We start from the raw sequence: 72,089 nt of genomic DNA, 5'->3' as shown, positions 1-72,089 counted from the left end.
AAAAAAAAGTAAAAAGAAAAAACGAAAAAAAACTAAAAAAGCTAAAAAAAAGGTAAAAACCAATAAAAACTGAAAAGAAAAAAAGGAATAAAACTAAAAAAATTTTCATCTAAAAAACTAAAAAACACTAAAAAAGGTAAAAACTAAAAGAACTAAAAAGAAAAAAAAACTAAAAAAAGGAAAAAACTGAAAAATAAAGGAGAAGAAGGGGTTACATGATATTATTGTAAAAAATATGATACATGGACCTTGCGGTGCACTGAACGAAAATTCACCATGCATGGCCAAAGGAAGGTGCACAAAGCAATATCCTCGACTTTTAGTATCAAACACAATTACTGGCAATGATGGTTACCCACAATATAGAAGAAGATCTACTGAAGATGGCGGTAAAACAGCAATAATAAAGAAGCGTAACGGTACCACCATCGAAGTAGATAACCAGTGGGTTGTTCCATATTCCCCATTATTATCAAAAACATTTAATGCACACATAAACGTTGAATACTGTAACTCCGTAAAGGCAATCAAATACATATGTAAATACGTCAACAAAGGCAGTGACATGGCAGTTTTTGGCTTGCAGCCCGAAATCAAAGATTTCGATGAAATCGTAGAATATCAGGCTGGAAGATACATAAGCAGTAATGAAGCTGTTTGGCGAATTCTTTCATTTCCGATACATGAACGTAGTCCAGCTGTTGTTCACTTAGCGGTACATTTACAGAATGGTCAACGTGTTTATTTCACGGAAACCAACGTGCAACAAAGAGTCCTGAATCCAACGGATACAACATTAACAGCTTTTTTTTTCGCTTTGCAAAAATGATTCTTTTGCAAAAAAACTGCTGTATACTGAAGTGCCTTCGTATTACACGTGGAATACTAAAAATAAAGTATTTGAACGTCGAAAACAGGGTAAGTCAGTCGACGGCCAACCTACCATCTTCAAAGATACCACGATAGGAAGACTCTACACCGTTCACCCCAATCAACATGAATGCTTCTTTCTACGCCTGCTTTTGGTGAATGTACCCGGTCCGACATCCTTTGAGTATGACAAGTTCAAGCCTGGATGCCATTGTATCACCAAAATCAACCCTGCCATTTGATACCCTTAATACCAGAACAAAGGAAAATAAAGTAACTTCTTGGAAAGATAAGCTAGGTTCTTCTGAAGCCCAGCTCCCATTGATATGTGAAGAGGAAAAAGGGGACTTCGTCCTTATTGCCTCTGGACGTAATGCTGGAAAACATCAACCTGTAGTCGCTTTCTACTGTCCAGGAGGGCTAGAGAATTTCTAATTACTGCAACTCCAGTATATGAACGACTTATTATGGTTGGGCTGAATGAGCCAACTGTCAATGATAAAGTGATCCAAGTTTATACTCCAGACTCCAGTAGAGACGACAATAAGTCTCAAACTTTCTATCTCCAGCTGCAAAATATAGTTGATTTTGTCCCAAAAACGATATATAATTTGTCATTAGTGACTAAAATACCATTGCTGGCAAGGACCACGCAGGGCATGGCGAATTTGGCCACGGGCGACTAATCAAAAGAGGAAAAATACCTAATAGAGTTCCGTCGAGACATTGATTTAGTTATCACGAACACTCTTCAAGCACAGACCGTGACGTAGAACTACCTGAAGCTCTCCCAAATGATTATCTCAAATGTCATAGACTACATCTCCGTGTCTTGACGTCGGAAGTCATCTGTCACTAACATTGTCATTCTAGCTGGTGTTAAATTTGACAGTGAACACTCCTTGAAATGTCTAACTTCAGAATGATACTTAACGTAGTTTCAAAGCTGTCTAGGAAACTCCTCAAATTTTTAGTAGATCTTCTCAATGACAAAGCAACTCGAACAGCCTAAATAGTCACCCTATCTAACAGGATGATGGAGCTCACTTTAAAGTCCTCACTACCTCTGCATATGAGTGACACTGAAAACCTGGTGATTATCAGCATGTAAATTGTCCGCAATGTCGCCCTCTTCACACTAGGTGTCCAGAAAGATAAGCAAAGACCCTAGATCATAGACGACATCATTTAACTCTGAGACGCAAAGTCTGAAGTCACCAATAAGCATGGAAAAGAAAGCAGAGACCGATACAAGCAACTCAAAGGGACTGCAGAATAAACAATATGCTACTCGCTCCGAGGAAATACAGTCAGAACTTTTGAGAGTCAATTACTAACCTCTCTGTGATCTTTATCATAAAATCACCACAGCAGCCTGGGAAGTAGGTCACTTTCCCGAATCATGATGTGAAGCCATGATGGTCCCTGTCCACAAGAAAGCTCAAAAGAAGTATGTGACAAAATACCAACTAATCAGTCTGACTAGCCGTGCTGTTAAAAGTAATGACGGAAGTCTTGCTAAGACAAGCCGAGCAATATGCTCAGAAGTCATCCCAAAATACCAAGCGGGTTTTAAGCCGAATAGATCGAAAGTTGCTTAGATTTTCCCAGTCCGTAAGATCATGTAAAAATTTGTTGGACGAGACCACAGTCTCTACCACCCCTTCATAGAATTGTACTAGTACTACTAATAACTCACCAAAGCACCAAGCCACCTGAGGCCAACGCAGTTACGCACGCTCCTCCTCCAACCCATTCTGTTCAAGGCCTCCCTCATTACAACCTCCCAGAAAATTCCGTCTTCCTTTAAATCTTTATTTATGACATCGCACCCCAGACGAAGACGACCTGCTTTCCGCTCAGCGCCAGACAGATGGCCAATATAGACAATCTTCGGCAATCTGTCATCTTTCATTCTCAGAACGTGGCTTAGTCATCTCGACCTTTCTTTCATTATAGCTTTAGAAAGTGGGATTGAACCAAATTTTTCTTACAACCTACTGTTTGAAATACATTCAGCCAGCTGGGTACCCAGTAAAATCTGTAGGCAATTTCTCTGAAAAACATCTAGTAAGCTCTCATCCGCTTTTTGGAGTACCCATACTTCAAAGTGATATTTGACCATTGTCATCATTGTAGCTTCCAATATTCTAATCTTGGTTTCCAGACTTATTTTCCTATTCTTTCAAACTTGTTTTAACTGTGAAAGAACACCCTGAACCTTGGCTATTCTACTTTTAACATCTTCACTGCTCCCACCGTCTTTACTAATAATACTCACTTTAATGTATTTGTCTGGTATACCATTCAAGGATCTAAACCTCTTCTACTAACAGAATCGAACGCTTGCTCATAATCTATAAAACTGAGGACCAAAGGTGTTTGACAACGAAGGCATTTCTTAAGCTAAGAGTAAAAATTTGGTCGACACATCCTCTACCTTTTCTAAAACCGAACTGTTCTCCTCTTAAGACTTTATTAACTAAAAAAAACTAGTTTTTTTTTTACTGAAAGTAAGGAGCGACATTAAAACTTAAAACGAACAGAAATTACTCCGTATATGAAATGGGTTGTCCCCCTCCGCAATCCCTCGCTCTTTACGCTAAAGCTTTTAATTATTCTAGAAAGTAGAATTGTGGCAAAGAGTCAAACTTTAGTGTAAAGAGCGAGGGATTGCGGAGGGGACAACCCATTTCATATAGGCCTACGGATTAATTTCTGTTCGTTTTAAGTTTTAATGTCGCTCCTTACTTTCAGTTAAAAAAAAACTAGTTCTTTTTATTTAATTTCTGAACGTTTTTGAATTAATGCGTGTTTGATTTTGGCTCTCCCCACATAAATTATTAAAATGAAATTTTTATATTAATTTTTTTTTGGCAAAATGACTTTCTCTTAGTTTTGATCAGACGATTTTGAGAAATAAGGGGTGGGGAAGGAGGCCTAGTTGCCCTTCAATTTTTCGGTTACTTAAAAAGGCAACTAGAACTTTTAATTTTTAGCGAACGTTTTTATTAGTAAAAAATTTACGTAACTTAAGAATTAACTTACGTAACAAACATTTATATTCTTATATTTTTATTATGTATACGAGGGGGTTTGTACCCTCGTTAATACCTCGATCTTTACACTAAATTGTAAGTTTTGTCCCAATTCTTTAAGAATGACCCCTGAATCAGAAAGGCCGTAGAATAAATAGTTGAAATTACTTAAAATACTTTAGCATAAAGAGCGAGGTATTTATCTCCTCCTAAATACCTCGCTCTTTATGCTAAAGTATTTTTAGAACCCCTCATATGCGTAATAATCTCTGTTCGTTTTAAGTTTCAATGCTACTCCTTACTTTCAATTGAAAAATTGTTTTCATGTTTATTTTTTTATAGTAATGCTAGAAAATCCAATAGAATATTGTTTTCTTATAGTAATGCTAGAAAATCCCGCGCCCTTTTCATTGAATTTTTCTTCCCCCATGACATATTCCTCCAAGGAAAGATCCTCCCACATAGCCCCCTCCCTCAACCCCACCCCCAAACCAAAAAGAATCCTCCTGTAAACGTCTGCACATTTCCCGATAACCATTACTGTATGTAAACACTGGTCAAAGTTTGTAACTCACAGCCCCTCCCTCAGGGATTGTAGGGGAGTAAGTCATTCCCAAAGACATAGTTATTATGGTTTTCGACTATGCAGAACAAAATGGCTATCTCAAAATTTTGATCCTTTGGGAAAAAAGAGCGTGGGAGGGGGCCAAGGTGCCCTCCAATTTTTTCGGTCACATAAAAAGGGCACTAGAACTTTTCATTTCCGTTAGAATGAGCCCTCTTGCGACATTCTAGGACCACTTGGTCGATACGCTGACCCCTGGGAAAAAACAAACAAATAAATACGCACCCGTGATCTGTCTTCTGGCAAAAAATATGAAATTCCACATTTTTGTATATAGGAGCTTGAAATTTTTGCCATAGGGTTCTCTGATACGCCAAATGCGATGGTGTGATTTCCATTAAGATTCTATTACTTTTAGGGGGTGTTACCCCTATTTTCCAAAATAAGGCAAATTTTCTCAGGCTCGTAACTTTTGATGACCAAGACTAAATTTGATGAAACTTATATATTTAGAATCATCATGAAAATCCAATTCTTTTGATGTATATTTTAGCATCAAAATTCCGTTTTTTAGAGTTTCGTTTACTATTGAGCCGGGTCGCTCCTTAATTAATTCATTTATTTGTTACCCGCTTGTTTTGACAAATTAAGCGAAGTAAAAACTTTAAGGAAGAAAAACTAAATAACACAAACAATACAATTAATACAGTCTAATCAAAGGGTGGTAAGGGCCCAAGCTTTGACAGGCCTCAGCACCTAATCTAGCATAGAGTTTTTAATAAACAAAAATAATATCAGTGGCACAAAACTTTCTGATAATATTCTGATTTCTATAAGAACACGGCAGATACAATAAATATTTACAATAACGAAAATACAGAACTCATATACCTTGCAAATCTTGATTATTAAACAACGGGCGCAAACCGGAAAGAAACAATATAGAATGATCGCAATATGTAGAATAAAGTCTGGATAAAGCCTTTCGCGAAAATCTGCCTCGGTTCGGGACAATTTTCGCGTACCTTTTTTTAAGTTTACTTTTAATATCATTAAGCCCACAAGATCGAAAAGCCGATAAAGATGAACAAATACTAATACCAAGCCACCGAATCGAAGAAACAAGCTTAACTGAAAAATAACCACAATCAAGATCACTACTTTGATGCTTAGCATTAAAAACTAAATATTCACATTTTTCAGTATTAAGTTTGAGGCCGATTTCCTCAAAAGACTTGGAAACAAGCTGGGCCGACTTAATTAGGCTAGATTTAGTGCGGCTGATCAAAAGTAAATCATCTGCATATGCAATATACGAAAGATTAGTTAGGCCTAAAAAGCATGATGGATTAATACGTGGCAAAACAGAATAAAGACAAGCATTAAAAAGATCAGGGGATAAGACTCCTCCTTACCTAAGACCAGAACGGATGGGGATATTACCAAAGTAGGTGTGTCACCTGACTTTAGTTGAACATATGATTTAGCATACCAAAAACGAAGAGTTGATATGGTAGACACATTTGCACCAAGTTGGAGTAAAGAATACCAAAGCTGGCTATGGCATATTGAATCAAAAGCTTTTGAAACATCGAGTGCACAAAAATGAACCTCAAAACCATTTTTATACGCTTCAAGTAATAGCGAAACTATAGCACGATGAGCATGTTGGCATCCTATATACGGCTTGAAGCCAAACTGATTAGACATATAATATACATTAGATAGGAGATCAGGGAGCAAAACATATTCAAATACTTTACTTAAAGTACAAGCAACCGTAATAAGTCTATACGAAGCACAACTAGTTGGGTCCTTACCACGTTTCAAAATTGACATAATGTTACCAACTAAAAAAGAATCAGGGACTAAAGAAGAGCATAAACACATCTATTCCTCCGAATCGGTGTTGAGGTGAAAAGCACTGATCCCGTCTATATCATAAGATTTTGATTTAAGTCTCTCTACACTTCTTTTGACACGGTCAACACTAACGGGAGGTACATGACCTTGAATGATTTTGTTAGGCAACAGATTAGAACAGAGCTTGGCAAAACGAAAATGAACCGCATATATCACTGTATCGAAACTGTTACTATAATGATTGATCCATGATACATTAGGGATTCGGTCGGCCGTAGGCGATCTATCAAACTTCGCGACATTAATCACTTTTTTCCACTGGCTACGAGACTTAAGAAATTCGGCACCATTGTACCTAATTTTTCGAAGATAGCGTTTAAAATCAAGCTTTGTTCTTTGTTTAATATCGAAAACATTACCCCTTAAAGGGTGGCCGCAAGCTATCCAAATTTTTAGCCACAATTTAGCCCGATTTTTTATTGTTTTGAGCTCTGGGTCATTCTTCCAAATTGAACTTCTTGTTTGTGCTCGAAAGCGACATAGGGGAACAGCTACCTCTTCAGACATCTTTAAGCACGATACAATGTGGCTATAATAAATATTAAGCTGAATTCTCGCTTGTGGGGACCCAACACTTGTACACAACAGATTAAAAGGAACTTTAATCGTTTATAGAAGGCTGACAAGCGTAAAAAAATTAAGAGGCCAGTCAGCTTTGTTCCATTCTCTTTTAGAAATCCATTTTCTAGAATTAAGACGAAGGTTCTTCTCAGCAGGAGCATTAAGGGTAACAGTGAGGGATAGGGGGGGAGATGGTCGTAATCACGCTCATCCTGATCAACATGGACTTCGCCACAGATGAGACCAGAAGAAACGATACAATGGTCAATGTCCGAAAGTGAGCCACTATTATGGATATAGGAATGGGAGGCATCTTTCTTCAAAATTTTGTAACTAGTCGGTAGGGAATCTAATAGAAGCTCAGTCTGCACTGATGAGGAGTTAATATTACAGTTCATATCACCAATTAATAACCAATCCAGTCCATAACTCTCAATGCCATTCAAAAGACTTTATATTAATGCGCAAGATTTTGTAAATTTAGTTAAACTTCGGAGGGGTTTCTGGTCGCAGGGGAGATAAACATTAATGAGGACGAGGTTGGCAAGACGAATAGCAATATAACAATCACTCTCGTGATAACATAAAGGAGGTGGTGAAAACAGCGACTTTTTTATTAAACATTCTAGGCCACCTGATGGTCTGCCAGAGGTTTTGCGTGCACTTTTAGAAAAAACTGAGTGTTCGTTACTTCCCTGTAGGGAGTTTAAGCTCACTAAAGGTAGGAGATACTCCTAGAGGAATAAAACAACAAAATTTCTAATTTCTGATCTAAAGAAACGTCTTTATCTTTAGTACCGTTAATATTGAAAGAACATATAGTGAAGTTAGTCTTAGCACTCATTTTCTAGCATAGGACGATCATTTCGACAGAAGTTCACGAAGAATTTGGCATTTCATTGAGAATGACACATGATTGCCTTGACAGTTCGCACATTTTGGTGTAGCCTGGCACGGAGAATCAGGCGAGGATTTGGGTGGGCGTTGGTATTCGTAAACTCGATATATCTCATACGCAATCTTTATACCGAGTCGAAGTACATTAGCGAGCGCAACAGCGTTTTCAAAAAACACTCTAACAGCCAAAGAATTGCCTATTCGTTTCGCATGAGTAATATTGTTGCAATCAATTAACATTCCCTCATCAAAATCGGTGGGTATACCTTTAATGATTCCAATATATTTCGTTTCTTTTACTTTGACGTCACAATCTCTCATTACAGTCGGAACGGCATTGCAAAAGTTCCTTGCAGCAATCTTGTCAATTCGTACCACCAGCTTATCGCCAGAGGGCTTAATGCTATGAATACATTCATGACCTGGAATAGAGTCCATTATTTCGCGACGCTTGGCAGGATCATTTAATTCTGATGGGACTTTAGAAATAACAACGGTCGTCAGATCGGGATTCAATGACTGAGCGCCAGGGCTGCTAAGAGGGGGGAATTTAAGATCATACGACGAAATCTTCTCACGAATTTACTTAAGTTCCGAATCAATGCTTACAAGCTTTGAGGCGAAGCTAGAATAAGCCACAGCAGGAATAACAGGAACCTCAGTAGGTAAAATGATCACGTATGTAGGCAAAGACAAATTTTCGCTGTTGCATTTCTGGAAGATTTCCGTCATGTCCTTAATGTGACGGTAATTAGCTTGATCGCCTTGACGTCTTTGCACACGTTCACCCTCGTAAACATGAGACCAAAGTTCTATTTTAGCCGCCATAATAGACTTCTCATCGAAAAAACCAACAGCATGGTTAGCAATACCTTAATTTGCACTTACTCCTTTTTTAGGTTGAGATTGCACGAAATTCAACACCGACGAATGTACATATTCCGTCATAATGGTCATCACAACCAACAAATATGGACAGTTAGCCAAAGTCCAAAATCAAATCAGTTTATTACTCACCATGCTGTCAAACAGCTGACCTCACATCCGATTAAATTAGTTTCAAAATAATCCTTTTCAAAGTAACTGAATTCGTTATTTAAGTCACACTAAAGTAGACCGGTTTACTCACACTTCATAAATATCCAATTCAAACCATATCCTTTTACTTTGAACTCCGAATCAATATAATCCAGTTATTTGAGATGTTCTCACTCTGAAAGCTGGGTCAGTACTATGAAGCATGCTTTTAAAAAATTTTGCACCGAAAATAATTTATTCATTTGATGGTATAGGCTCTTGAAGTTTAATCCAATTCTTACAGATTTTTCATAAAGATACTGAAATCATCCGTTTATCTTGGTTTAGGTTATCATAGTTAAGAAACACAAATTGAAATACCTCGAAAAAAAAAAATCAGAATATAATTTAAAATCCTATTCAAATGCATAGAACTAATTTTTCAATACTAAAAGTTCGAAAAAAGCCAACTCAAACAAAAATGGAGGAAATTCTCTACCCCAAATTAAAATATACATATGGGGTAAAAGCATTCACCTGGATAAAATTTGGGTCAAACAGAAATCCCATACAAAAATCCCTTAGATAGAGCGCTTCTGACTGTGATGTACTAACAATTTTGTCATTACACTATTGCAATCTAGACTTGGTTTAAGTATAGCCTATTTTATGATCATAAAATTAACAAATACAACCTTCCTCATTAAAATACAGACATACTGAAATACCACTTTGCATCGAGGTACCTGAGCCTTACGGCAGCGAAACTGATCACCAATTTTCTCAAACAGCTAATCCACCAAAACCACTCCCACCTATTTTTCATTGTCCTATTTTTCGTGATTTTTCTTCTTCTTCATCTTCTGCCACCGATTATAGTTTATTGCGAGATAGTGGTAAAGGACTGCAATCTTAGGTTATTATGGAAAATGTGGAGGACCTCCGGCTGGATTTATAAATACGATATTGATCATATTCAGATATATTCAGCCAAAATATGAGCCATATTCAGCCAAAATCTGAGCCATATTCAGCCAAAATCTGAGCCAGAGTTATATCAGCCAGAATCAGTATCACTAAGCACTATCCAAATTTAATCTGACAAACTGTCGTTTCCTCGACTTGCGCTTTTTCTTTTAAGTGGAAAAATTTGTTCAAGTAAGCAACCAGCATTTTAAATTGCAAGTCAAATTAAGATTTAATATACGACGATTCCTTGGTCTTATTGCCAAAATGTTTCCTTAGATTAAAAAGTAGAAAGAGATAGACACCCAAAATGGAGCGTTTCAAGTATTGCCACCTACTTCTAGAAATCATTTCTGTTAGTGAGTCTGATCAGTTTGTAATTCATTTTCTGTTTTGAGTTTGAGGTGGCTCAACGCTGTCACCTGCGTCTTATAAGCCTTTTTTTTGTTAAGGTGACCGAAGATATTCGTTTTCCTTATTGGTATTTGTAAAGTTCATCCTCATAAAAAAAATCAATTTTTTACCTAACAGAGATGAATTTTTCTTTTTACGCCTGCATGCACAACTTGAAGAGCTGAAGAATGTATATTGCATCGGTTTCTTTGTAAAAAAAAAAAAAAAAAAAAACACTTTTTCATTAAAGAAAATATTATTAAAATTTCAAGGGATTGACAACCTTTTCGTTGTGGTGAATGACAAAAAAGAAATTCTGTAATGACTCTGCTTGAAAAGATGCTGTTACTTGTTGCAAAGAAAGCCGGATTGAAAATTGACCCACATTGTCCCTCCTTCAATATTTCCTAGCCCCTTCTAGCCCCATGTAGCACCTTGTTTGAAACAAAATTATACAAGGATTTTGGGAGAACTGAAGTGGTCTAGAGGCCTTTTATTGACGTAACATCCTTCCACCACCAACCTTTAGCACAAAGATAGGTATGTATTCCCTGTTTGAATGGAATCACAGAGATTCTCAGTCTGTCAGATTGAAAGAACGAGGTGCGCTCAACCCCCCAAAAAAATCGAAGTTACAAAAACTAAAGTGCGATTTTCTTCAATTTTTAAGACGGAGAGTTGAAAACCTCCATTGAAGGGTTTTTGACCATGATTAATCCAATGGTGTACTTTTCTATGTCGATAGATCACATTTTTATGGTTAATCAAGTATTCTTAACTTGAAATTCTTACAATCTTTTTTTATTATTTATTTTTGTGTTTAAGGTTGGCATGGATAATGGCTACCATTCTTGATTATTCTCAAATTACATACGAAAATCCACTTAAAAATTTAATCTTCGATTACAAGGGGCTATAGTTTGCTCTTTACAAGGTGCCAGCAGTCTTACAACTACGAAGCACTGCTTGGGTTGTCACTATCACCAATGTTTCTGATGCTTTACTACATAAGTTAAACCAAAAAAAAGAGGGATTACTTGCCTATATTTTCATTTGACGTCTTTTCGAAACGAGTCGGATGATTCCTCATTTCTAGAGAAACGAGCAGCCCCACCTTTTAAAGCTTGATTGGTTTTAAAGAAATCTGTGAGAAATTTAAAGCCAGTGGAAAGACTAAAAGTTAAATCCTGCTTGATTGGTTGTCTTGTGTAAAATTCTAAGCTAGTAAACAAAACGAAAACATTCTACATCCTACTATTTTCTTTCGAAGAAGTTACTCTTTTTCTCTGCGATTAAATCCTTATCAAAAGCTAGAACTATATCAGACGCAAGGCCGTATTCAGGGAAGGGATTAGAGGGTTTGGATCCCCCCTCCCCAAATGGTTTCTTTGACTTTTAAGAACGTAATAAAAATGAATAAAAATATTTTGACACATTTTTAAAATTTTGGAACTGAACTTTCCCCGAAAAAATAACCCCCCGGTGGATATCTTGGATACGCCCCTAATCAGACGTATACAATGTCAGATATAATATCGAACGTAATTACCGGAAAGAAGTTGTAAAAAAAAGCTGTCACAATCTGCCTAATGCTAACAGCATTATTATCAATCAAAGCCTGATAGTAATATTTTCACTGGCTCAAAACAGTGCATACTGTCTTTCTCAGCTGGAATGATCATAAAAAACAATAAAAAACCAAAAAAAAATATAAAAAAGATCATAAAAAACAAAGACGGATTATAAATGTGTCTCAGTTGCAAAGAGAGCACGGTATAGATGATGCCCATGCCTTTTCTGTAAAAACTAGATATCTGACATGTTGACCCCTCAGTAACTAAAGGAGCTATTTGCCACGAGCTACATCTTAGCGGCAAAAGGGGAGGGAGGCCCAAAAATAAAAACAATTTAAATTAAAGCTGCCTTACAGCACCATCTAGTGAAAATTATTTCGTATAATGGCTAAAAAAAGCTAGCCATATGGAAACTGACCACACTTTCCATTGTGATAAGTAAGATGAACCAGCGCTGATAATTAGTCTCAATCATGAATTTAGAAGCTTTTCAAAAATACTAATAATTTCTTGGAGGTATTCATTGAAAATAAAGAAAAAAGTCGAAATTTCATTCATGAGTGTAATAATTTGAATTTCGGGCTAAAATATCCTTATCCAGAAATTCTTTTCCTAGTGGGCAGGATTTGCTTTCCAAATCTGGCCAATTCTTGGTATGTATTATGATCAGACAGCTTTCAATTGGTCGTGAATATCAATGGGAAGTGAAGCCATCTTCACTTCCCAGCTTGCGAGCAACACCCTAAAGTCAAGGCCGTATTGATTGAGTGGTTAGGTGTTTGAACCTCCTCTCCTCCCCCTCCCCCTGAAATGTTGATCCGACTCGTAAAAAAATTAATAAATGCATGTAAACAAGTTTTTGATCCGTTTCCTTAAGGTTTCTTTTTACACCCTACCCCACACCCCCCAAAAAAAATCCTGGATAAGGCCCTACTTAAAGTATATATCGAAATATTGACATTAATATATGACGCTGAGAGCAACCGAACGATTCTACTGACAATAAGTGCTAAATTTCGCATTTTTGCCGGTTTTTGGTGAAACTTACGAGTTACTCATACATATCGCAGGTCGCTGATAGAGAGCAAATCGAAACCATTGAAAATGAATTTAAATAAAGATTGGGAGGGAAATTTTCATTTCTCCTATTTCCATAAAATATTATATATTTAAAAATTAAGCTTGCCATGTAATGTACTTGAAAACATGCTTTCGTAACAAAAAGGCTTCATTTTGCCAAGATTCCAAAACAATATAAAAATCAATATATCAATATAAAAAATCAAAAATCAAAAAATTAAAAAATCAAAATAATAAACTCATCAGTTATTGGCCGGGATGTTCTAATCTGAATTTCAATTAATAGCTACTTCAACAATAGCTTCTGTAACCCATAGCAAAAAGAAGAGATAAACACAAAATAAAAAAATAACTATTGTAATGAGCCATAGGAATTACAAAAGTCACACGTTAATAAATATAAAAACTTCTATAACGAAGCATAACTTATTCAATATTTACAAAGCCGTCGTTTTCTTGTCCCTTGACAACTGTCCGTACTTCACTCACACTTTCTAGTTCATCACCATCATCATCTTTAGTAGACATGCACCTATTGCAGCATGCACACTTTCTAAAGAGGTCGTCATAAAATTTAAGGGTCATAAATGCTGGCCATTTTCTTAAAAACTTAGGTAGATATTTTGGACATTTGGATTGCATTACAGAAATAATAACTAAGCATATAACGATGACCAAAACGGGGATTCCGACACCTAAGAACACCTCTATACCACCAAGGGATAAGGCTAGTACAATACCAGGGATCACAAAGAACATAAATACTAAATATAAGATGGCAAACCAGCGGTAGTCTGCAGTAGTATTTCCCAAATATTTTGCCATCGGTATGGGCCAGCGCATGAACCAAAGTGTGTAAAAGAGAAAGGTACCGGTCAAATTAAAAAATAAGTGACATAGAGATATCTGTAGGCTTTCTGCCAATGTGGAAGAATCTGCAGCAAGAGCTGCAAGAAGACTGGTCGTCGTGGTCCCAATATTTGAACCAAGAGTTAAAGGGTATACGCGTTCAATTGTAATTAACCCAACCCCAACAAGGGGTGTTAAAGCCGATGTGAAGACGGATGATGACTGAACCAGGAATGTCATTACTGCTCCAATGAAGATGGCAACGTACCCTGTCAGCCAGGGAACATATGGTATATCAGCGTTGATAAATCGTTTCACCATGTTGGCCACTGTGCCTATAAAATAATAAAGAATAATTAATAAATAATTATTTTAATTAATTATAAAAACTAATTTTATTAATTATATATTATATTAATTATATTTTGTATTCATTAATTATATATTAATTATATTATTATTTATATCCAATATAAAAATATTAACTAATGAATAAATAATAAAGAAATATTTAAAATAAAAAAAACTTAAATATAAGTATGGAAGCAGCAAAATAATTTACCTCCCCGGTACTTATTAAGTTCATATAGTTTTATCACTCATCTTAAAAATTTCATTTATTGTGGACATGCCTTTGCAATATATGTTTTTGGTCAATAAATGGTTTGGACCATTTTTCCTAATATTGTATGCGTTAAATTCAAATAAAATTTAAAGGTAAAATAACAACATAATTAACTTCCTCTAAAACTAACGGCATTGACAAGTTCGCTTGCATGTGTTGAGAAAAAAACAAGTTCGGACACATAAAGCTCCACCTGAACCAAAACAAATTAAGTAAAAAAAATCTACGAAATAATTTTTTTTCAATTTCTACTTTTATTTAATTTGACATAACTTCTGATTAAAATTTTGTATTTTACTTCGATTAAAGTTTGAAAGACTGCAATTATTCCAAACTTTAATTTTACACTAAGTTTGCTTTAATTGAGTACATTACGTGTATGTGTTTAGTTTTGGTTGGATTTAATAATTAGTAACTATTTAATAAATCCATTATTATTTATATTTTTATTCCATTATAAAAATATAACAAATCCATTATATTTATATAATGCATTATATTTATATTATATAAATATAATTCGTTATATTTATATAATGGCATTATATTTACTAATCCATTATAAAAATCCATTAATGGATAATAAATCCATTATTAGTTATTTGATAAATTTAATAAATCCATTAAGAAAACGGAGCTTCTCCAAACTATCAAGATGTATATTTATCGTTTTTACTATCATGTAATATATATCTCCATTGTAGTAATATTACGAAAAATGTATTTACATAAACTCTACCCATCTACATTACTTCCCTCCCTCCTCCACTTCCTCCGACGGACATTAACGATTATTCGTCTATGTAACCAGAATCCCCTACGACAGGTTATCACTATCGTGACCCGTATCTGTAATAAGTATCCCATAGCTAATTGTATCAGTAATCTTCTTCTTAATCAAGGCTGTATCCAGTGATGTGAGGTTAGGGGGGTTTGACCAACTCCCCCCCCCATAAAAATTTATCAAAAATTAATATGAACAAGTTTTTGACGCATTTTTTAAAGTTTCTAACTCCTCCCCCGAAACAAATTCTTTTGTAAAACCACCTAGAAAAAAAAAATCCTGGATACGGTTTCGTTCTTAATTATTCAAAATTACAAAACATTAAAATTTGGGAAGCGACTTCTGTTCGGAGTATCACAACTGAAAAAAATTATAGCACAATGTTTCCAAACTATGCTTGCAAATTTTTGGAGGGAAAGGGTTGTTGAACGCTAAACATATTAAAATAGACTCGCTTGGCCCGAGCTGTGTCACATTTGTTCTTAATATTGTAGTGTTTTATATATTCAGTCTTCTATGGGGGAGGCTGGAGTTCCCTGTCTTATCCTACAGGTGAAATTGCTTTTAATTGGCGCATTTCAAAGCTGTGACAAACCAAAAAGGAGATATGTAGAGAGGTCTCAGCTGTTGTTTTGCCCTGTTAATTAGTAATGAAATACAGACATCCTGTAATTTGGTTAGCTCCATTGGGTTTTTTCTTTCATATTACCAGCCAATGTTCTCCCAACATGTAAACAACAGTTCAAATCGGAATAAATCCTTTGTTAGAAAGTGAAAAACAATAGGAAAAAAAACTCTTTAATATTTCAATCACATATACAATGACCGTCATCAGTAGATATGCTGATAACCACGCTGATGATAACGGTCACTGTATTTGTGATCGAAATATTTATAGTTTTGTCATTTTTTTCACTGTCTAATATAAGGATTTATCCCTATTTGAACAGTTATTTGTACGTCATGGAAAAGCAGTGTGGTCTCTGAAAATGCATGTGTTCTCCTGGGGTGTTTGAATCAGGAAACACCGGTTATAAACCAATTTTGACCATCATTTTATTCTTTATTAGATGTCTGTTAGCTGTTTAACTTCTCGTGTATTGCAATACCTTTATTGTCAGACATCTATTCAGGCAACAGATCTAAAGTATTGACTCATAAATGACGTCATGGTATGTGTTTTTTTTTTCAAATGCGCTATACTGATTTACAATTTGAATCCTTAGTTAAGCATTAACTCTGTAAATAAAATAACAAGAGTCACATCAGATAAACAAATGTTTGTATAGTCATTTTAGATCAACGACCAAAGTGTAAATTGGTGCTCAAATATTGTTTCAATATTTCCTAACAATGGCTTGTCTTAAATGATACACGTTAATAACCTTTGTGAAATCTAAAAGTTCAAGGACAATAAATCAAGACATTTTTTCATTCTAGAATATGAATCATCAGGGCACAAAAATAATTTTGAGGAGGAGGGAGGTCACAGGTGCACACTCCGAACGCTGACAGCAAAGCTACGAGGCAGATATGTTTTGTCAAGTAAGTGTAACACATCCTTAGCCTGTTACCGATTCTTGCATATCATCTTTATTTCTGATCTTGTATAAGGTAATAAAAACGACAATAAGCGGATAACTATAAAAAGGCGAAAGACGACACAGTGACGACAAGAGTATAGGCATATAAAAACAATCGAAAGAAATGATAATGAAAACAAGACAGTAACTGTATAAAAAAAAGACAAAATAAAAGATAATGAAATAGGGGATTATCGTATGAAAAATATGAGAGAAGGGATAACAAACACAAGAGAATAGTCTTATAAAAAGGGTTAAAAAAGAGACGATAGTAACAAGAGAATCATCACATAATAAAGGTTACTGCGGAAGATTTTAGTTTTAATTCTAAGGGGTCATGGAAGTATTTTGGGTCTTATCACATTAAAATAGGCCGTTTTTATGTTGGCTATATATATCTTAACATATAGCCTTCCTAGCCGAGTGTTAAGCAGGTTAGACTTGAAATTCTTATCCGTGAGGGCAGGGGTTCGAGTGCTGGTGTCACTGGTTATTTGGTTTGTAACAGGTGTCAGTGACATGACTCTGTAACCTCAGCCAGTGTTGTCCCAGCTCTGAATGGGTACCTTGAGAAATCTGAGGAAGTTAAACAGGGAGGGTGCGTGAAAGAATAGGATGGCTATTCCCCCCATTGCACTATCTGACTGAAGGGCCATGAAACGGAGATCAGCACCACCAATAGAGACTGTAAAGTCTAGTGCCATATTCTTTACCTTTCCTTTATGTCTATCTTTAATTTTTGAAAATCAAAAATATTGATTTTTTTTAATTTTTGAAAATCAAAAATCAAAAAAAAATATTAAACTTTTAGTGAAAATATCCTATTCATAGTTTCAATAAAAGTAAAGCTCATAGACAAAGCATATGTTTTCAACGATGAAAGTTTTGAAAAATTCAACGGCATTTGCCCATTATAATCCTAGTTGTGCCAAGGCATATAACCCAGTATGAAAATCACATACAAATTAGATAACTTCGAAGATCACACTGCCTTTCCATGACGAAAGTATAATAGTTCAAAATAGGGATGAAACCTTTTAATCGACAGTAAACAAGTATAAAATTTTTAACTGGATATTTCGAACACATGTACAGTGTTCATCATCCACAGTAAAACTCTGAAAAGGTTAATACTGTGTTCATAATACTGTGATAATACTGTGATAATACTGTGATAATACTGTGATAATACTGTGATAATGATACTGTGATAATATAATAGTGGGGTTAAAGATAATACTATGATAATACTGTGATAATGATACTGTGATAATACTGTGATAATACTGTGATAATGATACTGTGATAATATAATAGTGGGGTTAAAGATAATACTGTGATAATACTGTGATAATGATACTGTGATAATATAATAGTGGGGTTAAAGATAATACTGTGATAATACTGTGATAATGATACTGTGATAATATAATAGTGGGGTTAAACATAATACTGTGATAATGTGTTCAGAATATCCAGTTAAAGATTTTTATACCTGTTTACTATCGATTAAAAGGTTTCATACCTATTTTGAACTATTATACTTTCGACATACAAATTAACAGTTTTTGTTTATTTAATGTTTTAAGTATTTCAGTCAATATGCCTAGAACAAAACTGCTTACAATACTAAAAACGTTTAGCTGACTTATTTCACTTTCCAAGAAAAGCAATATATTTCAATGGGCTACGTATTAAGGATTCATGAAGTTCCACATGGCTCAAAATGGCCATTCAGTCGTATTCGTAAAATATTAGAAATTAAGGTACATACCTTTAAGAATGGAATTCAGAATCTTAACGAGCACAACCAAGCATATGCAAAGAATAACCAAAGAAATGACAAGTAGGATACTGCCAACTGCTGCATCACTCATCCCAGTATCAGCAAATAGGTAATCCGAAATTGTACCTAAAAAAATTTTAGAATTAAAATCTGCAAAACTGATACCAATTATAAGACCCAAACATTACCGTAAGAAAGTGACAAGATAGAAACCATTGGTGCTTGAAAAACTTTAAAAAGGCAATAAAGGCTACTAGCGTCACTGAAACTAGATTTCGGTGAATGGATTGAGCTAAATACAAGGTGGTGTAAGACAACAATTTTGGTCTGAATAGGACCAAAATGCTATCATAGTAAAATCCTAAAATGGACAATCATTTAAATAGTTATGTCCAGCATCTATGTTTATAATATCATCCAACCTATTGATGATGCATGGCGCACCCAAGCTTGAATGCAGTCTGTAGGAAATGAAAGGTCTAATTTCAGAACTGCACGTGATTATGTTGCTTCATTTGACGCTTGTATAGTTTCTAATAGCTGCACATCATCTTCTAAGGGGAGTGCTGTATATATTTCTAAAAGGCAAGGAAGCTTTAATTCTGAGAATGGACAATTGGGTAAGGGGAATCCCCCTCCCAAAAAATTCTTCAGGAATAGAAGAATTCCTGAAGTTAAACCATTGGGTGTAGAAAATGAGTAGAGTCCTCATTGAAGCGAAATATTCTTTATTTTCAAGTGTAATTTTTAGTAGCAATAGACATCACACCTCAATGACCTGTGTTGTCAGCTTTAATCCCAAGTAAAGCAAAATTGTGAGACAGACATTTAGAAACCTAACCTTCAGAGATCAACTTATGGATGTTTGGAGATCTATAGAGATTTATGGATGAGGGTACTCTTCCAAACACTGGTGTTCTTTATACTTAAGCACATTACTTTGACGTTTTCAACCGGTTTATTATCAAAATAAAAACAGACATAATTTAGATTATTTTTTAAAAAGAGTTTTTCTGATGAAAACAACTAGCTTAGGACCTAAATGGATATGAAATAGATTATAACAATAACAAGTGGGCTCTATCCTCCAAACTCCTTAGCTAAAAATTAATTCTGATCTACTGAATGCTTGTCAGAACACTAAACATATATGTTTTATATGAGTGTTTACAATGTTTTGCAAGTGTTTTATTTACCCTATTTTTCAATACTTTGAACTAAGTATCGAACAATATTCTACTAATGCTACTACTAACAACTCACCGTAGCACCAAGTTACCTGGGGCCAACACAGCTACGCACGCTCCTCCCCCATCCCAATTTATTCAAATCCTCCCTCTTTACACTCTCCCAAGAAAGTTCCAATTTCCTTATTTTTTTACTTACGACATCCTCCCACCCTCACTGCGGAAGTCCTGCTTTCCGTTTAGCCCTAGACGCTTGGCCGAAAAGGACAATCTTTGGCAATCTGTCATTCTTCATCCGCATAGTGTGCCCTTGCCATCTCAAACCTTTCCCTTATTATAGCCCTAGAAAGAAGGATTGAACCACAGTTTTCGTAAGCATACTGTTTGAAATAGAGTCAGTCGGTCGGGTACCCAAAACAATCCGTAGGCAGTTTATCTCTAAAACATCTAACAAATCTTCCTCCGTTTTCTTGGAGCGCCCATGCTTCAAAACTATATTTGATAATTGTCATCACTGTTACTTTCTAACAGTCTAATCTTTGTTTGCAGACTTATCTTTCTGTTCAGACAATATTCAGCCTTACTAAACCCTATGTGTATCACCAAACATTTCTATTTGATCTTATTCTTTCTTGAAGCAGTGTCTTAAAAAGTGCACATTTGTTCTTGATTGTTTTGACGAAAGCGTAAGTTAAATTTTATGGTACCGGGCAGGAACTAGTGTTACCTAGTCTGGCTTAAAATTGCACCGGCATAAAAGTTGAGATGCGCCGAAAATACCATTATCTAGTGAAAATGAGCCGAATGAACGATTTTCCCCTAAGAAAATGCGTCAATTTGAAAAATTCAATGTATATCCACCAAAAAAGCGCCCAAATGGCGCAAATTCGCCTCTGGCAGGAACTGAGGCAGTAAGAGTTTCGTTTAAACCTAGCGTAGTTTATCTTTGTTCCAAGTTCTAGCATGAGCCTGCACTTTCATCTAAAACAATTTTTGTTTTCAATTATGGGTTGTCAGAGCAGAGCCGTAATGCATTAGTTTTGTCATTACTTCGATTTTTCATTGATTCTAGTTGATATTGTTTTGATTTGTCATTGGCTGTCATTAACATTAATTTTTGTATTTTCATTTCTCATTAATTTTAAGTAGAAGGATTCTAACCACAAATGCCCCTGTTCCTGCTTCAGCTTATCAGTGATCCTGATCTTGATATCAGATATCTTGCCGCATATTATTGAATTTTGAATCTATATTTTGAGGCATTTGAAAGAACAAACAATAAACGTAAAAAAAATAAATATTGTGAAGGTTTAGTAAAACACTTACACTTATAGGTGTTGTTCTTTGGACCGCATGCTGTCTTCAACAGGCTATTTACATCTTGCCACTCGCCAAGAGCCCATTTATCAAGAACCGTTTTGTTTAGCTATATAAAAAAGAATAATTGAAAATATAACCAAAATGAATATAATTTGTCACTTGCACCTGTAATTATCCTGTAATGTTAAACAGAGAATGAAAAGGATATTATCAGCAATAAATATGCATCTTCAGTTGAAAGCAGCAAATCCCACCTCTTGGGGGAAGAACGAACTAAAATGAGCCTCAATTTGAAAACCTAGCGTTTTTTGAACATGCCTAGCATTTCTCATAGAAGACAGGATGAATTGGGAGGAACAATTGGCTCTCTTCCTAACAAACAAAAAAAAAGAAAAAAAAAACAAGATAAAGGGAGGACATAAAATATAAGCTATAAAAAATCAGATTAAAGAACATACTTTGCATGTAGAAGTGTTAATGCTGAAATAAAAGACTAATAAATTTCAAAGATTACGTCTAATAATTTAACGCTTGCAAAAAATAAGAAAATGTAAGAAAGGTCATAAAATATATATATATATATATATATATATATATATATATATATATATATATATATATATATATATATATATATATATATATATATATATATATATATATATATATATATTCTTAATCTAACTAAGGCTCAGACAGGGCACAGAGAACTGTTTTCTTCATGTCCCTTCCTTCCCTCTCCCTATTATGTTTTGTCTTTATTTACTTTTTCGCATTGCCTAAATATTTAAGGGGACCATTGCTCTCCCTCCTAGATTTAGAAAATATTTTTTCTGGGTATTTTCCATCTAATAAAAAATGAATATGTCGTTCCCTTAGACGTTGAAAAATAATTTAAATCGAAAGAAAATCTCCCCTTACCCAAAAATTTCGTGCGTCGTTATTCCTGGAAATAAGGCCGATTTTCTCTCTCTTTCTCATATTATTTATTTACTTTCAATTGTTTTTGTTATAGTTGCTAAGACGTTTAGTCCTTTACAGACTTTCACCACTGAGCACCTTCATCGATTTGTTTTATGAAAATACCCATTTTAAGAAAAATCAAGCTGCAATAAATGACGAATATAGAAGCCATGTCATATAAAAAGGTCATAAAGAGGTATGTGGTAACCACCTATGCAACCTAGTCTACTCATGTTTAAATTTTTAAAATTTTCAAAACGTTAAGGCAGATAAGGTTGAGGACATACATAGTTTTCTTTTGTAAAAAAGCTTTACATTATCGTGTGGTGTGTTTCTATAGGGGTAGTAAGTTTTCTAAGATAAATTTTCCCCCCTTTGCCAGGTAGCTGCATTCAAATTCAAACTAATGACTTAGTCAATTATATATAGCCTATGTCTTGTGGTGGCGCAGTGGGTTTGACCTTAGCTTGGCAATACGGGACCTACAGATACTGGACCCAGAGATCGAATCATCCTGCAGTAATGCACAGCAGGGCCGACGCAGGGACCTTAGTAGCCAAGAAGCGTCGCTAATCTGATACAGTACAATAATATACAGCCTATATTGGAACAATGAACAATTTCGAAGGTACACGTTCTACAATAGTCTTTTTCATTTCCATTTATGTTTTTGTATTTTCATTTATTTGTATACATAAGACATATTTGACTGTTGACAATGAGGAATGCATCGTTAGCCTCTCAACTCAAGTCGATTCTACCCTGTTTGGGTCGACATCTTTTAGGCATAAATTCATTGATCTATTGACATTATTAGACCACTCGGTGGCCACCTAGGCTTATTCCATTGTGTAAATTTTAACTAAGATTTCTATCTAAGGGAAAGCAACTTCTTTACTTTAAATCTTTGCTGAAGTTTTTCATACCTGGCATAGGATAGCCTAGATTCAACCCATAAAGAAAAGCCGTATAGAAATAATCTGCTGTTTTACCTATTATTCCATATTTTACCCTTCTTTCGCAGATCAAGTATTTGAGTTCAAATTAAATATATCTGTTAAACAAAATAAAAAACTGAATGGACTATTTTTTTTGGTAGAACTGCTCCCTTTTGTAAAAGTTTTTTTTTTGTATATAAGCAATCTCTTCTCATTAAAGTTTCCAAACTGCTTTGTTAATAACATTGTTTTATTCTACTTAATTTCAAAGTTCACTGTACATTTCATATATAAATTGAAATTTTGGGAACTACCCAGATGTATTAATTTATAATAGACTACCGAAAGTATATGTTTTGGTCTTTTGCACTTTTTTCCATGCCATCCCCAAATTTTACCTCTGGTTTCCTTTCATGTGTTTAAGCCGGTTGACACAAGAGCAAGCAGTTTTATTTTTTCCAAATTACCTAAACTGATTGATTCCACAATTTGTATTAGATACAGGATCAGGGTTGCCAGAGATATGACGTTTGTACTATTTGTACAAGATTTTTTCTAAAATGAAGATTTTCTCTCAGGAAAGCATTAGATTTTTTTTACCTTGAAGCGGTTTTCCCACTTAAGGATAGTGTGTTCAGTGGCCTGGGTTAAAAATTTGTAAACAATGTTTTGTCCTTCCGCCGGTCTGCAATATATGAAGCTTGTAAAAAAGTTAGATTTGGATACTCTAAGATTGTGTCAAACTGGTCTAAGTACAATCGAAAGACTCTGGTTTCTTTGTATTCAGTTTTTTGTGGTCATTCTGTACTTTATCTTCCCGACACCTTCATTCTACTGAAAAAAGTGACTTGTGTAAACTACGTAGATATTACTATAAAGACTGTAAATACCTGCTTTATCTACCTCTATTGTATCGAAATCGGAGAATAATCCGAAAACATAAAGCTCCCGATATAACTGCAAAACTAGAGGAGCTTCATGATAAGTTATCGGCACAATCATATTGGCGGCTTACCCCGTATCACGGGCACATCCGTTTGTTCTGTTGAATTTTTTTTCCTTGTTGTTTTTGTTGCACTTATTGTGTTGTACCATTTTACTCATCCGTTTATTTCTGTTTATTTTGTGATACTTATTTATTTTTTTTCTTTTCTGATGTTTATTTCTCTTTTCTCTCTTTTTACTCCACTATCCTCACATTGTTTTTTTGCAGTTTGTTGTAAATAAATTATTATATTTATTATCAAAACGAAAATACAACCTTGTGTGGAGTGATTGTTTTCCCGGTCACCTATTTCACCACGTTTTCTATACTATGTAATCAGTTCTGGTAATAATCCAGGGCTAATCCTTATTTTTTACCCAGCATTTCTGAAGTTTAAGTTGATATTTTTAACATATGCAAAAAGATTTTGAGAAATTAGATAGAATTTTGAAAAAAGCAGACTGTCACGGAAAGTTTTAAATTCTTTATCTTTATTTGTTGGCATTCTAGCACCATACGTACGAATAATTTCTGAAGATGGTAATTTTCTCCACTTTAATTACTTTTTCCTGGTGAGATGTTGAGTTTTACAAAATGAAAAGGTAATACTGTGCGTGACGTCTATTTATCTGCTCAAAAATTTCAAAGCCTTTTTTATGTTATTTGGTATCTGGCTAATATCTTATGCTACACACTTGTAAAAAGTAAAAAATTGTTTTTCTGTTTGTGGATAATGAAGCCTAAACCGAAAAAACCTATGGCCCATCTATACATTTTCACACGTTATTTCAGAAAGCATTCATTGGTACATTAAAATTTTGGAATATTACACAAATTTGTGCAAGAACAATTTCCGGAGAGATTGCTTTTTTTCTAAAAGTGCTTTTTCCGGGAAGACAGCGAGTCTTACAAAATGACGTGGCAATCCTCTGCGTGATGACTGTGTACCTAATCACGTGCTTCAAAACGTTTTTTGCATTATCCAGCGTCTATTTAGGTTATAAATCTATGGTCCGTCTTAATATTTTTCACCCATTGCTTCAAAATTGTAAGTTGATATTTCATACCTCTAGAATGAGATTTTGAAAGAAACAATAGTATTTTGTGAGAAAAATTTTTTTTTCTTTATTTAGTCATCAGTATAACAGTGGGCGCAGCAACTATTTTTGAAGGTATTACTTCTTTTTCTTAGTGTTCTGATAGAATGGGTGGTTCCACAAATGCAGTGGCAACCCTGGAAGTGTTTCATTTCCTGATCAAGTGTATCTATTTTAGTTGTTATCTATTTAAGCAAGAACTCTCATGGTACGCTTACACATTTCCTCCCGATATTTCAAAGTGCAATTATATTTCATTTCAAATTATATTATATTATATTATTATATTTCAATTATATTATATTATATAATTATATTATATAATTATATTATATTATTATGTTATATTATATTTCTATTTTTAAATATTTATTATTTATTTAAGAATTAACGACGCTTCTTGACTATTAAGGTCCCTGCGTCGGCCCTGCAGTGCATTCCTGCAGCGCGATTCGATCTCTGGGTCCCGTATTACCAAGCTAAGGTCAAATCCACTGCGCCACCACAGGACTCTATATATAAATATATTGGAATTATATTATATTTCAAATATAATATTTTTACCTGCACTATAAGATCCACGGCAGGGCCTGTTATCACTTTCAGGATCTCAATCTCACCACCAGCTCCAGAACTTCCACTTAATCCAGATGTAATTTCTCCACTGACAAATTCTAAGTATCCAATGCCAAAAATTCCGCCTATAAATATAATAATAGCTTTTACTACACTGGATAAGAGCAATGGCGTAATTTCATCAAAACTCGGGGGGTGGAGCCAATTTATCTAAATAAAGTGAAAATGACAGTTAAAATAGAAAAATGAGCCGCGTAATACCATTAAAGTAATTATATACTAAAGAAAACTGACGCGTTGATGTGGATGCTTCAATTATGCAGGCTTATCTTGACATGATATTCGAAGAAACTAAACTTTAGCTGGGGCGGGGGGGGGGGGGTGAGGAAACTCAGTTTCCCCTATGTAAAAAAATATTTAATACTTAGAGGTTGTTTTCACATAAACACTAAAAGGTTATCCAAAAACAATGAACGGAACGAATGCCAAAAACAAAAGACAATAATGTCAGTTCCTTTATTTGAGGGTTTTATCGAACTATTCCGAACGCGAAACACGACAGACTTTTCAGTCTATTCGCAAAACTCTTTAAAGCAGGGTAAAATAGCAAAAGAGTGATAATGAATTCGGAGTTTTATACGTCGAAAGTGTCGAATTAGGCCCGAATCAAAAGGTTTCCAGTGGGTTGAGAAAGGTGGGTAGAGGGACACTAACAGATAGGGATGTTGAAAAAAGAAAGAGAGAAAAACGGACCAGACCATGCAGAAACCCGCTTCTACTTTAGGGCATACGTCATTCTTTGCTCTCTTCACCTTTGACGCTTAGAGAAGGGTTTGCGTAGCCTGGATTCGGAATATAGAGTAATCCAAAACGATTTAGCCCTTATTTTACACGAGTAGGATCAATAATTCGCTTTTTGGCGATTATCAACCCCTCTCTAAATTTTGAAGTTGGTTTCGACGATATTAAGAAACAAAAACTTAGTCGGTTTATTTTAGTATTAATGATAAATTGAAATTCCAGCAAAAGAAAAACTTAATGGAGAACAAAATTGAAAAAGAGCATTGAGAAATTAATTGATCCTGTTAAGAAATAGCTAGTAAATTATTCAAAAGCTGAAAAATAGAACAAGAATGGATATAAAATCGTGAAAGCTTGGAAGATAGTACCAGAAAAGTGTAGAGATGTAAGGTAAGACATAAAATAGGCCAACCTTCCATATCAGCAAGGCCTGTCCCGTGTATAATAAAACGAATTTTAAATTAAAAAGTATTTTGAAAATTATTTGAAATAAGTTTAATGACAAATTTCTCACTATGATATAAAGCTGTCAAAATGTATATACAGAATTAAGTCTAAATTGTCATCTCACAGAATGCAACGATTTTTTCATTGAAGTCAAATTCAATGATAATCACAAAAAAAGAAAAATTACAGGCATGTGAACTCTCGGTTATTATTCTTTCTACTTCCCTTTAAGTTATCTCGAAAGAAATTTGATTGCTTTCTAGCTTAAATTTCCTTGGAAAGTCCAACTATATAGTGGTAGAAAAACGATGAAAAATTCCTAGATGTTCTTACACAGAATAAAAATCTAAGGATGAAAATTAATTACCACACTAGCGGTGATTCACTTCAAATTAGCAAAATTAAATGCAGTTTGGCTTAAACTTTTCTATAAGAATTTTAATATGGACTTCCGGTTTGGTACACTTTTCCAATTAGGTACATATTTATTCATTAATTTACAACACAGAAGTGGTCCATGATATTTATAAGTTTCGTGAATCAGGTATTTTTAGGGAATAAGGCTCCCTTAGGCAACATTTTGTCAAATATTTGTGGAGAACTAATTCGAGGGAAGTGGGTACAGTCCATTTAATTTTTATGAACATGTGTTTTAATAATACCTAAGAGCCAGGCACACCTTTTCCAGTTTTTCCAGTCCCCTGCAAAACTTATGTTGTGGCTCATGATCCCATAAAAGAGAAAAAGAAATATTATTGTCGTATATTTTCGTGTTAAAATGTGTTCTTTAATTTTATTCGTTTATTTTCGTGACGTACCTGGTAAACCATAAGTATTATTCCTTAACTGTAAGTAATAAATGTTTCGAAACTCAGGTAGTTGTGATACAAGTGTATTCATCAGGTTCTAAGATCTGATTGGTTTACTTTATGAAATTTTAGGCGAGTAAAAAGAAAATAAGAATTTTTTGGTCACAATGATTTGTTTAGGTAAATTCTCTGTTTCTCAAATATAACACCTGTCGAATTACCATTACCGACCTAAAGACCTGTAAACTTAAACTTCAACTTACGAGCTATCATTTCAACGGAGAATAAGACGATGACTGTCAACCAATTGAACATATCATGTACGGTAGCGCCAGCAAAAGCCCGTCTGAATTCATTCTTATTACTGATCTGGGTGAAGGATACTATAGTGTTTGTTACTGAAGTTCCAATATTTGTTCCCATTATAATTGGTATAGCCACTTGAACAGTCAGTACTAGAAAAAAGTAGAGGAGGTTCAATTATCTAACGAGAAAACTGAAAAAGACAGCAGAATACACTGTAAAATGAAAACTAAATACTGAAAAGAAGCAGAGAAGTTTAATTAATATAACAAGAAAGCTGGGGAAGACAGCAGGTACAATGAAAACTGAAAAACGTAACAGTGAAAAGAAGCAGAGAGGTTTAATTAATGTAAGAAGAAGTCTACGGAAGACAACAGGTACAGTGAAAATTGAAAAACTGAACACTGAAAAAAATAGGAAGAATGAATTTCTTTGACATGGAGTTTGAGGTTTGATTAATATAACAAGAAATCTGGGGAAGACAGCAGTTACAGTGAAAGTTGAAAAACTGAACACTTAAAAGACATAGGGAAGTTGAATTATTTAACACGAAAACTAGAAAAGACAGCGTGATATGATAAAAATTGTTTAATGAATGCTGAAAAAAAATTAGAGAATTTTTACTAATTGAATGTAAAAACTGTGGAAGATTACAGGAAATAATGAAGATTAAATACTCAAAGCTTAACAAATTAGACATGAAAACGGGAAAAGACAAGAAATACTGAAGATTAAATACTGAACAGTAAGAAAAAATGGAAAAGTTAACTAGTTTTACATGAAAACTGGTTAAGACAGCAGGGAAGTAGAATATAAATATTTCAACATCCATATGATAAAGGAAATTAGGAATAGAAATTGTGATACATGACTTATATATCTATGACGTATCTATAAGTATGGCAAATCAATTATCAAAGTACATTTATCTGTGTTTGGTCAACCAAGTTAACAAACTTGTTGACAAATCTGGACTTCCTTAGGTAGGACTCTCATGAATAGAAATTGTAATCTATGACGCATATATCTATGACGTATCTGTAAGTATGGCAAATCAATTATCAAAGTTCATTTATATGTGTTTGATCAACCAAGCTCCCAAACTTGTTGACAAATCTTGACTTTCTTAGGTAGGACTCTCAAGAATAGAAATTGTAATCTATGACGCATATATCTATGACGTATCTGTAAGTATGGAAAATCAATTATCGAAGTTCATTTATCTGTGTTTGATCAACCAAGCTCCCAAACTTGTTGACAAATCTTGACTTTCTTAGGTAGGACTTTTAAGAATAGAAATTGTGATCCAGACGTATGTATCTATGACGTATCTATAAGTATGGCAAATCAATTAGCAAAGTTTATTTATCTGTGTTTGGTCAACCAAGTTCACAAACTTGCTGACAAATCTGGACTTTCTTAGGTAGGACTCTCAAGAATAGAAATTTTAATCTATGACGTATCTGTAAGCATGGCAAATCAATTATCAAAGTTCATTTATCTGTGTTTGATCAACCAAGCTCCCAAACTTGTTGACAAATCTTGACTTTCTTAGGTAGGACTTTTAAGAATAGAAATTGTGATCCAGACGTATGTATTTATGACGTATCTATAAGCATGGCAAATCAATTAGCAAAGTTTATTTATCTGTGTTTGGTCAACCAAGTTCACAAACTTGCTGACAAATCTGGACTTTCTTAGGTAGGACTCTCAAGAATAGAAATTTTAATCTATGACGCATATATCTATGACGTATCTGTAAGTATGGCAAATCAATTATCAAAGTACATTTATCTGTGTTTGGTCAACCAAGTTAACAAACTTGTTGACAAATCTGGACTTTCTTAGGTAGGACTCTCGAGAACAGAAATTTTAATCTATGACGCATATATCTATGACGTATCTGTAAGTATGGCAAATCAATTATCAAAGTTCATTTATATGTGTTTGATCAACCAAGCTCCCAAACTTGTTGACAAATCTTGACTTTCTTAGGTAGGACTCTCAAGAACAGAAATCGTAATCTATGACGCATATATCTATGACGTATCTGTAAGTATGGCGAATCAATTATCAAAGTTCATTTATCTGTGTTTGATCAACCAAGCTCCCAAACTTGTTGACAAATCTTGACTTTCTTAGGTAGGACTTTTAAGAATAGAAATTGTGATCCAGACGTATGTATTTATGACGTATCTATAAGCATGGCAAATCAATTAGCAAAGTTTATTTATCTGTGTTTGGTCAACCAAGTTCACAAACTTGCTGACAAATCTGGACTTTCTTAGGTAGGACTCTCAAGAATAGAAATTTTAATCTATGACGCATATACCTATGACGTATCTGTAAGTATGGCAAATCAATTATCAAAGTACATTTATCTGTGTTTGGTCAACCAAGTTAACAAAATTGTTGACAAATCTGGACTTTCTTAGGTAGGACTCTCGAGAACAGAAATTTTAATCTATGACGCATATATCTATGACGTATCTGTAAGTATGGCAAATCAATTATCAAAGTTCATTTATATGTGTTTGATCAACCAAGCTCCCAAACTTGTTGACAAATCTTGACTTTCTTAGGTAGGACTCTCAAGAACAGAAATCGTAATCTATGACGCATATATCTATGACGTATCTGTAAGTATGGCGAATCAATTATCAAAGTTCATTTATCTGTGTTTGATCAACCAAGCTCCTAAACTTGTTGACAAATCTTGACTTTTTTAGGTAGGACTTTTAAGAATAGAAATTGTGATCCAGACGTATGTATCTATGACGTATCTATAAGTATGGCAAATCAATTAGCAAAGTTCATTTATCTGTGTTTGATCAACCAAGCTCCTAAACTTGTTGACAAATCTTGACTTTTTTAGGTAGGACTTTTAAGAATAGAAATTGTGATCCAGACGTATGTATCTATGACGTATCTATAAGTATGGCAAATCAATTATCAAAGTTCATTTATCTGTGTTTGATCAACCAAGCTCCTAAACTTGTTGACAAATCTTGACTTTTTTAGGTAGGACTTTTAAGAATAGAAATTGTGATCCAGACGTATGTATCTATGACGTATCTATAAGTATGGCAAATCAATTAGCAAAGTTCATTTATCTGTGTTTGATCAACCAAGCTCCTAAACTTGTTGACAAATCTTGACTTTTTTAGGTAGGACTTTTAAGAATAGAAATTGTGATCCAGACGTATGTATCTATGACGTATCTATAAGTATGGCAAATCAATTATCAAAGTTCATTTATCTGTGTTTGATCAACCAAGCTCCTAAACTTGTTGACAAATCTTGACTTTTTTAGGTAGGACTTTTAAGAATAGAAATTGTGATCCAGACGTATGTATCTATGACGTATCTATAAGTATGGCAAATCAATTAGCAAAGTTCATTTATCTGTGTTTGATCAACCAAGCTCCTAAACTTGTTGACAAATCTGGACTTTCTTAGGTAGGACTTTTAAGAATAGAAATTGTGATCCAGACGTATGTATTTATGACGTATCTATAAGTATGGCAAATCAATTAACAAAGCTTATTTATCTGTGTTTGGTCAACCAAGCTCCTAAACTTGTTGACAAATCTTGACTTTTTAGGTAGGACTTTTAAGAATAGAAATTGTGATCCAGACGTATGTATTTATGACGTATCTATAAGTATTGCAAATCAATTATCAAAGCTTATTTATCTGTGTTTGGTCAACCAAGCTCCTAAACTTGTTGACAAATCTTGACTTTTTTAGGTAGGACTTTTAAGAATAGAAATTGTGATCCAGACGTATGTATCTATGACGTATCTATAAGTATGGCAAATCAATTAGCAAAGTTCATTTATCTGTGTTTGATCAACCAAGCTCCTAAACTTGTTGACAAATCTTGACTTTTTTAGGTAGGACTTTTAAGAATAGAAATTGTGATCCAGACGTATGTATCTATGACGTATCTATAAGTATGGCAAATCAATTATCAAAGTTCATTTATCTGTGTTTGATCAACCAAGCTCCTAAACTTGTTGACAAATCTTGACTTTTTTAGGTAGGACTTTTAAGAATAGAAATTGTGATCCAGACGTATGTATCTATGACGTATCTATAAGTATGGCAAATCAATTAACAAAGTTCATTTATCTGTGTTTGATCAACCAAGCTCCTAAACTTGTTGACAAATCTTGACTTTCTTAGGTAGGACTTTTAAGAATAGAAATTGTGATCCAGACGTATGTATCTATGACGTATCTATAAGTATGGCAAATCAATTAACAAAGTTCATTTATCTGTGTTTGATCAACCAAGCTCCTAAACTTGTTGACAAATCTTGACTTTCTTAGGTAGGACTTTTAAGAATAGAAATTGTGATCCAGACGTATGTATTTGTGACGTATCTATAAGCATGGCAAATCAATTAGCAAAGTTTATTTATCTGTGTTTGGTCAACCAAGTTCACAAACTTGCTGACAAATCTGGACTTTCTTACGTAGGACTCTCAAGAATAGAAATTGTAATCTATGACGCATATATCTATGACGTATCTGTAAGTATGGCAAATAAGTTTTCAAAGTACATTTATTTGTGTTTGGTCAACCAAGTTAACAAACTTGTTGACAAATCTGGACTTTCTTAGGTACCATGTAGGATATGTATGACAGTTGCCTTCTTCTACCCTTTTCCATGTTCATTGACCTTTACCATTATGTTTTAAAAAAGGAAATGAAACAAATGTTTCATTTTTCTTCTCCTGTAGAATTGTGAATCTTGTATCTGTCCCCTAATTCAAGAGAAAGGGCTACGTCCTGTCAAAAATAATTTGGATGATTAAGGCCAAAATCTTTTTCTTTGAGGCAATTATCCAGCTTTGAGAGGGCGAAATTATATTTACAAAAAGAGACCAAAGGTGCATATTAGCCTATGAAAATCAATTAGTGGAAACTGGTCGGTGGAAAAAATACACCCTTTGACCAGAAATCATTATTTTTGTTAATGGTGCTCAATGCTTTTCACAGCCTTCCTGCAATTTTTTGGAACCGCCCCAGAAAAAGCACCCATATTTTAGTGCCAAGTTAGATCTACCTTTCATGGGCAACGTGAGGTGTTGCGGCAACGTTTGTTCGGCTTCACCGAGCAAAGTGTTGCGAGAGCAACGATTTGTTTTTTTTCCTCGCTTCGATTAAACTCTGAAATTGTTAATCTGTAAGGATCTTAAAATAAACGAGTTCCCTACATGTCTTAACCCCGGAACCAAATTGGTCTTACCATCAAATACACTGGAAACAACTAATAGGCGCACTAGCTAGCAAAATTTGCGGACCCCTCATTGCCGAGGATGATTATGAGCTAACAGCTTAATGTTTCTTAAAACTCTCCTATATGTCTCACAGGTGGTATCGGGCTATTTTTGGTTTCAATGTGTACCTTACTGCTAAAGTTGTCAACCCCTTTGAACTTTCAAATTGGTACATCTCACGGTGGAATTTTTCTACCAAAAAATGGATGACATATACTTTGATGAGCTCATTAAGAGCAATCTACTGCCGTCGAAAAAAAAATCTATCTGTCTTAGTTCTTAAGTTGACTTTTTTGCCGTAGGCTGAGTTTCTAATGTCATAGGATAAAAGCATTGAAGGATAAACTCTAATTTCTTTACCAATGAGAGAACTTTTAAAGTTTAAGAGGGACATCTGATACCATTTCTCTACTGCAATCCCAAGTGCGAAAAACCGAGATGAACTCAGCTGAAATCACGAACAGAAATGGGTAGAAACAATAGATGGCAGCACTTTCGAACCCGTGGGAAAATGCCACTTTTTTTCTGTAAATTTTTCTATTTATCACTCAAAGAAGATATATTGGCTGTGGGGCCGGATAACTGCTGCATGTATTTAACACTTATAGATTTCAATCCATCTTCAATTGAAACTGGTGCCTGCCTGCTTGCCTGCTAGAACAGAGCTTTCCATTCGAAAGCCAAACATGGTTTGATGAAACGAAAGCTTAACTGCATAACTTCAGATATTTCTCTCAGACACGGGCTATAAAACTCCACTTCATTTCACGCATTATAGGCTCTGGCTCAAAGACAAGCAAAAACCATCCTTTTTGGCCCCATGCAAGAGTTCTACGAAGCTTTCCAAAATGCCAAGTCATATTCATCAATCCGGCCTAAGATTCACACTTTCCGTAAGAACCGCAAAGGTTAGACCCTTTGGCCCAAGAAGTGTTTGGTCTGATCATGGTCAAATTCTAGCCAAAGTTCCTGGTGAAACTCGTATACGCAAAATAAATTATTTGTATGAATATATTAGTATGTGACCGGTTAATATTTTCTTGATGCGTATCCTTTCCTAAGTCATTCTTTTTTACAGTTTCTTTTTATTTAGTTTCATATTTTCTTTTTCAAGCTCATGGTTCATCCCGATAGTACCTAATTAGCGAAAAATTCGTGGAGCTTATTTGATAATGACAAGGATTTTTCTTGTTTATTTGAGTCATTTTATGGAACCATAAAAGAGGCTATTCTTAGCATTTGTAAAGTACCACCTTCTAATCGCAGGTCTAAAAGGATTATTCCTCTAAACCCATGGATGACATCCAGACTTCTCAAAAGCTGGAGAAGGAAAAATAATCTCTGGAGATATTATAAATGCGCTACACTTTCAACGAGTGCTATTCGTCTTTGTCAATTCAAGATTTATGGAATATATATAATTCTAGCCCTATATAGTTTATATTGGATTTTATACATTTTCTATACATTATAGGATATTCATTTCCTATAGTTTAGCCCTAGAGAAAGTGAGATTGAACCAAACTCTTCGTACTGTCTACTGTTTGAAATACAGTCAGTCAGCCGGGTACCCAGAAAAATCCGTATGCAATTTCTCTGGAAAACATCTAGCAAATCTTCATCTGCTTTTCGGAGCGCCCACAGTTCTGAACCATATCTGACCATTGTCATCACTGTAGCTTCCAATACTCTAAGCTTGGTTTGCAGAATTCTCTTCCTATTCTCACAAACTTTTTTCAAATGTGAAAAACCACCCTGAGCCATGGCTATTCTACTTTTAACATCTTCGCAACTCCCATTGTCTTTACTGCTAATACTACAAAGGTGAAGAAGATATCTTCTTGATCAATCCTCTCCTTACCCAACTTCACCTTTCCATCTTCACTTACTCCTAAGCCTTTACTTACTCCTAGCCTTTGCGACGTAACTCTCTTAAAATTAATTTTAAATCCTGTTACTGGACCCTGAACCCGAAAAACCTCTAGAGATTCGTTCATTTTGCTAACACTTTCATCTAGGATGTTTAAATCATCAGCGTATTCTAAGTATAAGAGATAATAAGAAATAAGATAATAATAGATAATAATCAGCATAATCAGTATAGGAGAGTGTTACTTCCCCAGTTGTTCGTGTGTTCTCCCAAATGACTTTGCTGTGCTCCTCAGGACAAACTCCATCAAAATGATCCATAGGAATGGGGATAGACCACAACCCTGTCTAACTCCTGATTTAATATGAAACCAGCTACTAATCTCATTTCCCACCTTATCCGCATTAGCGTTATTCTCGTACATAGCACTAATCACTCTAATGTGTTTGTCTGGTTTATCATACAAGGATAAGGGCTTCACTAAAGCTCTTCTATCTTCTATCAAATCTTTATAGTAAGCTCAAATTAATGCACGCTTTTCTACGCACAAATGAAAGTGCATAAAAGTATACACTTATACATACATAAAAATGCTAAGGAAAACGTTATACGCATAATTTTTTCTACATGGTTTAAGAAGCTTAGACATAAAATACCACCATCATTACGATATAAAATAAACTTACTTCCAGCTGCTACCATGCTAACGACAATCGACGTCGATGTTGATGATGACTGCACTAAAACCGTTGTGAGGATTCCCAGCATGATACCTACGACTGGATTTCCAAGAAGAGACTCGGATGAGAAAATGGAACCTTAAAAAGAGATTAATGTTGTCACCCGGGGTTTAAATTATTCAATCTCTGTTTTTATTGACAGTCATTTAAATGTAGCAATCCCTTTCACAAAGCTGCAAAATGGTTTATTAGGCTTACCATTTTGCTTACCAATGACACATGGCTGATACAATTTAATATGATTAATATGAAGCCAGCAAATGGATTGCGTGATTTTTATACACTGGTTACTATGTATAAATACTATATTATGGGTGCGTTCCAGAATGTTTTACAGGAATATTTCGGGAAAGATCTAATGTTCATGGTCACAGAACTCGAACAAGTGGAGATATTTAGGTTCCTCGCCTAGTTTCAAGTAGGACTGCTTTTTCAGTTATTTTTAGAAGGGGCTATGCCGTGGAATAAACTTATACCAAGTACCAAAGAATTGCCCATTATTCAATTTAAAACCGAGCTGCGTGTGGGGTTGCTTAGTAGGCATAACTTTGAAACAGGTTGAAATTGATGGAATTAATATTTATAATAATTATTATTTGTTTGTGTTTTTTTTTTGCTTCGAGATTATGATATTATGTTGTTTTATTGTGTATGAATTATTTATGTAAGCTTTTTTACCGGTACAAAGTTTCACCCTTCTGCTTATTATAGATTAACTTGTTTGTTTTTTTGTTCTTTGTTTTTATTATTTTTTCTCTTCTATTTTCCGCTCTTTTTTGTCAGTAGCACACCCTGGCAAGCAACGCTTTTGGTGTGCTACCGATTGATTTTGTCTCTGTTATTTCTTTTAGATAATAAATTAATTTGTCATCCAATTAATTAAATTATAATTATTATTTATTTAGTTAGTTTATAAATTATTTAAATTGTATTTAATTAATTAAATTGATTTACTATTCAGTAAACTAATTAATAAATTACTACTAATTTTAAATCCCTTGACGGCTGTGTTGATACTGGGATGGGTTTTGACTATTTTTCCTAGGGTCAAACAATCAAGCATGGAATTTCCTTCATTCAAGGACATTTCTAGTGGCATCAATTAAGAATATAATTCTTTTGCTTTGGATTCTCTTATGTAAAAAAAAGGTCTATTATAATATTTATCATACGTTTCCATTCACTATATTACAGTTTTTCTTCCTCAAATTCACATTCTAATATGAGGGTAGACTTCGGATTAAACAAAAAAAAAAAACTATTCGAGAAAGTCTTATGCTTATCTAATATCCGACTTATCACAAAAAGGAAAAAAACGTTAGTAAAAATGTCTCCAAATTATAAACGAATAATCGAATATTATGTACTATATCTCGAGAAACGTAGAAATTTTGACAAGGAATATATTAGACTTTTCATGAGAAATCAACATATCTGATTCTTTTAACACTTCCAGAGATTTATCAAAAATAAAATAAAATTAAAAGCACAGGATTGCGCACAAAGCTGCTTATCGTAAATCATAGTCATAATGGTAGGTTTCTAAGCATGAATGTACAAAAAATATGCTTGCCTTTGACATATGCTCGGCGAGACAACGCTCAATACCCACACACTCCTGAAATTTTAAGATTGAAGCCTAATTGTTTTATATATTTTACACATATTGCTTATTTTTGGCGCTTTTTTAAGTAGAACTCCTTCAAAATATTGCCCCCCAAAAAAAGTATCATATATCTGGCTCAGGATCACGAGGTGATATACACCTATGACAGGAAATGGGTACCTCCTCAGATAAAGGGCAAAGACCTAACGGATTTTTTTTTATCTGCCGCTGTAATTGCTATATAAACCCTGAAGGAAAGCACTGACAAAACTTTGAAATTCATAAAGCTGAATAAAACGAATCGAAACAATACACAGGTATAATACCTATTTGTACCTAAGCCAAAATGTTAGCAAACCTATAAAACCGGATAATGGAATTTTAATTTTGTTCTATAATAGATATACAATGAAACTGAATGTCATTATTACATCACATCCTGTTTTCCTGGAAAACAAAACTTTAAAATAAGCACTAAACTTTATCAAGCACGTATTTTGGAAATATAATAACCAAAGCTAAGATATTCTCTTATCAAAATGGCAACACTTTTGAAATCAAATATTTTATGCCAAAGGTTTGTTCTTAAAATAATGGAAAATCCCAAGATAAAATTGGCCAACAGGGGCCCAGAAAAATTAAATTCACAAAAATTAAGAGGGGGGCTTTGATTCAACTTTTCCAAATGAAGATGCAAAAAAAGATATTTTTCAAAATAAATCTACTTAAGTGCGAAAAACTATTATATTTTTACCTTTGGAAAGTGAAATATTATTTCCTAAAAATTCATATCTGTAATGTTACTATAATACCATCGCGACAGCAATGGATCTACTCAGACATGTACGTTGTAATTTCATAGGGGAAGGGAGCATAATTTTGGAAAAGACCAAAATTAATATTTTTCACAGTAAAAATTTCGAGGTAAATCTTATGAAGCATAGTATTATAACTTTCTCATGATTAACAGTAACAACAATAAACCTAAATCTTGTGCCTTACAAATAGAAAACAGTTCTTTATACTAATTTTTTTTTATTTTTTTAAAAAGTAAAACTGTGACAAAGAGTCAAACTTTAGCATAAAGAGCGGGGCGTTGAGGAGGGAAAGGACCCTTTCATATACGGAATAATTTCTGTTCGTTTTAATTTTCAATGTCACTCACTTTCAGTTAAAAAAAGACTTTTCTTTTATTTAATATCTGAATGTTTTTGAATTAATGCAGCTTTTGATTTTGGCTCGCCGTACATGAATAATCAGAAACGAAATTTGCATATCAGTCTTATTTTATTTGCAAAATCGCTTCCTTAAATTTTGATCAGACGATTTTGAGAAAAAAAGGGGGGAATGGCCTAGTTGCCTTCCATTATTTTTTGTTACTTAAAAAGGTCATTAGAACTTTTAATTTAGTTACAAACGATCTTATTAGAAATAAAAAATACGTAACTTACACATTAATTTGCGTAACGAACTTTTATATTGGTATATTTTTATTGAGTATATGAGGGGGTTCGCCCCCTCGTCAATCCCTCATTCTTTACACTAAAGTTCAAATTTTGTTCCAATTCCTTGAGAATGACCCCTGAATCACAAAAGACGTTTAATTAGAATGAATAGCTCTTTTGAAATTACTAAAAATACATAAGCGTAAAGAGTGAGGTATTGAGGAGGGGACGAACCCCGTCTTATATGTAATAATTTCTATTCATTTAAGTTTTAATGTTGCTTCTTACTTTCAGTTGAAAAAAAACTTGTTTTTCTTATTTAATTTATCTTTTTTTTAATAATTCTGGAAAATCCAGCGCTCCCTTCATGGAAATTTTCATCCCCCATGATAAATTCCTCAACAGAAAGATCCTCTCACGTAACCCCCCCCCACCGCCAGAAAAATTCTCGCTGGAAACTTCAGTATACTTCCCAATAACCGATACTATACCGAACCGATATTTGAGATAGAAGCTTAGAACCTCGCCGTAGTATTCTCTGATACGCTGAATCTGATGGTGTGATTTTCATTAAGATTATGCGATTTTAAGGGGGTGTTTTCCCCTTTTTCAAAAACAAGGCAAATTTTGTCAGGCTCGTAGCTTTCGATAGTAAGACTAAATCTGATGAACCTTGCATATTTAAAATTAGCACAAAATCCAATTCTTTGATGTATACATGGGTATCAAAATTCCGTTTTTTAGAGTTTCGGTTACTATTCAGCCGGGTCGCTCCTTACTACAGTTTGTTACCACGAACTGTTTGATAACTGGTTTGTTACAGTCTAAACTTACCTGCCGATTTTCCACCAAGAAGTTTGAAAGCAGCTTGTAGCAAATCCAAAGAGACGACGAATAAGTAAAGACAAGCCAGAGCGCTGAGGAATTTCAATAGGTTAATGGTGATACGCATAAATTTGCCTTTGCAGTCAAGTTCTGAAAATGAAAAAAAAATATAAAACTGACTTTTTTTTGTTGGAAGGAGGGGCGCATAACCAAATAATTGAATAGCTTATTATGGCTTCTTACGGTAGGATTTTAATTTATTCTGTTGTAAGGTTTGTGGTGCCGATTAGGATGGGTGATTTGTATTAGTTCTTTCACGGTTTATATAATCATCTATTTTTTTTGTGTATTTTTGCCACCCCACCCCCCCCTCAGATGAGTTTTTACTTTCCAGGGTGGCTGTTAATTCTGACGTATTTTGGTTTAATAAAAATATCTCTTTCTCTCTCTTTAGAAGGCTAATTAAGTGCAAGTAATTAGCGACATTAAAACTTAAAATGAACATAAATTACTCCGTATATGAAAGGGGTTGTCCCCTCCTCAACGCCCCACTCTTTACGCTGAAATTAGATTCTTTGTCGCATATCTACTTTTTAAAACAATATAGCGTAAAGAGCAAGGCGTCGAGGAGGGGACAACCCCTTCAATATACAGAATAATTTCGGTTCGTTTTAACATTTAATGTTGCTCCTTACTTGCAGTTAAAAAAAATTATTTAATTTAATTTATTTAGTTAATTTAATTATTTAGTTTTTTTATTTAATTTTTGAGCGTGTTTGAATTAATGCTTATTTTGACTTTGGCTCACCGCACATGAATAATTCAAACGAAATTTGCATATTATTTTTTTTGCTAAATGGCTTTCTCATAGTTTTGATCGGACGATTTTGATAAAAAAAAGGGATGGGGGAGGAGGCCTAGCTGTCCTCCAACTTTTGGTTAGTTAAAAATGCACCTAGATTTTTTTACGAACGTTTTTGTTAGTAATAAACATATGTACCTTTCAAATTAACTTACGTAACAAAATTCTATATTTGTGTATTTTATTACGTATATGAGTTGTTTCGCCCCCTCTTCAATACCTCGCTCTTTACACTGAAGCTTGAATTTTGTTCCAAGTCCTTAAAAATGATAATTACAAAGGGGGTGGAATAAATAAATAAAATTACTAAAAATATTTTAGCGTAAAGAGCAAGGTATTGTGGAGGAGACACCCTTTATATACTTAATATTTAATATTCGTTTAAGTTTTAATGCTGCTCATTACTTCCAGTTGAAAACAATTATTTATTTTCTCATTGTTTTTTTTTAGATAATGCTAGAAAATCCTGCGCCCCCTTTATGGAAATTTTCTTCCAACATTATAAGTTCCTCTATAGAAAGATCCTCCCATGTAACCCCCACCCCAATGCGAAAAAGTCCCTATGAAAACGCCTGTATAGTTCATAATAGCCATTACTATACGTAAACAACGATCAACGTTTGCAATATGCAGCCCTTCCCCCGGGGACTGTGGGGGATTAAGTCGTCGCCAAAGACATAGTTGTCAGGTTTTTGACTAAGTTGAGCAGAGTGGCTATCTCAAAATTTTGATCCGGTGAATTTGGGGAAAAATGTGCGTGGGAGGGGACCTAGGTGCAATCTATTTGTTGGTCACTTAAAAAGGGCGCTAGAACTTATAATTTCCGTTATAATGAGCCGTCTCGCAATATTCTATGACCACTGGGTCGACCTAGCTATAATTCTAGGACCACTGGACATAGCTATAAGGTTTTTAACTACGCTGAACAGAATGGCTAGCTCAAAATTTTGATCCAGTGAGTTTGGGATAAAGTGTACGCTGGATGGGGCCTAGGTGCCTCCTCCAGCACGTAGGTGCTGGAGGTTTGACTCTGCCACAATTCTACTTTTTAAAACAATTAAAAGCTTTAGCGCAAAGAGCGAGGGATTGCGGAGGGGACATCCCATTTTATATACGGAATAATTTCTGTTTGTTTTAAGTTTTAATGTCACTCCTTACTTTTAGTTAAAAAAAACTATTTTTTTTTATATTTAATGATAGATCATAGATCAAAATGATTGACTAAGTAAATTTGAACTAAACAATATGTATTTTATGCATATAGCATTAAAGACAAAATGATTGAAAAGATTTTTGCTAATAAAATGTACATATCAAGTAAGTATTATAATAAATGTATAACACTTTAAGTTTGGAAACAATTCATATCTATATAGGTAACCGAAGTTCAGGGGAATAACTGGCAGTGGCACCAATTCACTAAAATTGGGGGAAGGGTAAGACGTAATTCTTCTCAGATCTAGGGGGCCATTTTAATTGTTTTGCAATAGAAATCCCCCCCCAAAAAAACATGTTTCAATGAAAATATAAAATGTAATTTTTTCAGTTTCATGAGGGTAAATGTCCATGCCTGGCCCCGTAAGTCTCTTAAAACTAAGTGTCAGAATGAGGAGATACACAGTCTTGACCAAGCTTTTAAGTTTTGCCCTGTCACCCTAGCAAGGCCGTATCTAAGAGTGATAGGGGTTATAAGGTTTGAACCCTTCCCCCTGAAAGTTTTCCCAGCTCATAAAAACGTAACGAAAATGAATATAAAGAAATTTTGCATACACCCTTGGCCCAAATTGAAATCTAAACCTTCATACAGACCAACAAAATTGGTCAAAAATGTGCTTCAAAACGAAAAAAAATAATCATCTACTCACCTCTCCATTTAGGTGAATCATCCGTCAAATCCACGATTGCCCAAGGATCTATAGCTGCTTGTTGTTTCTTTTCATCCTCTTCTACCTTTAAGGGCACATCAACAACATCATAGCCCTTTTTATCGGTATATTCCACTACCTGAAAAAGTTCACTTAAAAATCAATGTTTAGGATGACGCTTGTGAAGAGGGAGGGGGGATACGATAGCGCGCCCATTCTGAAATGGTTCTCAATATACTTCACGTAATTAGTGAACTTAGTTTGTCCCACCAAGATAGATTTCTGCAGTCAAGGTTGAATTTAAATACTTTCGAATTTCACTTTACTATCTAAAGAGCGCATCCAGAGGGGAATCTGGCAGCCTACTCAGTCTGAGATTGTCCTTTTCGGCCACCCGCTTAGGGCTAAACAGAAAGCAGGTCGTCCGTGGTTGGGATAGAAGGATGTCATAAAGAAAGACTTAAAGGAAACGGGAACTTCCTGAGAGGGTGTAAAGAGGGAGGCTTTGAATAGACTGGGATGAAGGAGAAGCGTGCATAGCTGTGTTGGCCTCAGATGACTTGGTGCTGCAGTCAGTTGTTATTAATAGTAGTAGTCTGTTTCTGCTACTTTTTTGCGTTACTATTACAATTATGTTGTCCCTCAACAGATTTAGCAGGGGAGGGGGTTTGCGACCCTTCAACTTCAAAATACAAATGGGTAATTGCTATGAATTTTTTCTTACAGTATAAATCATACGGCGCCATAAACGTGATGAGTGACCTAGAAAACATAATCAAACCTAAATATCAGTCAACAGCTTTCGTTCTTTTCCTTTTCCATACGAACCCCAGTCCACAGCTTAGATACCAATACAGTTATGAAAGCTCTATTTATTTTTGAGACACGGTGCGTGGTGGCGATACTAGGCGCTGGAGACAGAAAACTACTATTGGTATCTAATTGGTAGCAGGAAAATGGTATTGGTATCTAAGCTGTGTATGCAACAAAACAAAATTGCGTTCCCACCTATGGTGTTGTAGTACGATCTACACGTCGGAGCGGAAGTTTGGAGGTGGCGCCAAGTTCAGAGCTCTGTACCAAAAGCTTCTCATGGGCAAGATAGGAGTTTTCATAACTGTATTGGTATTTAAGCTGTACCCCAGCCAATATAGACACCAGTTGCGCGGAGTCGCATATTGCCCATAGAAGGATTTCAAGACACATCTTTAGACTAGGCGTTAGCCCCGGCGTTCCCACAGCCAATCAGCATGGAAAGATCTTGGCTCTATTCCAGGAGTAATAAATAATTTTTTAGCCATTTCTTAGCCTAGGCTATTAATCACGACAAGAGTGAAAGAGATAAGTAGTTTTAATAGCAATGAACACATTTTTGCCCTTTTATGTCATTGTCCTCTCAAACTACCCGAGTAAGAGGAACTTCCCATGTTTTATAACTGCGAGAGTGTCTGGTTTTGACGCAGCGCCAATTAATGTCGCGACGATAGCTATGTGTTGCTTTTGAAAAATGTTTGCGCAGCTTGTGTCTATTTAGGCTGTGATACAAACTAAACTGTGTAACATATGATGTTTCGAATTCAAGACAGAAGTTTTGGAGTCTTATCCTCACAGCCTGCTCACATAAACTTAATGAATGATTACGTTCCCTGTACAAATTTTTCATATGTGATTTTGGAACTTAAATGCTTCAAAGTAAGACAACAATTTTGCTGTCACTTGATAACTGATATTAAGTTTATCCACCTTCCAAATTGCATTTTTGAAAAATATGTTGTGTTTCTTCTTTAGATCGAAATAAACGTTGAGAAGGTTTGTAAAAAATACGAAAATTTCCCATTTTTCAAGGAGGACGAGATAATTTTCTAAAATAATTCTAAAGGCCTATTCACAATGAGATTTTACTAATATAGATATCTAGTTTGGGTTATATTGAGCCAACCAGATTTTTTACATGATTTTCTGATTGACTAAAAATTCTATGAAAATTCTGATTGGTTTAAACTAGCCCAAGAAAAATCTCTCTGTTAGTAAAATCTCTTTGTGAGTGGGGCGCAAGCAGTCCTATGAATCTGGCTTGGAGAGTGGGTAGATATGAAATTAATAAATACAACCATATAAGCATCTTATCCTTTCGGATAGATACATGTTTGTGGGGTGGTCATGAGACTTAGGGTACCAATGACAGTGAAAATGACATGTAAATGTTTGAACTGATTAAGAGGAAACATATACAAACATGTATACCTTAAAAACTATATAAATCAGGAATTCGATTTTTAATGGAAAAAATCTCCATATACGTTTATGCAGGTTTTGGTAGCACCAAATTAGAAAAAAAAATGAACGAAAAATCCGCAAAAATAAAGCTAAAACACACGATATCAAACCGATCAAGAAGATATAGCTTTTCTTGAAGGTGTATATTATCAAAATTAACTAATTCGTTCTGCTTCTTCATTTTTGCAGTTCAAATGTTTTAATTCTGTTAATAATTTCAGTAAAGATAATTTCAAAGTAAGTCATGGATCAAGAATTACCTTGCACTCCTCAAGGACTGTTTGTTGGTAGGTTGGAGGAGCCTCGGGTATATCCACCCTCTCACCCATAGCCTCCATCTGAAGAGCATCGCTCTTTTTATCCATAGTCGACACTGAGCGAAATGCTAAAGACAAAACGGAAGCATTAAGTATTTATACTAGATGATATGCTGTACTTAACAAAAATATGCGATAGCGCAATAGATTAGGTCGGAGTGCCTTTTATTCGCATGCAACTAACGTGAATAGGTAATGATAAGGTAAAAAAGAACACAGCCGGTTATAGCTGGATTTTTGGTCGATTTCTAAGAACTTTTTTAGCATCTTAATCTTTTCCACAAAAATAATATCAATCTAATTATAGGTCGAGTCATTATGCTTTAGCAGTTTGATTAACAAGTAATAAAATTACACAGAAACAAATTTGTGTTATGCGTTTCGCAATGTTATTTTCGTAAGCCCCTCCCCACTAATAAATTACCCTCCCCCCGAACTAAAATCCTGAATATGCCCTTAAAGGTTTTATTATAAGAAGGTTTTGGTGTGAGTATACTTATTTTTACCTATTTTTGGAACATGAAATCTAAAAGGTGGAGATGTACAGACCCAGTGTTTCGTGAAAGAATATAATCCCCATCCCTGAAAAACTTTCACACGGTGTCATAGATGCTAGGGCTGATAATTTTTCCTGGTCCAACCGGGTCAGCTAGCATAAATGTTCCTATGATTTCTCTTGTTCCCTCGTCAATCATTTTAGTGGTTGGTTTACAGGGGGCGTAAGAGAATCAAGAGGAATATGTTGTTTCATTTAGTTGTGTGTTTTATTTGGGGAGGTAGCTTAAAAAACAAATTCTCCCGCGTTAAATATAGCTTATTACAATCGATTGCAATAAGCATATAATGCATATAAAGCATATAATGTAATACGGAACGGAGGGTTAGTTGATATTTCACCCCGGGTTGTCATTTTGCAAAATATAGCCTATAGTACAAATATATAGTTTGTAAGGTGACCTTGACATGCACATTTAATTAGATTTTATTGCGTTAAGAATTGGTTGAAATGAAGTGAAGTTTAAGTCTGGTAAATTCCTACTCATGTGTGGAATTTGGTGTCATTTGATGCTTACAAGGAACAAGTTCTATGGCCTACAACTATGTGCATAATAATACAAATTCAGCTAATCCTCGAGCTTTGATCGTCATAAACAGTTTAATTTTGCGACTGTATTAGTTGAAGTTAAGTTAAATCTCGAGAATGGGGAACACTTAATACAAAATGGGAAGGGAGCGTGCCCATTGAAGAATATAACAAAAGTTTTTACTATCTATCAGTTTGAAATGAACAATTTTCGCTTGTTTAATGGATGTATATCCCGTTTTTTTGTTTATGAAGTAGAATTTCAATTCAGCTTTATAAAATCTAAATTAAAAGAAATTAAAAAAAAATTAATTGGAATTATTAAAGAAAACTTAACATAAACACATCCCCTCGAAATTCCACCGCATGATTTGGAGAAGGGATACCCAAACAAATCCATAAAAAGAAAAACAGTAATAATAATAATAATAACTAAAATTTACATAAGGATAGGTTTGAAAAAACCAAACACAATTAGAACATCCTGTACCCTGCTACTTCCAACTTAACGCTCAACTCCTTCTTTAACAGACATCAAACAAAATAAAATACTAATTTTAATTATTTAATATAATCTTATTTTACCAACTATGTACCCTATGAAATTAATCATTAATATCATATTTAAAAAACAATTCATTCTTCAACAGGCTTTAAGCCCGTCAAAAAAAAAGGAGAAAAACCCGACCTAGACCTAACCAAATTGTTAACAGAAATGCCTGATGGGGCCATCAATATACATCCACCTGATGGGGCAGTAATAAAAGGGAAAAACGCCTTATTTTGAGCTTGTGTATTTTGTTACAGCTTTAATGCATTCGCTTACCGCGTGCTCGGCAAGCTATTTGGGAAGGAGTAGCCTCACAGCCCGGGCCGGATGTGTGATTGGGTCCAATCAGGCCATGTATTTTAAAGGGCCTCGCGCATCAACCAGAACAAAAAGAAAATGAGATTTAGAGCAAATTGGGTTTGACGATAAGGGATAAATTATTCAGATGAATAATTCAGGGCAATAATTCAGATGATCAAAAATTTATTTATTTTAAGTTCGCATTGTTGGATGAAATTTATTAATGTGTTTATTATTATATGATACTAGCTGTTGGGGTGGCGCTTCGCGCCACCCCAACACCTAGTTGGTGGGGCGCTTCGCGCCCCCCCAAGCCCCCCCGCGCGCGTAAGTCGTTACGCGCCATATTAGTTACGCGCCATTGTAGTTGTGTCCCTGTGTCCCACCTCTGAATATAGATAGATTTATATATGTGTTTCAAACTACGTAAAATTGCGAATATACAACATTCTTGGCTTTCCCATTGTCTGTCCATATACAAAGCCGTATGTACTAATAATGACGTCATATGCAAACGCTCTTTTTACAAACAAACAAACATGCATACACACAACTCGTTTTTATATAGATAGATAGATAGATAGATAGATACAATTCAAATTAACTACGTAAAACTTGTGAATATACAACAGTCTTCGCTGTCCCATTGTCTGTGCGTATAAATAGATTGTCAGGTTTACCGACCCTCAAAGATGCAACATACAATTGTACATTGGTAAAGCAATCTGTATTAAGATCTATACCGCATTTTTCTAGTGATTGCCCTTGAGCTTTGTTGATGGTGGTTGCAAATGCTAATCGAATTGGGAATTGCAATCTTTTAAATTGAAAAAGCAGATCCGTTGGAATCATGGGAATGCGAGGAATAAGAACAGCCTCACCCTCATAAGGCCCTGTCAAGATTGTGGCCTCTATTAGGTTTTCCATTGTTTTTTTTACGGCAAGTCGCGTGCCATTGCAAAGCTTTGGTGGGTTGATATTTCTTAAAAGTATTATTGGTACCCCTATTTTTAGTTGTAGCACGTGTGGTGGAAACCCTGAAGGATCTATGGAATTTAAAAATTCAGATGGATAATTAACCGCTTCATTTGGTTCCAAAATACAAATTAACTGCGTAAAACTTGCGAATATACAACATTCTTCGCTGTCCAATTGTCGCTGCATATAAATAGATTGTCAGGTTTACCGACCCTCGAACATGCAACGTACAATTGTCCATGGGAAAAACAATCAGTATTAAGATCTATACCACATTTTTCTAATGATTGACCTTGAGCTTTGTTAATGGTGATTGCAAATGCTAATCGAATTGGGAATTGCAATCTTTTAAATTGAAAAGGCAGATCCGTTGGAATCATGGGAATGCGAGGAATAAGAACAGCCTCACCCTCAAAAGGCCCTGTCAAGATTGTGGCCTCTATTAGGTTTTCCATTGTTTTTTTTACGGCAAGTCGAGTGCCATTGCAAAGCTTTGGTGGGTTTATATTTCTTAAAAGTATTATTGGTACGCCTATTTTTAGTTGTAGCACGTGTGGTGGAAACCCTGAAAGATCTATGGAATTTAAAAATTCAGATGGATAATTAACCGCTTCATTTGGTTCCAAAACTGTGTCGACTGACTTGTAAAGGACTGCCTGGTCTCGAATCTTGGTCAAAACAATATCGTTGATTTCGTGGACGTCTATATTTTTGGGTGCGAGAATCGCTCTTTCACTTAGCCATTTATTATTTTTATAATTTTTTAGAATATTCGGAAATACTTTTTCAATCAATTCATTTTTGGACGTCACTAAATTACAGAAATCAGCAGGTAGTTGTATACGTCCTGAAATTGAGTCTACTGGGAGCTTTCCGTTTCCCATTGCCAGCAATTGATCTGAAAATGTTTGACCAGAGTCATCGTTTTGCAATCGGACACGCATATTTGTAGTTAATTTTAATGTTTTTACGTGTGCCCATAAATTAGAATTTTTCAGGCAAGCATTCATTTCGTCTGCAGGAGTTGATCTAGGTATTATAGGTAATGTTTGCCTGAAATCTCCCGCAAGCAATATTAATGTGCTGCCAAAGGGTTTCGACTTCCCTCGCAAATCTTTCAAGCATTGATCCAGAGCCTCGAGCGATTTTTTGTGTGCCATTGTGCACTCATCCCAAATAATAAGTTTGCATTGCTGCAATACTTTACCCATCCCAGATGATTTGGAAATATTGCACGTGGGAGTTTCTGTAGAATGCAAGTTCAGAGGCAATTTCAAAGCGGAATGAGCAGTTCTTCCACCAGGCAGCAATGTTGCGGCTATTCCGGACGACGCAATTGCCAACGCTATATCATTTTTTGATCGAATTGATGCCAGAATCAGTTTTATCACAAACTTTTTACCAGTACCTCCTGGCGCATCCAAAAAGAAAATTTCTCCAACGTTGTTATCGACACAATGCATTATCGTATCATAAATGTCTTTTTGTTCCGACGTTAACTTGGAAATGTTATTTTGTACATACGACAATAGATCACTCGTACTGTAACTTTGTTCACGATCCAATTCCACACATGTCGAAACAGCAGCGATACGGTTAGGTGAAGGCATTCCCAAATCCTGAAGAGGTTTGTTTGCCATACGTACGCACAAATCTTCTATAACAACTAAAGTGTAGTTATAAATTTCTGATGTAAAATCAAAAGTCATATCTGACGTCTCTAACTGTTTTCGATGGAGTATATCTTCGGACATTTTTTACTTATATTTTTCCCATAACTCTGTAGGAGCTGATGGAGAGCAAGTTGTTAAAATGATGCCAAACAATGCACGAATTTGACTTGGGGTTGACGTTTCGCACGCGTCATTGATGCAGTTATCCCAGTGTTGGTCATTCTCCAATAAATTCAGAGCTTGGCATGCACTACGGTAAGTGTCATGTATAGTACCATTTACAGTCCTCAAATACTCAAAGGATGTCGGACCGGGTACATTCACCAAAAGCAGGCGTAGAAAGAAGCATTCATGTTGATTGGGGTGAACGGTGTAGAGTCTTCCTATCGTGGTATCTTTGAAGATGGTAGGTTGGCCGTCGACTGACTTACCCTGTTTTCGACGTTCAAATACTTTATTTTTAGTATTCCACGTGTAATACGAAGGCACTTCAGTATACAGCAGTTTTTTTTCCAAAAGAATCATTTTTGCAAAGCGAAAAAAAAGCTGTTAATGTTGTATCCGGTGGATTCAGGACTCTTTGTTGCACGTTGGTTTCCGTGAAATGAACACGTTGACCATTCTGTAAATGTACCGCTAAGTGAACAACAGCTGGACTACGTTCATGTATCGGAAATGAAAGAATTCGCCAAACAGCTTCATTACTGCTTATGTATCTTCCAGCCTGATATTGTACGATTTCATCGAAATCTTTGATTTCGGGCTGCAAGCCAAAAACTGCCATGTCACTGCCTTTGTTGACGTATTTACATATGTATTTGATTGCCTTTACGGAGTTACAGTATTCAACGTTTATGTGTGCATTAAATGTTTTTGATAATAATGGGGAATATGGAACAACCCACTGGTTATCTACTTCGATGGTGGTACCGTTACGCTTCTTTATTATTGCTGTTTTACCGCCATCTTTAGTAGATCTTCTTCTATATTGTGGGTAACTATCATTGCCAGTAATTGTGTTTGATACTAAAAGTCGAGGATATTGCTTTGTGCACCTTCCTTTGGCCATGCATGGTGAATTTTCGTTCAGTGCACCGCAAGGTCCATGTATCATATTTTTTACAATAATATCATGTAACCCCTTATCGACATTTTTATCAGGTATTTCAGCGGAAATCACAACATCAATTTCGTTCGAAGTAATTTTTTTATGTAGCCAGATTAGTATATGTGCGTGTGGCAAACCTCGTTTTTGCCATTCCACTGAGTACATCCAGCATCGCACTGACCCAAACACTTCAAGTTTTACTATGTAGTTTATCAGTGATTTCAACTTTTGCCGGAAGACACGGGCCGTAATGTCATGCCTATGAACCGCCGATTGTCCTTGAAGTAAAAGCTGAAGTATCTCGTCCCAAGATTGATTACATGTAAATGTAATAAATAAATCTGGACGACCATAGAGACGAACATACGCAATAGCATCTTGAGCATATTCATGCATATGACGGGGACTGCCAGCATATGACGAAGGTAAAATTAGTAATCTTCGAACGTTTGTGGTATTACCGTCATTTATAACTGCATCTTGCAAATGAATGTATTGTTCAGAGCGGAGCTTGGTCTGATTCAGGCAGATATATAGCAAACGTTCTGATTCAATTTTAGCATACATATCAACGACGAATTGGTGAAACAATTCACGGCATTTTAAAATATAATTTTCTTCATCCTGCCGAATCATTAGTCTATAGGAATAATAATGCATTGCACTGCATTTCTTATTCATTTCTTTGTTAGTGGCTGGATTCATCAATTTAATATTAAAGTGATAGCCGTCGGCTCCATCCCAAAAAATGATAGGATATTGTAGGGCATCATAGCATCGATGAGTTTCAGCAATTCTTAACAACTGAGCGTTTCGCTTATGAAGAATAATATCTCGAGGTAAAAACTGATCACCGACCATAACGATTGCCACTTCGTCGATAGTTGGAGCATTGTATCTACGCACATGTTGGCCAGGAGGCGTTTTGTCAGCGGAAATAACAATTTTATGCGTATCAGTAGGCATCAAATCGATGGCTGTTTTGAACAGACGCACTAAATTATTATTTTCGTGGAAAAGATGTTGCAATTGGGAAACGATTGTCCTTTCAACGTTGGGAGAAATTTCGCAACGTGCATTCAATTCAGAATTTCTATCACTGATGAAGTACAATTGTAAAAATTTATGATTCTCGCCTGAGAATGGTAGAAGGGACCCTGCTCTATGATAAATTTGCCCTTTTACTTCGAAAGTAGACATAAATTGATCTGGATTTTCGATTTGGGCTCCAAACGACGTCATTTGGAAACATGAGTTGTATTTTCTGATTTTTGACAAAAAACGCTTAGATTCTGACGCAGTTCCAGTAAGGAAAGTCTTCAATGGCTCTGGTGGTGCAGCCAATAGAGGAAGTTTAACTTTTCCTGAGGCGCAACACATTCCCATTGTTTCACCATTGAATTTCAAGGCCTTGCAATAGGGACAAATTTTAGACATTGTCCCGATTTGAACACATCTACTCAAGCTATAATCATCGACTGGGTTGTACCTGAATGCCAGGCGATAACTTTCAGGTTGCTCTGATTCCTCGGCACGCTTTCTTTTCTTACTTTCTCTATCAGCAGCAAGCCTGATTTCTTGCTGTTCTTGTGATTCCTCGGCACGCTTTCTTTTCTTACTTTCTCTATCAGCAGCAAGCCTGATTTCTTGCTGTTCTTGTAATTCCTCGGCACGCCTTCTTTTTTCACTTTCTCTTTTAGCAGCAAGTCTGCTTCCGCGTTGCTCTGGTAGTTCCTCGGCACGCTTTCTGTTCTTTCTTTCTCTATCAGCCTCAAGCCTGTTTCCTTGCTGTTCTTTTGATTCCTCAGCACGCTTTCTGTTCTTTCTTTCTCTATCAGCCTCAAGCCTGTTTCCTTGCTGTTCTTTTGATTCCTCGGCACGCCTTCTTTTTTCACTTTCTCTTTTAGCAGCAAGTCTGCTTTCGCGTTGCTCTGGTAGTTCCTCGGCACGCTTTCTTTTCTGACTTTCTCTATCAGCAGCAAGTTTTTTGGCATAGACTCTTTGAGCATCTTCATCGGCTTTTACCATGGTAAGTTCATTAGTCATTGTAAACTTAAACATTAATAGATTTCTACGTGAACATATGTCTTAAATATCTTGAATGACGTCACCGTCAAAGCAAAAATGACGACAACTAATTTCATGACGTCAGTCAACACAGAAACATGACGTCACCTGATCCACAGACAGACACACAGACAGACAACTTATTTTTATATATATAGATATACTGTATAATATAGAAAAGATATACCCGTAAAAGTTAATTTTAAATTTCTGGAATTTAATCTGGATAGTCCTACATTAAAGAGATTTTGCGTGAACTACTTTACGTATGTAAACTACAATGCAGGTATATTTAATTTGAATATTTAATATATAGAGGGGGCACCAACAAATATAATCGGGCCCCAGACCTATTTAATCCGGTCCAACTCACAGCAATTTGAACCTCTCTGCTAGTGAGGGTCAACCTCTTGTTGTTGTTAGCTGCACGAGAGGCCTCTGTGGTGATCTTTTCAAAGATATCGTTGACAAAAGCTGCTCATGGTGCTCATTGCCTTATTGGAAACACTAGTGTTGGGGTTCACTTGCTTGAGAATGTAAACGAAATGAAATGTAAATAAATTGAAAATGTAAGAGCTTTCCTTTCTTTTTTGTTTCCTTTTCTAATCAGTTTTGCAGATGTTGTCTGTGCCATGGCAGGTGTCTTTGCTGCTTTCCCGGAAGTCTTTGGGGCCGTGACCAGCGGTTCTTTCAAGAAAGCCAACTTTCAACCCATTTCACACAGGACTGCCAAATTTATTTTAAGGAGTGTGTCATATTTTTTCCGAAAATGTGCTTTTTGTGTCATCTCAGATTCCATAATGTGTCACAAAATGTGTCATATTTTTTTGCTACAAGTGGTATCATATTTAAATGTCAAATCTTTATTTAGGGTTTTGAATATGTAATCTATTCCGAAACAGTTCAAAAAGGAGTAAACTTAACCTTATCCTATTATCTTGGGATCATGACCTTTTTGCGACGTCATGAAAGAAATAGAAACATTCGATTAAATTAATGTTAAATTAATGTAGGGGTCCTTGTTATTCACCTTGTTCTACGATATATATATTGAAAATTACAATGATCGGTCCATTATTTTACCGCGTGCATCTCATGCATATGTGAAGAGGTGTGTATTAATATCTTCTATTTTCTTAATTACTATTTTAGAATTTTATTGACTCGGAAAACATTGGGTAATATTCTCGATTTCTATAATCACTTAATCGTTTGAGATGAAGAAATGAAGGATTGTTATAAGATATTTTTCTGGAAACTTTATAGCATTTATTTAAGGATTAAACTTCCACTCTCGTTTATTTTTTTAAAGCTAGATAAGGTTGTTTTTTTTTACGGCTCCTTACTTATAGCTCGTTATCACGAACTATTTGATTTAATCGTTGAGATGAAGAAACGAACAATTGTCTTAAAGATATAATTCTTGAAATTTCATAGTATATATTTAAGGATTAAAAGTCTGTTCTCGTTTATCTTTTTGTAGCCAAATATTTTTTTTACGGAGAATATTAATTGGTCTGATCCACGGAAACATATTTCAACATCTTTTTCAAACATTTACCAGTCACTTCAAACATTTTATCTTCATTACAGACGATTTTACTTTTTCGTAGCGCTTCATAATTCCACAAATATTACTTTTTTTCTTCTGGAATTGGAAGTATATTTTCTATTTGAAAAATACTATCTGAGAGCAACACACTGAGCAAAGCGCCTCCTATGTGTTTTTTTACTGGCTGCTTCCTTCGGGAGAAGTGGTCGCAGAAACTGGAAAGGGGTATTATTCGAATGAAAATTAAAAGTTTTAGGGCTTTTTTTAAGGATAGAAGGAACAGGTAGGCAACCAGCCCCCATCCCTTGTGTTATGACCCCAGAGAGGCCCCGTCACTCCTTCGTGGTATTGGATCCATATCTTTTGATAAACAGTTTCTCAAAATAGTCAAAAAGTCCAATAAATATGCCTCCAATGATAACTTGACCGATGCAACCCCAGGGGTAACGGGCCTCAATTATGCAAATTATTCATTCGTTTTGTAGTGGAAGAAAGGATAGCATATTTGTTACCTGTCCGTATCTCTTCTTAGCATTCCGGTTAGTTTGAGATCTCAATAGATTGGTCCCTTTGGCAGTGAGAAAAAGAAACTATGGTAGGAATGGGAACTGTTAGTGGTTTCAAAATGGTCTGAAAACTTCTTGTCTCTGACCAGATTTGAGCTTACAAGTGGAATTTCCTGAACAAGGGGCCCTGATTTACACGAGAAATTTAGCTCGGGGCACATTCAGGCCAATGATAGGACCGAAAGATTTGTTTCCGTCGGCTTCAAAGTTAAATCCTGAAGTCCATGTTCAAGGCACCCAATGAACAAGAAATAAAACAGAAAAAATTATGGGTATGCCCGAATAAGAACATTTTTTTTTTCAAACGGCTTGAGATTTACATCCATCAGTTATCGGGTCAAAGGGAATCTAAGGCTAAAAAAAGAGATTCGAGGCATGGATCTGTAAAAAAAAGGGTTGACAAGCTTTTTTTATTGAAATGAAACCTCTTTCCGAAGTTCCCGGGAAAGGGATAACAATGGGAAAAAAATTGCAAACTATTTGGTTCACCAGAAAACGGGGCAAGAAAAAGGGCCAAAAACTTTTGTCTCTGATCTATTAAAAGCTTGCATCCGAAAAACTCTGGTTTAAGGGGAGTGCAAACGAAAAATTCAGTCTGGGAGCATGGACTCCTAAAAAGGGGGCTCGAAAAATTAAATGTTTTAATAATAAGGTCAAAAGTTATACTCTTATTGGGCCAGAGGGACCCCAATACATATAAAAAATAGCGAAAATATGAGTTCTCCTGGAAATGGAACACAATAAAGAATCATTTTTTTCGAATGGCTAGAAACACCCGTAATTCTAAATAACGAGCCTAATTGCACAAACAAAAATTTAGGTTGGAGACGTAGGCCCCCAGAAATTAAACATGAAGCTGAGTATTTTTGTTTTCCATTGCCTTGAAACTAATATTTGCAAGTGCTTAAGCCAAATGGACCACAATTCATAAGAAATTGAAAAATACATTGGCTCGCCTTAAAGCGGTGTACAAAGAGGGCCCAAAATTGTTTGCTGACTTGAAACGTAAGCCTTAAAACTTTTAAAACTTAGATTCCAATGGTAAAGGAGACCTTAGAATGACCATTTTTTGTAGGGTAGGGAAAAATTTTCCCTGGAGATGAAGTTCAAGAAGTGTCAAGGTCTTACGGTTCAAGGGGACAACAATGCAGAAGAAAAAATGGAAAAAATAAAAGTTGGTTCCAGCATTAATGGGGCCCAAAGGGGCGTTTTTTTTCTGAAAGGAATAAAACATACATTTGTACGCTCCTGGATAAATGGAACACGAATTCACACAATATATTTGATATGGGGTACGGGACATAGAACAGGAAGGGGTATATTATTTTTAGGCTTAAGACTTATGATCGTAAGTCCTTGGGCAATGGGGCCCCAGTGCACAATAAGAATTAAAAGAAACACTTTGCCTGGGAATAGCATTGGAATTGTTCGATAAATTTTTTTTCCCCAAGTGCTTTGAAAACTGAATTCAGGTTTCATGTTCTGAATTCAAAACTGAATTCAGAATTCATGGTTTCATGTTTGCAAATACATTTTTAGGTTTAGCACCTGATATCCAAAAATGAGGCTAACACTAGGCCAAATATCGATATTTTCCTATCAGCTTCAAAATTTCAAGGGTTGTTTTCTCGACCAAAGAATCTCATATTTTATTGGGAGGGGAGTGGGTGTTAGGGGATTTACAACGGACCACAATCTCTTTGGCTCTGACTGGTTTGAAATTTACACCTTGGTAAAGAAGATTCTACTGTATATAATAATAAAAAAGTGTTGGCTATGGACATGGGCTACCAAAAAATGGATTCAAAAAGGGACAAAAAGACTTTTTTCTGATTAGATTGAAGTGTAGAGGCTATCCATGTTAAAGATGGCTGTAAACAACTATCTTTGTTTTTCGTTTTCTTTGTTTTTTCGTATATTATACTATTTTGTTTTCGTAATTGTTTAGTAGTTACTCGACCCCAGTGCGTTTACCGTGTCTTCTACTATTATTTATATAATGAAGTATTTTGGTTGGGATATATTATTACTATCCTTAATTTTATAAGTCAAGGAGACCCTCATGCAAAAGAACGAAAATTATTCTCCCAAAACCTGGGGCCCCCATTTTTTTTGTTCCAAATGGCTTGAACGTTTAAGTTCTTAGAGGTTATTCCCTTTGCCAAGGGGGCCTCATATACTGGAAGGAGGATGAGGGTCTTAGGTTGCTAATTATTATTTCAATATGCTTTAAACTTGCACCTTTAAGTTCATGGGATAAGAAACACTAATGTACATCGGAACTTTAAGTTTGGGTACAAGGCCCCTTAAAATGAACTAAAATACTTTTCTTTACTGGCGTATCGAAAATAAGTAACTGAGAATTGCTTCTAGCATTGACTGGCCCCTCGTCTCGAGACACTATAGGTTTCAAAAGGTAAAAAACATGTTTCAGAAATTTCAAATTTCATCCCAAATGGTAAAGAATAGAAGGTTTTATTTCTAGATGAGGGGTTTCTTGTTATCTTGGAATAAAAAAACAGCATCGGTATTTGTTTATATTTATTTGTGTTACGATTTTGGAGCCGGGCAAACATTGCGGGGAGATGGGGCTCAAACCTCCTATCCCCGACCCCCAGGATACGGCCTTGGTAATAGCTTGCCTAATAAAAATTAGTTAGGTGAAAGCAACTTTCAAGAATGAGTCCGGAGTTACTACAAAAATCTACAGAACTACCCCCTTCCTCGCCAAAAATACTGACTTTCGATGTATTTTACAAAATTTGTAGTATGTAATATAAACTTTCAGAAATAGATCAACAACACAAATGGGAATCAAAGAAAATGTAGTTAGCGTCATAACTTTGCTTAATCTTGATTTATGATACTTTAGAAAAAGAAAATTGAAAATCCGTTTTAGCTGTACGAAAAATGTTACTCAATTAAACTTTCTAGAGCTATAATGTCAGAAAAAATGAAATGGCTAGGACATGTTCTACGACTTCTGGACGATAGATTGTCAAAGTTTTTCCTTACTGTCCAGTCGTCTAGGGCCAAAATAAAAGCAAGTTGTCCCCGAATAGGATTGGAGGATGTCCTTAGGAAATATTTAAGGGAAATGGGAACTTCCTGGGAGGATGAAACGAGGAGGGCTATGAATACATTGGGATGCAGGAGGAGTGTGCGTGGCTGCGTTGGCCTCAGGCAGCTTGGTGCTAAAGATGCTAGAGTTAGTAGTAGTATTAATAGTAGTAGAGCCAGAGGAAATTATAGGACTTAAACCAATATTAAGGCAAAATTGAAATAACTAAAAACCGAAATTAATGCACAATTTTTCACAGTCAGTATCAATTTGAATCTGGCTCTTACGTAATTTTCTAAGGCTTAGAAATTGAAAAAGAGTAAGGCCAAAAATAAGGCTCTTTATTCATTTCCAAAAGTTTCATCGGGGAGCCATACTATACCCTGAGAAAACAAAGAGCCCCTCATCTATATTTCTACCAGAAGAATTGAAATTAAATGGATTTTTTTTAATCTTTCCCCCTTTTGACTAACTATTCAATATAATCCATGCAATTCCAAAGTCGCTAGATTTTTTCGATAATATTTCAGAATAATCCCGTACGCAGGGATTTTCATTGCAGGAAGGGAGGTTTTGGATAATTTGAGAAAACAGTTTTAGATATAATTTAGAATTTCAGGATAGGCAGTCCCTGACCCTCCCATCCCTATGTGCATGTCATTATAAGAGAGCACAAAACTGATAAAAACATGTGTAAATAATTTCTACATAGCATGACAGTACAGTACCTTGCACATACTACTGCAAAAAAAAAAAAAAAAATCAAAATCAAAAATATGTTCTTACTTTTAAGTAGGCTATCAAGTAATATCACGAAGCAGCCTGCCAGTTAAGTTTTCACCTTGAAACTGATTACAGCTAATCAAAAAGCAGAAATTTGACCTTAAAATCAGCATTTTTAATAACGAATAAATTATCTAAATTCGTTAATGTCTTTTTCATTTTAAATAATAAGAATTTTCCTTAGTTAGCAAAAATTAATTGGGCTCTTTTGGAGAATAAATCGAAAATGGCATTAATAAACATGGTTTAAATCATTAAGCCACTATCCAAACTTCTTTGAACTCTAATTTAAAAAGTGCGACTTAAAAATTATGAATACTAATGTAAACATTTTTTTAAACCTCTAACTTTCTTTTGAAATTTGTTTTTAAATCGTCCCCCTGATCATAAGGCTGATTTCCGGGGTGGGAGGGGATAAAAACGCACCAAGCCAAGAATTCCAATTTCTAAGTGTAATAATCAGTTTAATGTCTAAGTTTTGTAGTCTGTAAGTACGGAAATACTTACATTAGGCAATCTGTTTACATGTAGTTTTGTTACTTTTTACATATCAAACAAAAATTTCAAGTAGGAGGAAGGTTCAAACGCGGCACCACGGATATCGAAATATTTATTTATTTGTCCCTTAGCCATTTTAGATCTATTGATCTATTAGTACCCATAAACCAACAGTTTCGAACTACAAGATTTTTGTTTTGGTTATCTAAAAATTATGAAGTTCAGAGGTCAAACCTCTGAGGACGAATTTGAAGTCTGCATTTTTGTAGATAGGAGCTTGAAACCTCTACAGTAGTGTTAAAAAAAAACTAAAAAAACTAAAAAAAAAGGTAAAAACACCAAAAACAAGAAGAACAAGAGGGAATTTTTTAAGACAGTGGGAAACAAATTAGAATGAAAAAGCCTAGCTTTTTTCGCTGCTGATCTTATAGGTCTATTTGTGATAGGACACAAACACACACACGCACAAAAATACAAACGCACACACACACAGACAAACGAACACACACACAAACCCACACATGCACAAACACATACACACAAACACACACATACAAAACACACACTCACAAACACACACAGACACAAACACACACAACCATACAGACAAACACAAGAAAACACACACACACACACACACACAAACAAAAATACCTACACACACACACAAACACACAAATAGACACACACACACACAAATACACACGCACACAAAAACACAGACATACACGCACAAACACACAGACACAAACACACACACACAAGCACACACACACACAAATGCACACCCACGCACAAGCACACACATTGACACGCAGCCAAACACACACAAAGTCACACACACTCACAAACACCAAAAACAAGAAGAACAATAGGGAATTTTTTAAGACAGTGGAAACAAATTAGAATGAATATTTTGGCCCTATGTCCAAGGGCCGTCCTCAGCAATACAAATGAGAATAAACAACTTACGAGAGGATACAATCAATAAAACTAAAATGAACAGTTTTTCAAAACAGTCCCATCATCCTTACCTCAGCGAAGTTCAACCAGGACTGAAAAATAAATTGTTATGAAACGAGGTAATTCAATGAAATGAAAGAAAATGATTTGCAAACAGGTTTTTAATGCCAACCAAGCTTTTTTCGCTGCTGATCTTATAGGTCTATTTGTGATAGGTTCTGTGTTAATATCTATTGGTTTTTTAAAATATTTTGTAAGGTGATTTTTAATTAAATTTGTGTATAAAGCATTCAGTGAATATTCTCCTAAATCCCTATTTAAGGAAATATTATTATTAATCTTAAGTCTGGTTTCAATTGCTTCTCGAACTACTTGCTTTATGCCTAGATCATTGCTAATAATGGCAGATTCTTCAAAAAGTATTTTGTGGCTAGGATTTTCGAAAACATGGCTACTTAAAGCAGAATCAAAAGAAACAGAAGTAATGTTGGTTAAAAAACCAATAGATATTAACACAGTACCTGTCACAAGTAAACCTATAAGATCAGCAGCTAAAAAAGCTAGGATGGCATTAAAAACCTGTTTTTAAATCATTTTCTTTCATTTCATTGAATTGCCTCGTTTCATAACAATTTATTTTTCAGTCCTGGTTGAACTTTGCTGAGGTAAGGATGTTGGGACTGTTTTGAAAAATTGTTCATTTTAGTTTTACTGATTTTATCCTCTCGTAAGTTGTTTTTTCTTATTTGTATTGCTGAGGACGGCCCTTGGACATAGGGCCGAAATATTCATTCTAATTTGTTTCCCACTGTCTTAAAAAATTCCCTATTGTTCTTCTTGTTTTTGGTGTTTGTGATGGAAAGGTAGTGTGGTCTTCGTCGTTATTTACAGTAGTGTTCTCTGATATGCTGAATATGATGGTATGATTTTCATTAAGATTCTACAACTTTTGGGGGGTGTTTCCCCTTTTTTTCAAAAATAAGACACATTTTCTCAGGCTCGTAACTTTTGATGGGTAAGACCAAACTTGATGAAACTTATATATTTGAAAACAAGAGTTTCGATTACTATTGAGCCAGGGCACTCCTTACTTACTGTTCGTTATCAGGAACTGTTTGATTTAATCATTCGAGATGAAGAAAAGAAAAATTGTTTTAAAGATATTATTCTGGCAATTTTATATTATATATTTAAGGATTAAGCGTCCATTCTCGTTTATTTTTTTATAGCCAAAGATTTTTTTACGGGAATATTATTTAGCCTGATTCACGGAAACACATTTCGACATCTTTTACAAATATTTACCAGTCACTTCAATCTTCTTCTATTCAATATAAATGATTTCGCTTTTTTGTAGCGCTTCATAATTCTACAAATATTACTTTTTTTCTTCTGAAATTGAAAGTATGTTTTCTATTTGAAAAATACTATGTGAGTCAACGCACTGAGCAAAGAGCAAAGAGCTACTTTGCTCTGGCTACTTCTTTCGGAAGAAGTGGTCGCAGAAACTCGAAAGGGGATCATTCGAATGAACATTGAAAGTTTTAGAGCTTTTCTTGAAGATCAAACGGAAAGAGTGGGCAACCAGCCCCCATCACGTGCCTTTTGTACCCCAGAGAGCCCCCATCAATCCCTCATGGTATTGGATCCAAATCTTTTGATAGAAAGTTTCTCAAAATAGTCAAAAGGTCCAATAAATATACCTCCAATGATAGCTTGACCGATGCAACCTCAGTTTTAACGGGCCTCAATTATGCATATTATTTATTCGTTTTGTAGTGGAAGAAAGGATAGCACATTTGTTAGCTGTCCGTATCTCTCCTTAGCAGTCAGGTTAGTTTGAAACCTCAAAAGATTTGTCACTTTGGCAATGAGAAAAAGAAACTATGGTAGGAATGGGATCGGCTTAGTGGTTCCAAAATGGTCTGAAAACTTTTGTTTCTAACCAAATTTGAACTTACAAGCGCAAGTTTCTGAACAAGAGGCCCTGATTTATAAGAGAAATTGGGGCACATGCAGCGCAATAATGAGACTGAAAGATTTGTTTCCGTCGGCTTCAAAGTTAAATCCTGAAGTCCCTGTCCAAGGCACCCCAATGCACAAGAGATAAAACAGTAAAAAGTATGAGTATAACCGATAAGAACAATTTTTTTGCAAATGGCTTGAAATTTACACCCATAAGTTCTCTGGCCAAAGAGAATCTAAGGCTAAGAAAAACAGAGATTCGAGGCATGGGCCCTAAAAAAAATTGCTGACAAGCCTTTTTTTTTATTGAAATGAAACCTCTTTCCGAAGTTCCTGGGGAAAGGGAAAACAATGGAGGTAAAATTGCAAACTATTTTGTTCGCCAGAAAACGGGGCAAGAAAAAGGGTCAAAAACTTTTGTCTCTGATCTATTTAAAACTTGCATCCAAAAAACTCTGGTCTGAGGGGAGCGCACAGGAAACGCTCAGTCTGGGAGCATAGGCTCCCAAAAAAGGGATTCGAACAATAAAATTTTTTAATAATCAGGCAAAAAATTACACCCTTATTGGGCCAGAGAGACCCCAATACATTGAAAAAATAGAGGAAATATGAGTTCCCCTGGAAATGTAACACAATAAAGAATCAGTTTTTTCGAATGGCTTGAAACACTCATAAGTTCTAGATAACGAGCCTAATTGCACAAACAAAAGTTTAGGTTGGAGATGTAGGCCCCCGGAAATTGGGCATGAAAGAGAGTATTTTTGTTTTCCATTGTCTTGAAACTAATATATGCAGGTGCTTAAGCCAAATGGACCACAATTCATAAGAAATTGAAAAAATATTGGCTCGCCTTAGAACGGTGTACAAGGACGATCCAAAATTGTTTACTGACTTGAAACTTAAACCTTATAACTCTTAGAAATTAGGTTCCAATGGTAAAGAAGACCTTAGCATGCCCATTTTTTACAGGGTAGTAAAAAACATTCCCTGGAGATGAAGTCCAAGAAGTTTCAACGTCTTGTATTTCAAGGGAACCACAATGCACAAGAAAAAATTGAAAAAATAAAAGTTGGCTCTGGCATTAATGAGGCCCAAAGGAGGAATTTTTTCTAAGAGAATATTTGTACACTCCTGGATCAATGGAACCCCAACTCAAACAAAGTAATTGATAGGGGTTACGGGACATGGAAAAGGAAGGGGTAAATTATTTTTCGGCTTAAGACTGTAAGTCCTTGGGCAATGGGGACTCAGTGCACAATAAAAATTAAAAGAAGTAGTTTACCTGGGAATAGGATTGGAAATGGTCAATAAATTTTTTCCCCGAGTGGTTTGAAAACTGGATCCACAACTTTCTGGGCCAATGGTACCACGTGTGCAAATACATTTTTAGGTTTAGTAGGCCTACTTGATATCCAAATATGAGGCCAGCACAACTTCAAGGGTCGTTTTCCCAACCAAAGAATCCCATATTTTGTTGGAGAGGAGTGGGTGCTAGGGGATTTACAATGGGCCAATAACTCTTTGGCTCAGACCGGTTTGAAATTTACACCGTGGTAAAGAGGACTCTATTGTGTATATTAAAAAGATTGTAGATTAGGGACACGGGCTCCCAAAAAATTGATTCAAAAAGGGGCAAAGAGACTTTTTTCTGATAAGCTCGAAATTTAGAGGCTATCCTTTCTTTGTTTTTCTTTGTTTTTTCGTATATTATACTATTTTGTTTTCTGAATTAGATAGTTGTTACTGCTATTATTTATATATTGATGTTTGTGAATATATTATTACTATCCTTAATTAATTTAAGTCAAGGAGACCCGCGTGCACAAGAACGAAAACTGTTCTCCCGAAAATGGGTCCCTAAACATTTTTGTTTTGTTCCAAATGGCTTGATCATTTAATTTCTTAGAGGTTGTTCCCTTTGTCAAGGGGTCCTCAAATACTGGAAGGAGGGAGAGGGTCTTATGGTGCTAATTGTTATTTCAATATACTTGAAACTTACACCTTTAAGTCCATGGGACAAGAAAACACTCGAAAGCAGGACCAGAATGAAGTTAAAAAAAAACTTTTAATGCACTTGAGACCTTTATTGTAAGGTCCTTGGGGATCCGATGCAACAAAATGGAGAGGCATACCCCTTAAAATTAATCTAAAATACTTTTTTTTCAATGGTGCATCGAAAATAAGTAACTAAGACGTGTTTTAGCATTAATTGGCCCCTCGCCTCAAGACACAATAGATCACAAAGGGTAAAAAAATGTTTCAAAAATTTCAAATTTCAACCCAAATCGTGAAAAAAAGAATGTTTTGTTTCTAGATGAGCGTCTTCTTGTTATCTTGTAATAATAAAAAAAAAACGCATCAAAAATTTGTTTATATTCATTTTTGTAACGATTTTGGAGCCAGAAAAACATTTCGGGGAGGTGGGGTTCAAATCCCCTAGCCCCAACCCCCTGGATACGGCCTTGGTAATAGCTTGCCAAATTAGAATTAGTTATTTTTATAACTAATAGTTATTTGAATAGTTATTTTAGTCATTTTTGTAACGATTTTGGAGCCAGAAAAACATTTCGGGGAGGTGGGGTTCAAATCCCCTAGCCCCAACCCCCTGGATACGGCCTTGGTAATAGCTTGCCAAATTAGAATTAGTTAGGTGAATGCAACTTTCAAGAATTAGTCCGGAGATCAATCTATACCCTGGGCAGTTCTTTTAAGGCCTCTAAATCTACAAATATACCCCCTTTCCCGCCAAAATACTGACTTCCGATGTATTAACAAAATTTGTAGTAAAGAATTTAAACTTTCAGAAATAGATCAACAGCACAAATGGGCACCAAAGAAAATGTAGTTAGCGTCATAACTTTGCTTAATCCTATTTGTGACATTTTAGAAAAATAAATTTAAATGAGTTTTGAATTTGGAAAAGATAATACTAATATGGCGTAAAATCCAGTTCAAGTCATTGGATTTGATTTTCCAAAGTCTAGAGTCCGCGAACCAAGATTAGAATATTTGAAAAAACAGTGATGACAGTGGTCAAGTATGGTTTTTAAGCTTGGACGCTCTGTAAGCTATACGAAAAACCTGATTCAATTCTGCGTTCTAGAGCTATAATGGGAAAAAGCATGAAACGGCTAGGACACATTCGAGGGATGAAGGATGACAGATTTCCAAAGTTTGTCCCAAGCAAGCCGTCTAGGGCCAAAAGAAAAGCAAGTCGTCCCCGAATGGGATTGGAGGATGTCCCTAGAAAGATTTAAGGGAAATGAGAGCTTCCTGGAAAGGTCAAACAAGGAGGATTTTGGATACATTGGGATTCAAGAGGAGCGTGCGTAGCTGTTTTGGCCTCAGGCGGCTTGGTGCTACAGATGCTAGAGTTAGTAGTAGTAATAATAGTAGTAGAGCCAGAGAAAATTATAGAACTTAAACTAATATTAAGGCAAAACTTGTCACAGTTACTACCGATTTGTATCTGTCTTTTATGTAATTTTCTAAGCCTTAGAAATGGAGTAAAGGTAAAAGGCTCTGTACTCATTTCTAAAAGTTTCATTAGAGAGCCATACTATTTCTTAAGAAAACAAAGAGCCCCTCATCTATATTTTTACGAGAAAAATTGAAATTAAATGGATTTGTTTTAATCTTTCCTCCTTTTGACAAATTATTCAATATAATCCATGCAAAAACAGCATTCCAAAGTCGCTAGATTTTTTCAATAATACTTCAGAATAAGCCCGTACGCAGGGATTTTCTTTCCAGGGAGGGAGCTTTAACAAACTAATATCTTTGGACAATTTGAGTTAACAGTTCCATTAGATTCGATAACATTTAGAATTTCAGGATAGGTGGCCTCTGACCCTCCCTTCCCTGCGTGCATATTTTTATACGAGAGCATAAAACTGACAAAAAAATGCATAAATAAATTCCACCGAGCAAAACAGTACAGTACCTTACACATACAACGGCAAAAAAAAAAAAATCAAAATCAAAAATGTGTTCTTACTTTTAAGTAGGCTATCAAGTAATATCACGAAGCAACCTGCCAGTTAAGTTTTCACCTTGAAACTGATTACAACTAATCAAAAAGCAGAAATTTGAGGTAAAGGGTTAATTGGACTCTTTTGGAGAATAAATCGAAAATGGCATTAATAAACGTAGTTTAAATCTTTAAGCCACTATCCAAACTTGTTAGAACACTAACTTAAAACATGCTAATTAAAAACTATGAATACTAATGCAGACATTTTTTAAACCTCTAGCTTTTTTCTAGAGTTTTTATTTAAAAATCGTCCCCCAGATCCTAAGGCTGATTTCCAGGGGCAGGAGGAGCTAAGAACACTGTAAGAAAAGGATTCCAATTTCTAAGTGTAATAACCAGTTTAGGTTTTGAAATCTTTAAGTACGGAAGTACTTAAATTAGGCAATCTGTTTACATGCAGTCTTATTACTTTTTACGAATCAAATAAAAATTTCTAGGAGGAGGAAGGTTCAAACACGGCAACCCCCTCCCCGTGGACGCGAACATACCATGGACATCGAAATAATTATTTGTTTGTCCGTTAGCGATCTTGTATCTATTGATCTATTAGTACCTAATAAACTACAATTTTCAAAGTACAAGATTTTTGTTGAGAGGGCAAACGTCTGAGGACAAATTTGATACGTTTAAATTTAAACATATTTTTCTCCGCCAAATATTCAAGCATTACCATCTGTACTTTTATGAGCTACTTGGTACCATTTTTTTAGCTGATTTTTTGCTGATTTTCACCCACGTTTCTTTTTTTTATTTAGTGCCTACTACTGCCAAAATCTACCTATGAAGTTTTTTTTCGTTAAGAGTGGAATTACCGATTTTTCCCTTTTATGAAGGTATATATGGTTGTTTTAAATTATCACTTAAGTAATTGAAATAGTCTGATTTCATGTTCGCTGTCCATGGTACTCTAACGGCACTTTAACGGTTTTTAGCATTACTCAGTAAAAGTTCATTTAACCTGTTGAAACAATTAGATTTCATTTTCACTGCCCTTGGTACAATAGAAGGAATTGAACAAGTATTGCTTTACTCAAAAACAAGCCATTCCCCCCCTACCCTCGAAATTTCTATTTGACTCGTTAAGAACGTAACAAAATTAATATAAAAAAGAATTTTATGCGTTTTTTTCAATTTTTTGTGACCCCCCCCCCCCCTCCGGACGAAATTTCTGGATGCAGCCCTGGACTCTGCTAAGATATGATGACGGAGGTTGTAACAAACTCTTTTAAGTCCTAGCCACGCTCATAAAAGCCACGGCTACCCTCTAAACTCTTCTAAAAAATGACGTTGTAAACTGTCCCTAGCCGTACTGCTTCATGTTGTGATGTGTACTAGAATCCGCGACTTTTTACTGGTTTGTGAATTTGATTAGAAGGCAGCTTTGTTTTATCCGTGCGTAAAGTGCATTGTAGCTTTTTTGTATCCTTACCAATTTTAGAGTTAACAAATAATTTTTTTTTCCCTAGCGTACAAAATATATGTTCCGGATTATTTATAAAAAATGGAACCGACATGATACAAAAGTTAGCTTTTATTATTACTATTACTATTTATTTTCACATTGTATTATTATATTATATGTGTTATTACAATTATTTATTTATGTATTAGAAAAAAATGCAAATAAAATCATTGAATAAGGAGATGGGATCACTCAATTAAGTAAATTTTTCTATTGCGTGAGTGCGTGAATAATTGACCAAATTGACAAATTTATTTTAAAACAAGAGCTAAGAGCTCACATGGCACTTGTGACGAGGCAAGAAGAGCTAAGAGCCAAGAGATCATATGGTATGAGCTCTAACAAAATTCTAAGAATCAATAGATTGATCTAAAATGAAAATCAGAGGTTTAATGCCGGTCAGGATTTAAAATAAGAGCTCTGATTCACGATGTCCTTCTAAATATCAAGATTCATTAAGATCCAATCGCCCACTCATAAGTTATAAATACCTAATTTTTTCAAATTTTTCCTTTCCCTTTAGCCCCCCAGGTGGTCGAATCTGAGAAAACGACTTTATCAAGTCAATTTGTGCAGCTCCCTGACACGCCTACCAATTTTCATCGTCCTAGCACGTCCAGAAGCACTAAACTCGCCAAATCACTGAACCCCTCCCCCCAACTCCCCCAAAGAGAGTGAACCCAGTACGTTTAAGTCAATCACGTATCAAGGACATTTGCTTATTCTATCCACCAAGCTTCATCCCGATTCCTCCACTCCAAGCGTTTTCCAAGATTTCCCCCTCCAGCTCCCCCCAATGTCAACAGAACTGGTCAGGATTTGAAATAAGAGCTCTGAGACATGAATAACTTCAAAATAAAAATTTCATTAAGATCCGGTCACCCGTTCTTAAGTTAAAAAATACCTCAATTTTTCTAATTTTTCCAAATTAACACCATCCCAGCTTCTCCAATGAGAACGAATCCGTTCCAATTACGTCAATCACGTATCTAGAACTTTTTCTTATTCTTCCCATCAAGTTTCATCCCGACATCTCCACTCTAAGCGTTTTCCAAGATTTATGTTTCCCTCCTCCAACCCCCTGTCCCCTGATGCAATTCGAGTCGAAAATGGAGCATCGGAGACATGAAATCCTTTTATATATATATATATATATATATATATATATATATATATATATATATATATATATATATATATGTCAAGTTTCATTAAGATTCGATCACCTATTCGTAATATAAAAATACCCCAATTTTCACGTTTTCCAAGAATTCCAGTTTCCCCCTCCAACTCCCCCCAATGTCACAGAATCTGGTTGGAATTTAAAATTAGAGCTTTAAAGCACAAGATCCTTCTAAATATCAAATTTCATTAAGATCTAGTTACCCGTTCGTAAGTTACAAATGCCTCATTTTTTCGAATTACCCCCCCCCCCCAACTCCACCAAAGAGAGCAGATCCGGTCCGGCTATTTCAGTCACGTATCTTAGACAGGTTTCTATTCTTCCCATCCAGTTTCATCCTGATCTCACCGCTTTAAGTATTTTCTAAGATTTCCGGTCCCCCCGACTGCCCCCCCCCAATGACGCTGGATGCGGTTGATATTTAAAATAAGAGATCTGAGTTACGAGGTCCTTCTAAATATGAAGTTTCACGAAGATCACTCCTTCGTAAGTTAAAAATACGTCATTTTTTTCTAATTTTTCAGAATTAACCCTAACCCCCCCCCCCCCCAATAGAGCGGATCCGTTCCAATTATGTCAATCACGTATCTAAGACTTCTGCTTATTTTTCCCACCAAGTTTCATCCCGATCCCTCTGATCAAAGCGTTTTCCATGATTTTAGGTCCCCCTCAAACTCCCCCCAATGTCACCAGATCCGGTTGGGATTTAAAATAAGGGCTTTAGACACGATATCCTTCTAAATAACAAGTTTCATTGAGATCCGATCACCCGTTCGTAAGTTAAAAACACCTCATTTTTTCTATTTTTTTAGAATCAACCCCCCCCCCAACTACCCCAAAGAGAGCGGATCAGTTCCGGTTATGTCAATCATGTATCTAGGACTTGTGCTTATTTTTCCCACCAAGTTTCATCCCGATCCCTCCACTCTAAGTGTTTTTCAAGATGTTAGATTTAACCTCCCAACCCCCCCCTCCAATGTCACCTGATCCGGTCGGGATTTAAAATATCTGCTCTAAGACACGATATCCTTCCAAACATCAAATTTCATTAAGACCTGATCAACCGTTCGTAAGTTAAAAATAGTTCATTTTTTTTCTATTTTTTCCGAATTAAGGGGCCCCACACTCCCACCCCAGATGGTCAAATCGGTAAAAAGACTATTACTAATTTAATCTGGTCCAGTCCCTGATACGCCTGCCAAATTTCATCGTCCTAGCTTACCTGGAAGTGCCTAAAGTATCAAAACTGGACCGACAGACCGACAGAATTTGCGATTGCTATATGTCACTTGATTAATACCAAGTGCCATAAAAAAGTAAAAAAACAGAAAAATAAAACTAAGAATGAGGGCACAAAAAAATGTGGGAGAGGTAGCAGGACCCATGGATCCATCAGTAGCTGGAAGATATATGCCAAAATGGTGTGAAAATGTTGTAAAACACAAATTCTTAGGAAGCTAATCAATTTGTCACGGTCTAAAAGCCGTAATTGTAGGTTGACAGTTCTCCATCTTCAAATCTATGAAAATAACATTCTAGTATTCATAATATTACTGTCTCAACCCAACCCTGAGGTCCCCCTTCTTCGTATATCATTTATAATAGCCAAGGGGCTCGTTTGAATGGAAAGCGAAAGTTCTAGTGCCTTCTCAAAGTCAGAAAAGAGATCGGATCATAGCAATGTGCTATTTTCTCTCACAAGACAGCAATTGTGGCCAAATTAGTTCGAAACTCAAGCGAGTGAAGATTCTGAGACCGGCAACCTGTCGAAAAAGCTGCATTTAAGATCCACTCCACTCCAAGAAAATCCTTCCACCTTTCCCTCTCAAGGAGGCACTGAAGCTTGACAAAGCCGGATAAACTTGAGCGGATTTACAGCAAAATCTTGGGGGAGGCCCAATGTGACAAAGATGCCAATAATTGACTAAATTGACAACATTGTTCTAAAAAAAGATTAGAAAAATAGGATAAAAAGGTATCATAAAAATCTTGGGGAAGGGCACCTCCTTCCGGCTTCCCTGGTTCCACCAAGCGGAGGTGAGTCCTTCGAAGAAATATAAATTGTTTTAATCTTCCGGAGTGGCAAAGGTCCATAAAATGATAAACAAGAAACAAATATGCTATTTAATTCGTCGTTACATGCACCGTTTAATGGTTTAACATGCACCGTGAAATAATTTCCTTTACAAATGGTGACAGTTAAGTCTTCAAAAAAGAGAAAAAATACATAAAATGATAAAAAAAAGCCTAGGATAAACAAATTGCTTCCCGGATGAAACTTAAAGACATCATGTAGATCAGTATGACACACTTATTTAGACAATGTGAAATATGCATAAGGCCATAGAACACAAACTTACTCGGGGTAGTTTTTCTCTTGGAGGGAGAAATGAGCCATCCGCTTTTGCTTTCGACGCCGCGATCAATCACCAGATAGTTAAGTTTGCATGTTATGTTCTTCAGCAAAATTAATATTTTTCAACTTAGGACAATTTGAATTCCCACAGCATTTATACGGATTTAATGATCTTACCTATAAAGAAAAATATGATTTCCTTTTGATTTCGCTAACTGAAAAACCTTTTTAGACTACCGGTATTTACACAGCTGCCAAAAAGTAAATCAGCTTGCATTATGCGTTGACTTATGTTCGTCCTCTGCCAACATTTATGGTGAAAATGCTATAGAACTCTGAACCGTTTTTTTAAGTCTTTTTCAGCAGGTGCAAAGTGTATCTAGGATTTTTATAGTGGAGGGGGATATTTTTTCGTTTTTTTTATAAAATCACTTTTTTTAAAGGACATCAAAGATTTGTTCATATGATTTTTACGAGTCAGACAAAAATTTTTTGTGGGAGAGGGGCAGGGCCAGATTTAAAACTTTGACGCTTCTAGGCCCAAGTGTTCATGCCACTCCGTTTTGAAATATTTTCGGGGAAAATTAAAGCACTGAACAGAGCGCAACCGATAAGCCAAAAATAATGAAAGAAAGAGGTGATACTGAACTATCAGCTGCCATTCTTGGGAGACACCTGACAGTTTATAAGTGACCACAGAATTCCTGTTTTGTTTTAAAATCACTATTCAGTGAATAGGCAGCCCGGTGGTAGAGTACACCTGGCACTTAAATCACATAATCACATAAGCTATAAATCACGATAAATCGCACCAGCCCAGGTTTTGTAAAAAAAAAATCAATCAGTAATAATTTATTCCCCCCCTGGCATTGTGCA

General features: G+C 35.3%; 1 protein-coding gene across 2 annotated transcripts; it reads right to left on the bottom strand.

Annotated features, from left to right (window-relative positions):
- Positions 1-13,225: 13,225 nt before the first annotated feature.
- LOC136030392 (sodium-dependent phosphate transport protein 2B-like) lies at positions 13,226-71,513 on the bottom strand. Of its 2 annotated transcripts, none has more exons than XM_065709335.1 (10): positions 71,391-71,513; positions 44,975-45,099; positions 42,438-42,576; positions 39,720-39,860; positions 35,781-35,912; positions 27,898-28,089; positions 25,566-25,702; positions 21,025-21,124; positions 18,500-18,637; positions 13,226-14,068 (listed from the first exon to the last, which is right to left on the bottom strand). In XM_065709335.1, exons 2-10 carry the CDS (start codon positions 45,077-45,079, stop codon positions 13,311-13,313), a joined length of 1,842 nt encoding a protein of 613 aa, XP_065565407.1. In that variant the 5' UTR covers positions 45,080-45,099; positions 71,391-71,513; the 3' UTR covers positions 13,226-13,310. The 2 variants fall into 2 exon arrangements, with proteins under 2 accessions (XP_065565407.1, XP_065565408.1); XM_065709336.1 differs by lacking the exon at positions 71,391-71,513 and adding an exon at positions 71,218-71,326.
- Between the last annotated feature and the right edge of the window lie 576 nt (positions 71,514-72,089).

This window comes from Artemia franciscana, chromosome 8 (genome assembly GCF_032884065.1).
Source record: "Artemia franciscana chromosome 8, ASM3288406v1, whole genome shotgun sequence".
Lineage (NCBI taxonomy): Eukaryota > Metazoa > Arthropoda > Branchiopoda > Anostraca > Artemiidae > Artemia > Artemia franciscana.
The sequence above is the reverse complement of the archived record's forward strand: the minus strand, read 5'-3'. Positions and strand labels throughout refer to the sequence as shown.

Bases quoted from the DNA above. Each gene is read 5' to 3' on its own strand.
- LOC136030392 (XM_065709335.1), bottom strand. From the start codon at position 45,079: ATGGATAAAAAGAGCGATGCTCTTCAGATGGAGGCTATGGGTGAGAGG. The intron at 42,577-44,974 runs GTAATTCTTGAT...GAACTTTTTCAG, and splicing joins CAGTCCTTGAGGAGTGCAAG to GTAGTGGAATATACCGATAA. The intron at 14,069-18,499 runs GTATGTACCTTA...ATTATTTTATAG, and splicing joins TCTGAATTCCATTCTTAAAG to GCACAGTGGCCAACATGGTG.